The sequence below is a fragment of the Triticum urartu genome, chromosome 5A (assembly GCF_056163025.1).
Source record: "Triticum urartu cultivar PI428250 chromosome 5A, HENAU_Tu73, whole genome shotgun sequence".
NCBI classification, from domain to species: Eukaryota; Viridiplantae; Streptophyta; class Magnoliopsida; order Poales; family Poaceae; genus Triticum; species Triticum urartu.
In genome coordinates, this window is record NC_141877.1 from 6182528 (window position 1) to 6254370 (window position 71843).

General features: G+C 46.4%; 2 protein-coding genes, 1 long non-coding RNA gene, 2 other non-coding genes and 1 pseudogene across 6 annotated transcripts; 3 read left to right on the top strand and 3 right to left on the bottom strand.

Annotated features, from left to right (window-relative positions):
* Positions 1 to 15139: 15139 nt before the first annotated feature.
* On the top strand, positions 15140 to 18752 carry LOC125506816 (uncharacterized). Of its 2 annotated transcripts, XR_007282771.2 has the most exons (4): positions 15141 to 15782; positions 16824 to 16895; positions 17036 to 17193; positions 17295 to 18752. It is a non-coding gene; the product is annotated as an uncharacterized LOC125506816 (long non-coding RNA). The 2 variants fall into 2 exon arrangements; XR_007282770.2 differs by having other exon boundaries at positions 15140 to 16895; positions 17295 to 18751.
* Positions 18753 to 20597: 1845 nt separating this feature from the next.
* LOC147967371 (uncharacterized) lies at positions 20598 to 22163 on the top strand. The gene is made up of 2 exons (XM_087522461.1): positions 20598 to 21280; positions 21381 to 22163. Exons 1-2 carry the CDS (start codon positions 20634 to 20636, stop codon positions 22027 to 22029), a joined length of 1296 nt encoding a protein of 431 aa, XP_087378587.1. The 5' UTR covers positions 20598 to 20633; the 3' UTR covers positions 22030 to 22163.
* A 10599-nt stretch (positions 22164 to 32762) lies between these two features.
* LOC147967372 (uncharacterized) lies at positions 32763 to 33932 on the bottom strand (annotated as a pseudogene).
* Positions 33933 to 64599: 30667 nt separating this feature from the next.
* LOC125506822 (protein NRT1/ PTR FAMILY 2.11) lies at positions 64600 to 68769 on the top strand. The gene is made up of 2 exons (XM_048671521.2): positions 64600 to 64904; positions 66944 to 68769. Exons 1-2 carry the CDS (start codon positions 64718 to 64720, stop codon positions 68593 to 68595), a joined length of 1839 nt encoding a protein of 612 aa, XP_048527478.1. The 5' UTR covers positions 64600 to 64717; the 3' UTR covers positions 68596 to 68769.
* Positions 66141 to 66213, bottom strand: TRNAR-CCU (transfer RNA arginine (anticodon CCU)). The gene has a single exon. It is a non-coding gene; the product is annotated as a tRNA-Arg (tRNA).
* TRNAR-CCU (transfer RNA arginine (anticodon CCU)) lies at positions 66773 to 66845 on the bottom strand. Its single transcript has one exon. It is a non-coding gene; the product is annotated as a tRNA-Arg (tRNA).
* Positions 68770 to 71843: the final 3074 nt, after the last annotated feature.

The following is a 71843-nucleotide window of genomic DNA, read 5'->3' on the forward strand; positions in this document are numbered from 1 at the left end:
TTTCGGGTAAAATTGTTGTAGACACGGTAAGTGTGAGAGTTTGAGCCATAACCGAGTAGAAAACCTTCATGAGATTTAGGAGCAAACTTTGAACGACGATGCTTATCAAGAATGTAGCACTTTGAGCCGAATACTCGAAAGTATCCAACTTGGGGTTTGTTACCGGTGAGAAGCTCGTATGCCGTTTTGCCGAGTAGCTTGTGAAGATATAAGCGATTTGTTGCGTGACAAGCTGTCTCAACCGCTTCTGCCCAAAAGTGCTTTGGCGTCTTGTATTCATCAAGCATCGTTCTTGCCATTTCGATGAGCGTCCGGTTCTTCCTCTCAACAACTCCATTTTGTTGAGGTGTGTACGTAGCCGAGAACTCGTGTGAAATCCCTTCTTCGTCAAGAAAGGTGTCCACATTTGCGTTCTTGAACTCCGTTCCGTTGTCACTCCGAACCTTTTTGATCTTCACATCAAACTGATTTTGGGCCTTCCTAGCGAAGTTTCTGAAGATCTTCTGGACCTGCGATTTGTCATTAAGAAAGAACACCCATGTAAATCTTGAAAAATCATCAACTATAACTAGACCAAAAGAATTTCCACCGAGACTCTTGTAGGCGTTGGGACCAAAGAGATCCATGTGAAGCAGCTCGAGTGGCCTCCTTGTGGTCATGATGTTCTTCACGGGATGTCTTCCTCCAACCTATTTACCTGCTTGACAAGCACTGCAAAGTCTATCCTTATCAAATATGACATCGTTGACTCCAAGGATATGATTTCCTTTAATAAGCTTGTCAAGGTTTCTCATGCCGACGTGACCTAGTCGTCTATGCCACAACCAACCTTTTGAGGATTTAGCAACAAAGCAAGTTTTAGGTTGTGCCTTTTTAGAGAAATCGACAATGTAAAGATCACCTCTACGCATACCCATAAAGACCATTTTATGATTGTCTCGACGAAATACTTGGCAATCTACCTCAGTAAATAGGACATTCAAACCGAAATCAGCAAGTCTAGATACTGAAAGTAAGTTGTAGCCAAGAGATTCAACGAGCATGACATTTTGAATGGAACTATCATGTGAGATGGCCACCTTACCAAGGCCAACCACTTTACCCTTTGAATTATCACCAAAGGTGACATATTTTCGAGGGCCGTCATTTTCAGCAAGCTCACGAAACATCTCTTCATCTCCGGTCTATGATCAGTACATCCACTATCAAGAACCCATTCCTTTCCTCCTGATTCATATCCCCGAAGATTTGCCATAAGACCAAAGTGTCTCATTGCATCATCAAGATCGAGGTCACTATCATCATCATCATCATCATCATCATAATACTCATGTTCATCATGATCTTGTGACTCATCATTTCCTAGAGAGGGTAATTCATTAGATAAATGATCTTCAAAGTGGTTACTTTTATGAATTCTTATAGCTTTGAATATGATATCATTAATGATTCCAACATCTCCTTTAGCATGCTTAAGATTGGCAAGTTCAAAAAGACATTTACCAAAACTAGGATCACTAGAGTTCATCTTACTCAAGGCAATAGATTTATGGAGAATTTCATCCAAAGTTTTCAAGGAATAATCGGGAAATCGTTCCTCAAGAAATTTCCATATGGTATAGGCACAATTGTGAGTAGGCAAACTAGCAATCAAATTTTTGGGCAATCCTCTAATGATGAGCTCAATAGTTCTAAGATTGCGAATCATGTCAATATCTTCATCTAGGGTAGGATGCAAGGGATCAATATGGGGTGCACAAGGGCTAGCAATATACTTGTTCAAATGATATTGATTGAAGATTACAAGCATCTCATTTTTCCACTCATGAAAATACTCTCCCTCAAGAATAGGCACTCTATGTCTAAGACTCCCTAATGTAGACACATCCATCTTCCTCCAATGGTGATTAAACCAAGGCAATGGAGACCAATGCTCTGATACCACTTGTAGGATCTAGAAGTAGATGTGTCTAGAGGGGGGTGATTAGACACTTAATGCTAGAGTTGCAATTTTTAAGCTTTTTCGGTTTAAGTGGAGTTTAGGCACAATTTCAACACACACAATACATATCAAGCAAGCATGCAAAGAGTATATGAGCAGCGGAATGTAAAGCATGCAACTTGCAAGAATGTAAAGGGAAGGGTTTGGAGAATTCAAACGCAATTGGAGACACGGATGTTTTTCTCGTGGTTCGGATAGGTGGTGCTATCCTACATCCACGTTGATGGAGACTTCAACCCACGAAGGGTAACGGTTGCGCGAGTCCACACAGGGCTCCACCCAAGGGTAACAGTTGCGCGAGTCCACACAGGGCTCCACCCAAGGGTAACGGTTGCGCGAGTCCACACAGGGCTCCACCCACGAAGGGTCCACGAAGAAGCAACCACCCACAAAGGGTCCACGAAGAAGCAACCTTGTCTATCCCACCATGGCCATCGCCCACACAGGACTTGCCTCACTAGCGGTAGATCTTCACGAAGTAGGCGATATCCTTGCCCTTACAAACTCCTTGGTTCAACTCCACAATCTTGTCGGAGGCTCCCAAGTGACACCTAGCCAATCTAGGAGACACCACTCTCCAAGAAGTAACAAATGGTGTGTAGGTAATGAACTCCTTGCTCTTGTGCTTCAAATGATAGTCTCCCCAACACTCAACTCTCTCTCATAGGATTTGGATTTGGTGGAAAGAAGATTTGAGTGGAAAGCAACTTGGGAAGGCTAGAGATCAAGATTCATATGGTAGGAATGGAATATCTTGGTCTCAACACATGAGTAGGTGGTTCTCTCTCAGAACATATGAGTTGGAATGGTGTGTGTGTTCTGATCGCTCTCTCTCGGAATGAGAAGGAGGTGGAGGGGTATATATAGCCTCCACACAAAATCCAACCGTTACACAGTTTTCCAATCTCGGTGGGACCGAATCAATAAGCTCGGTCGGACCGAAAATGTAAACCTAGTGACCGTTGGTGATTTTCGATGGGACTGACATGCAACTCGGTAGGACCGATATGGTTAGGGTTTGGGCATAACGTAATCTCGGTGAGACCGATTACACAAACTCGGTGAGACCGAATTTGGTAATTAGCTAACCAGAGAGTTGGTCAGGCAAACTCGGTGGGACCGATTTGCTCTTTCGGTGGGACCGAGTGGAACTCGGTGAGACCGAAAAGTTACAAAGGGGAAACACTGAGTTTACATTGCAATCTCGGTGGGACCGATTCGCTCTTTCGGTGAGACCGAAAAGTTACGAAAGGGAAACAAAGAGTTTGCAACCCCATCTCGGTGAGACCGAGATACCTATCGGTAGGACCGAATTGCTAGGGTTTGGCAGTGGCTGATGACAAGTGAAACTCGGTGGCGCCGGATAGGAAGAATCGGTAGGACCGAGTTTGGCTTAGGGTTTAGGTCATATGTGGAAGTGGGAAAGTAGCTAAGGATTTTGGAGCATATCATTAAGCACATGAAGCAAGAGGCTCATTAAGCAACACCTCATCCCTCCTTTATAGTATTGGCTTTTCCTAAAGACTCAATGTGATCTTGGATCACTAAAATATAAGATGAAGAGTCTTGAGCTTGAAGCTTTAGCCAATCCTTTGCCCTCAACATCTTGAAGGAGTTCGCACAACCTTTAGTCCATGCCACTCCATTGTTGAACTTATCTGAAACAAGCTAGATCGAAATGTTAGTCCAACAAGAGATATGTTGTCATCAATTATCAAAACCACCTAGGGAGCACTTGTGCTTTCAGTCGGGAATGGTTCCAAGGTGGATGTGATCACCGTCGGCACGCTACCTCTACATTTACCTACGGGATTAGTTTTAAACCTCAATAATTGTTATTTAGTGCCAGCTTTGAGCATGAACATTGTATCCGGATCTCGTTTAATTCGAGATGGCTACTCATTTAAATCTGAGAATAATGGTTGTTCTATTTATATGAGAGATATGTTTTATGGTCATGCTCTGCTGGTGAATGGTTTATTCTTAATGAATCTCGAGCGTAATGTTACACATATTCATAGTGTGAATACCAAAAGATATAAGGTTGATAATGATAGTCCCACATACTTGTGGCACTGCCGCCTTGGTCACATAAGTGTCAAACGCATGAAGAAGCTCCATGCAGATGGACTTTTGGAGTCTCTTGATTACGAATCATTTGACACGTGCGAACCATGCCTCATGGGTAAAATGACCAAGACTCCGTTCTCAGGAACAATGGAGCGAGCAACCAACTTATTGGAAATAATACATACTGATGTGTGCGGTCCAATGAGTGTTGAGGATCGCGGTGGCTATCGTTATGTTCTCACCCTCACTGATGACCTGAGTAGATATGGGTATGTCTACTTGATGAAACACAAGTCTGAGACCTTTGAAAAGTTCAAGCAATTTCAGAGTAAGGTTGAGAATCAACGTGATAGAAAAATCAAGTTCTTGCGAACAGATCGTGGGGGAGAATACTTGAGTCACGAAGTTGGCACGCACTTAAGGAAATGTGGAATAGTTTCACAACTCACGCCGCCTGGAACATCTCAATGTAATGGTGTGTCCGAACATCGTAATCGCACTCTATTGGATATGGTGCGATCTATGATGTCTCTTACCGATCTACCGCTGTCATTTTGGGGCTATGCTTTAGAGACTGCCGCATTCACTTTAAATAGGGCTCCGTCGAAATCCATTGAGACGACACCGTATGAATTATGGTTTGGGAAGAAACCTAAGCTGCCGTTTCTAAAAGTTTGGAGATGCGATACTTATGTCAAGAAACTTCAACCTGAAAAGCTCGAACCCAGGTCGGAAAAATGCGTCTTCATAGGATACCCTAAAGAAACTATTGGGTATACCTTCTACCTCAGATCCGAAGGCAAGATCTTTGTTGCCAAGAATGGATCCTTTCTAGAGAAAGAGTTTCTCTCGAAGGAAGTAAGTGGGAGGAAAGTAGAACTCGATGAAGTATTACCTCTTGATCCGGTAAGTGGCGCAGCTCAAGAAAATATTCCTGAGGTTCCTGCACCGACTAGAGAGGAAGTTAATGATGATGATCATGAAACTTCAGATCAAGTTGCTACTAAACTTCGTAGGTCCACAAGGACACGTTCCGCACCAGAGTGGTACGGCAACGCTGTCTTGGAAATCATGTTGTTAGACAACGGTGAACCTTCGAACTATGAAGAAGCGATGGCGGGCCCAGATTCCGACAAATGGCTGGAAGTCATGAAATCCGAGATAGGATCCATGTATGAAAATGAAGTATGGATTTTGACTGACTTGCCCGATGATCAGCGAGCCATAGAAAATAAATGGATCTTTAAGAAGAAGACAGACGCGGATGGTAATGTAACCATCTATAAAGCTCGGCTTGTCGCTAAGGGTTATCGACAAGTTCAAGGGGTGGACTACGATGAGACTTTCTCACCCGTAGCGAAGCTGAAGTCCGTCCGAATCATGTTAGCAATTCCCGCATTCTATGATTATGAGATATGGCAAATGGACGTCAAAACGACATTCCTTAATGGTTTACTTAAGGAAGAATTGTATATGATACGGCCGGAAGGTTTTGTCGATCCTAAGAATGCTGACAAGGTGTGCAAGCTCCAACGCTCGATCTATGGGCTGGTGCAAGCATCTCGGAGTTGGAACATTCGTTTTGATGAGATGATCAAAGCGTTTGGGTTTACGCAGACTTATGGAGAAGCCTGTATTTACAAGAAAGTGAGTGTGAGCTCTGTAGCATTTCTCATATTGTATGTGGATGAGATACTGTTGATGGGAAATGATATAGAATTCTTGGAAAGCATAAAGGCCTACTTGAACAAGTGTTTTTGAATGAAGGACCTTGGAGAAGCTGCATATATATTAGGCATCAAGATCTATAGAGATAGATCGAGACGCCTCATTGGTCTTTCACAGAGTACGTACCTTGACAAGATATTGAAGAAGTTCAATATGGACCAGTCAAAGAAGGGGTTCTTGCCTGTGTTGCAAGGTACGAGATTGAGCACGGCTCAATGCCCGACCACGGCAGAAGATAGAGAAAAGATGAGTGTCGTCCCCTATGCCTCGGCCATAGGGTCTATCATGTATGCTATGCTGTGTACCAGACCTGATGTAAACCTTGCCGTAAGTTTGGTAGGAAGGTACCAAAGTAATCCCGACATGGAACACTGGACAGCGGTCAAGAATATCCTGAAGTACCTGAAGAGGACTAAGGATATGTTTCTCGTTTATGGAGGTGACGAAGAGCTCGTTGTAAAGGGTTACGTCGATGCTAGCTTCGACACAGATCTGGATGACTCTAAGTCACAAACTGGATACATGTATATTTTGAATGGTGGGGCAGTAAGCTGGTGCAGTTGCAAGCAAAGCGTTGTGGCGGGATCTACATGTGAAGCGGAGTGCATGGCAGCCTCGGAGGCAGCACAAGAAGCAATCTTGGTGAAGGAGTTCATTACCGACCTAGGAGTCATTCCCAATGTGTCGGGCCCGATGACTCTCTACTGTGACAACACTGGAGCTATTGCCCTTGCCAAGGAGCCCAGGTTTCACAGGAAGACTAGACATATCAATCGTCGCTTCAACTCCATTCGTGAAAGTGTTCAAAATGGAGACATAGATATTTGTAAAGTACATACGGACCTGAATGTAGCAGATCCGTCGACTAAACCTCTCCCTAGAGCAAAACATGATAACACCAGAACTCTATGGGTGTTCGATTCATCACAATGTAACTAGATTATTGACTCTAGTGCAAGTGGGAGACTGTTGGAAATATGACCTAGAGGCAATAATAAAATGGTTATTATTATATTTCTTTGTTCATGATAATTGTCTATTGTTCATGCTATAATTGTGTTATCCGGAAATCGTAATACATGTGTGAATACATAGACCACAACACGTCCCTAGTGAGCCTCTAGTTGACTAGCTCGTTGATCAAAAGATAGTCATGGTTTCCTGACTATGGACATTGGATGTCATTGATAACGGGATCACATCATTAGGAGAATGATGTGATGGACAAGACCCAATCCTAAGCATAGCTTAAAGATCGTGTAGTTCGTTTGCTATAGCTTTTCCAAATGTCAAGTATCATTTCCTTAGACCATGAGATTGTGCAACTCCCGGATACCGTAGGAGTGCTTTGGGTGTGCCAAACGTCACAACATAACTGGGTGACTGTAAAGGTGCACTACGGGTATCTCTGAAAGTGTCTGTTGGGTTGGCACGAATCAAGACTGGGATTTGTCACTCCGTATGACGGAGAGGTATCTCTGGGCTCACTCGGTAATGCATCATCATAATGAACTCAATGTGACCAAGTGGTTGATCACAGGATCATGCATTGCGGTACGAGTAAAGTGACTTACCGGTAACGAGATTGAACGAGGTATTGGATACCGACGATCGAGTCTCGGGCAAGTAACGTACTGATTGACAAAGGGAATTGTATACGGGATTGATTGAATCCTCGACATCGTGGTTCATCCGATGAGATCATCGAGGAGCATGTGGGAGCCAACATGGGTATCCAGATCCCGCTGTTGGTTATTGACCGGAGAGTCGTCTCGGTCATGTCTGCGTGTCTCCCGAACCCGTAGGGTCTACACACTTAAGGTTTGGTGACGCTAGGGTTGTTGAGATATTAGTATACGGTAACCCGAAAGTTGTTCGGAGTCCCGGATGAGATCCCGGACGTCATGAGGAGTTCCGGAATGGTCCGAAGGTGAAGATTTATATGGGAAGTCAAGTTTCGGCCATCGGGAAAGTTTCGGGGATAATCGGTATTGTATCGGGACCACCGGAAGGGTCTCGGGGGTCCATCGGGTGGGGCCACCTATCCCGGAGGGCCCCATGGGCTGAAGTGCAAGGGGAACCAGCCCCTAGTGGGCTGGTGCGCCCCCCATGGGCCTCCCCCTGCGCCTAGGATTGGAAACCCTAGGGGTGGGGGCGCCCCACTTGGCTTGGGGGGCACTCCACCCCCTTGGCTGCCGCCCCCCCTTGGAGATCTCATCTCCTAGGGCTGGCGCCCCCCTAGGGGTCCTATATATAGTGGGGGGAGGGAGGGAAGCCACACCCTAGCCCCTAGCGCCTCCCTCTCCCTCCCGTGACACTTCTCCCTCTCCCTGAGCTTGGCGAAGCCCTGCCGAGATCACCGTTGCTTCCACCACCACGCCATCGTGCTGCTGGATCTCCATCAACCTCTCCTTCCCCCTTGCTGGATCAAGTTGGAGGAGACGTCTTCCCAACCGTACGTGTGTTGAACGCGGTGGTGTCGTCCGTTCGGCGCTAGGTCATCGGTGATTTGGATCACGACGAGTACGACTCCATCAACCCCGTTCTCTTGAACGCTTACGCTCGTGATCTACAAGGGTATGTAGATTCACTCCCCTCTCCCTCGTTGCTAGATGACTCCATAGATTGATCTTGGTGATGCGTAGAAAATTTTAAAATTCTGCTACGTTCCCTAACAGTTACCACTATGGACAACTCATGCGGTGGGTCTCAAGCCCATCTCCATCGATGCATTATATATCACGTTATGTGTTTGACCCTTTGTGAAGGGATCTGCCAAGTTTTTCGACGTTTGGATATAATCCAACGTAATAACTCCGGAGTTCCTCAATTTTTCGGACAGATTTTAGTCTCCTCTTCACATGCCTTGAGGACTTCATGTTGTCCTTAGAACTGTTTATCTTGACGATCACAGTTTGATTATCACAATTCATCAGGATAGGGGGTATTGGTTTTTCAACCATAGGTAAGTCCATCAAGAGCTCAGAGCCACTCTGCTTCAACAGTGGCAGTGTCTAATGTTGTGAGTTCTGCTTCCATAGTTGACCTCGTTAAGATGGTCTGCTTGCAAGACTTTCAGGAAACAGCGCCACCATCAAGTGTAAAAACATAACCACTTGTGGCCTTAATCTCATCAGCATCAGATATCCAGTTTGAGTCACTATAACCCTCCAGTACCCTTGGATACCCGGTGTAGTGAATCCCATAGCTCGCGGTGCCTTTCAAATAGCGCATAACTCTCTCAAGCGCATGCCAATGATCATCACCCGGTTTTGACACAAACCGACTCAGCTTGCTCACAGCAAAAGAGATGTCAGGCCTCGTGGCACTCGCCAAATACATAAGCGGGCCAATAATCTGAGAATACCTCAGTTGATCTCTAGCAATCCATCGATTCTTTTGAAGCAACAAACTAGAATCATATGAAGTTGGAGAAGGCGCTATACCCAAAACGACTCAAGATCTTTTTCATATAGTGAGATTGAAGCAGTGTGATCCCACCATTCTCATCTCTCAACATCTTGATGTTTAAGATAACATTAGCTACTCCTAGATCCTTCATCTCAAAGCAGCGAGATAAGAAATCCTTAACCTCCTTGATTAAATCAAGTTTGGTTCCAAAGATCAGTATGTCGTCGACATACAAACAAAGAATAACTCCTTCGCCCCCACCATGGCGATAGTACACGCACTTGTCACCATCCTTTACTACAAAGCCAGTAGCAGTTAATGTTCTTTCGAACTTCTCATGCCACTCCTTAGGAGCTTGTTTGAGGCCATATAAAGACATTAATAACTTGCACACCTTTCCTTCCTGACCAGGTACTACAAAACCATCTGGGTGATCCATATAAATTTCCTCCTTTAACTCTCCATTGAGGAAAGCCGTCTTAACGTCCATTTGATAAACGAGAAGACCATGTGAGGCAGCCAGTGATAGTAGCACCCGAATTGTGGTCAGTCTAGCCACGGGTGAGTACGTATCAAAGAAGTCTCCACCTTCTTTCTGGGTATAACCCTTAGCCACAAGCCGTGCCTTGTACTTTTCAATCGTACCATCAGGTCTAAGCTTCTTCTTGAACACCCAGTTATATCCTACAGGTTTGCACCCATAAGGACGGTCAGTGATCTCCCAGGTACCGTTAGCTAAGATGGAATCCATCTCACTACGAACAGTTTCCTTCCAGTAGTCAGCATCAGGAGATGCATAGGCTTCTAAAATAGTCCTGGGTGTGTCATCCACGAGGTACACAATGAAATCATCACCAAAGGACTTTTGTCTCTTACTCCTCATAGGAGTTCCATTGTCACCCTCAACAGGATTCTCAACGTGTTCCATCGCAATGGTGGGTTCAGGAATTACAACGAATTCCTCACTAGATGGAGTAGGTATCTCCTGATTTGATGAACTCGACATATCCTTCATAGGAAATATGTCCTCAAATAAAGTTGCATTATTCGACTCCATAATCGTACCAACATGCATGTCGGATACCTCAAATTTTATTATCAAAAATCTATAGCCAACGCTATGAAAAGCATAGCCCAGAAGAACACAATCCACGGTTTTTGGTCCAAGCTTGTGCTTCTTAGGAATTGGTATATTGACTTTCGCCAAACAACCCCAAGTACGTAGGTAAGAGAGTTTCAATCTTTTCCTTTCCCATTCCTCAAATGGAGTCATGGTCTTATGCTTTGTGGGAACTCGGTTTAGGACATGGCACGCAGTCATTAGCACCTCCCCCCACCATTCCTTGGAATGACCCGATGTGTCTAACATGGTGTTAACCATATCAGTTAGAGTTCGGTTCTTTCTTTCGGCTACCCCATTTGACTGAGGTGAGTAGGGAGGCGTCCTCTCATGGATTATACCATGTTCCGCACAAAACAGATCAAATTCATTGGAAAAATACTCTCCACCACGATCGGACCTAAACCGTTTAATTTTTCGATCAAGTTGGTTCTCTGCCTCAGCTTTATAGTTTTTGAAGAAATTTAAAGCCTCATCTTTTGATTTCAGAAGATACACATAACAATATCTAGTGGAGTCATCAATCAACGTCATGAAGTATCTCTTTCCACCTTTTGTCAACACGCCATTCATCTCACAAAGATCAGAATGTATAAGCTCTAGTGGCGCCAAGTCTCTTGCCTCTGCAGTCTTATGGGACTTGCGAGGTTGCTTAGCTTGCACACATACTACACACTTAGAGCCTTTGACAGTAGAGATTTCGGAATTAAATTCATATTGGCTAGCGGCGTCATGCAACCAAAGTTAATGTGACAAAGCCGTGAATGCCAAATATTAGACTCATTATTGTGGCAAACATTATTAATAACTTTAGTGCAAATATCTGACAAAGACAGGTGGAACAAGCCTCTGCTCTCATAGCCTTTTCCAACAAATTGTTCATATTTAGAAATTACAACTTTATTGGATTCGAAAACCAACTTAAAACCATCTCGACATAAACGGGAACCGCTAACGAGATTTTTATTAATGGACGACACATGATGAACGTTCTTCAGACGCACGGTCTTCCCCGAAGTAAACTTCAGATCGACCGTACCAACACCTCGAACGATGGCATGTGACCCGTTCCCCATCAGCACAGGAGAAGTCCCTGTGACCTGGTAAGAAGAAAACATGGAGGCATCAGCACAAACATGTACATTGGCACCGGTGTCAATTAACCAATCAGGAGATTGAAATACTGAAAGGATGGTAGGAAGAATATAGTACCCAGAATCCTTCATATTAGTATCATCGATGACAACATTAGCGGACTTGCCGCTCTTCTCATGTTCGCGCTCCTGAAAGCGGTTAGGACACTTCGGAGCCCAGTGATTAGGATCACCGTAGACATGGCAAAGTCCCTTCCCTTTCTTATGAGAATTCTTCTTGAAGTTGGTAGAATGTAACGGCTTGTTCTTTGTATCAAACTTGCCTCTGCCCTGAGTTTTGTTCTTGTTGTTTTTGAACTTGTTGGGCTGGAAGTTCATCTTCTGTACCATGTGGGCACTAGAAGCTCCCTCGGCAACTTGAGCATGTGTGTCCTTTGCTCTCGCCTTCTCTTCAACATCAAGAGTACCAATGAGATCCGCAACGGAAAACTCCTGTCTCGTGTTTCAGGGAAGTAGCAAAATTGTTCCACGAAGGTGGAAGCTTGGTAATGATGCCTCCGGCAACAAATTTGTCCGGCAACACACACTTGAAGTACTCAAATTCTTTTGCGAGCGACTGTATCTCATGAGACTGCTGTACAACAGAGCGCTCATCAGTCATCTTGTAGTCATAGAACTGCTCCATGACGTACAACTCGCTGCCGGCGTCCGAGGCACCAAACTTGGCCTCGAGCGCAGCCCACATGTCCTTGCCATTGTCAAACGACATATACGAATCCACAATGGAGTCATCAAGAACACTCAGAAGAGCACCTTTAAAGAGAGTATCGATCTTCTCAAAAGCTTCCAGTTGTGCTGGATTAAGATCGTCCTCAGGCTTGCCCTTGGTGGCGTCATAGAAACCCATGGTCTGAAACCAGTAGAATGCTCTCGTGCGCCACCTCTTATATTGTGCCCCCTTAAAGGCAGGCGGCTTCAGATGCGCAGCAAAACCACTCGGAGTAAATTGCCTATAATCAGGTTTTTGGATTATTGGAAATATGAGCAAATTACTACGAGATTTAATCCGAATGAACACAATATAAATCATGACAGCAGTAGCAGAGATTAAACTAATCATGCGAACTAGCATAGTAGATGAACATATCACATCTAGGGCACATACTAGAAACATGAATTCTACCACGATCTCGAACAGAAAGGATAGAATCACATACAGTGCAACGGGAGTAGCACCGCTAGCGTTGACGTTGTCGCCCATGTCGTCGAGGATGAGGCTACCGAGGTCAGGGAAGAAGTCGTCGTTCGCGAAGTCGTCGCTGCCAGCAGTTGCGCGAGTGCGCTCCCCAAAAACCTGATCACCCCTCTCCCGTACAGGATCACGAGAGGCGGGGTTCCGGAGGCCTGTTGTCCCTTCTCCCGGTGCACGCCGAAAGAAGGGATGGAGAAGACTTGCTTGGCGGCGCAATGATCTGGAACGGTGGTGAGAAATCATACGAAGCGGTAGCGGTTAGGGTAGACGGCTGCCTGACTATATAGTGCGGGCCGGGTAGGTCGTGAGAGTAAACCCCACGTCTGAGTCGTCACGATCCAAAAGAATCGGAAACGGTTCAGTAATTAACGCGTCCGTTAATTAATAATTAATGACTCATTAATTTTTTTTCCGAGCAGCAAAAATATAGATAACGTGCATAGCTCTGTCCTCGGCTCAATCCCGCAACCCGCGGCACGGCGTGGCGAGACGAGCGAGGAGGAGGAGCGCGCATGTATGTCTCCTCTTCTCATGCTCACACAAGTGGTAGAAGAGCTCACCTTATAAAGAGGTGCAACTCTCTCTCAACTTTCGGGATGGGACTAAACTTTAGTCTCACTCACTTCACTCACATGTGTACATGAATTTGCCAAGAGAATTTCAAAATTTTAGTCGGGCTTTGGCCAAAGGCCTACTAGCAAAATTCCAACACTACTTTGCTTGGTTCAAGGGTAGGTGGTGCTCCATCCTATCTCTAAATCTCACACCAATATCATTCATTCATTTTCAATCACCTACTACCTACCTAGACCTAATGCTTCTCTTCTTTCTTTTCTCAAATTGTTGCCTCTCTCTCTCTCGGTTATTTTCTCTCGAAGTTGCATTCTATCATTTCCCGCAAACAGGTAAAAAGATGAGTATATATCATCAATTGTGTACCGATCCAAAAGAAGAGAGCTATCCTCTCCGCAAACATTTTGCCATTTCAAGTTGGGCTAGCTCCACCTTATCTTTGCCCATTTTTGTTTCCTTCAGTTTGCAATAAGTTAATGATCATGCTAAAAATGGCCACAAGACAACGACCCCTTTCGTGTATTAACCGCGCAGTTGAATTTGACGACCAAGTAGGTGCGGTGCTTCAACTTCAACAATGTCGCTTCCAGTTTCATGTTAGGTGGAGCATGCACCCTGTCAAAAAAAGAAGAAAAGGAAATGAAAATAACGCATCAATGAATGAATTCATTCATTGAGCCTCCATGTACTGCATAGTAAGATAACATTATAGAAAGCAAATCAAACTGAATCCTGCCAGAATTGATTGGAGAATTTGATCCCCCGGCATGCAAAATCTTTGACGACGACCAAGTTGGTTGATTTTAATTTGTCTGAAAACTAACAACATCAGATGATCAGAATGACAATGTGCACTGACAATATGTTGCGAGGTTCCTGTATCTGTCAAAATGAGACGTGAGATAAGCGCAGATCGGTTCAAACGTCACTGTATGTACCTGACTAACATTAACATCAGAAGGGAGGGTGTTGAGGTTTGACAGCCTCTTAATCACAAATTATTGCTTTAATTAGGGCACTGCTTGACAAATGGAATGTTGTACTACATGCATGCCTGTCCGAGTCTTGAAACATTCTATTGCTGCACTGGCCTTGTGGTACGACTTGCTCATCAACTAGTTGTACCGAGGAAAACATGATTAATGGTGTGCTAATTAAGAGGGACCGAATCAATTGGAACAGGCAGGCACTGCTCATTTGGAGCTTCATCCACCTCTCTTAAATAAAAAACAGACAGTAATTAACGATGATGATGCAATCTACATGTTGTACTATTCTGCTGTAGATTAGCTACTCTGGAACAGCTTGAGAATTTTCTTCCATTTCAGTACTTTCCATTCTCTCAGCATTTTTCATTGCGAGTACTACATTACAAGCTATGATAATTCATATGCGACTATACGGATCAGATTGTGCAACTCTATGATCATGCATGTGCCAACTAGGACTACTATGTGTGCAACTACAACTACTGTGGATGCAGCTCCAAAAAATTGGGTTTGAAAAAAATTGCATTATGCAATACTAAAGTTGCACAAAGCAGTACTGAAATTGCATAATATAGCGCCAAAGTTGGCATCAAAAAAATTTCGTCGAAACATACCCATGCGGGATCTAGTTTTAAAGATCTCGTCGTAAAGAATTCAACAGTGAAGACGGATCTTAATTCCGACGCGCGGTTTGAAAGATATGACTTTTTAAAAATTCAGAAAACTAAAATAATTGTCCGTGAAGTTGTTTCTTTCAAACCGGACTAACCAATATGAACATATTAAATATTAATAACGACATGCACTAGTAGACAAAAAAACAACTCATGCATGGTTAAGAAGCTCGGCCGCTTGTTGTCTTCAAATAGTGCGTATGCATTTTTTTTAGATTTTAGGTAATTGATGACCATGTAACATATATACTACTCCCTCCGTTCGGATTTAGATGTCGTGGGGTTCTAAAATTTGAACTACGAAACATTTACAAGAAACCCCCTGCGCATCTTCAAATTGTACAAAAATAGACGACGACAGGCGTGCGCGGCTCGCGCGTGAAGAATCGGCCGCCGGCGAGGCTACAGGCCAGTGGAGCTCCGGTCGCCGGCCTGATCCCAATCCTTATCCCCTGCCAAAAATGTCCTGAAGCTCCTCCGCTGCCTCCGGCCGTGGATCAACGGAATCGAGGCCATCTCCTCCCACCACGACCGCCGCTGCCCCCACGAGCTCGACGCCGACGGGCGACCTCACTCCTCCCTGAGCCAGTCCGAGCTCCGCCGCGCCGAGAGCTACGCCCGCCTCGAGCCACGCTTGTCGGAAAGCAACGAATCAACTGAATCGCCGCCGTCCCCTCCCAATCCGGTCGCTGCTTGCCGCCGCTGAAGCTCGTCACGGCTCCTCCGGTGAACACAAAACGTCGGCGTCGTGCTTCTGCTTCTGCTTCTGCAGCCGGTCGAGCTCGTGCTTCTGCTTCTCCCCTGCAGCCGATGGAGCTCGAGCTGCTGCTGCTTCCCTGCCTTCGAGTTCTTCTCTGAAGAAGTTACAGGTTGTTGCTGCTGCTCCTTGCTCTGTAATTTTCTCAAAGAATCTGAAATTGCTGCTGCTCCTTGATCTGTAAAAACATTCCCCACTGAAAGCATTGGAATAAATCATATACTCCATGTTCTGACCATGTTGCCCCACGGTAAGAAGAGCAACATTGTGCTTGAATTGGATTGGAGTGTTGCTGTCAGAGAGTTTTTGGTTTCAGATTCCTTAGATAGATACCAAAATCTTGCGCGGTTGCAATTAGTGTGTTCTTGGATTCAGATCTGGTTCAGGTTCTAGCCTACTGCAGCATGAATCAATCAAGCAAATCCCCATTTCTGAACCTATGCTAATCTTGCAAGCAGTATAACACCAGGCAATGTACTCCAAATACTATAAGAACTGGAGTAATCACTTCATCATGGAAATCCTCATGATGAAGTGATTTTGGGAGGCTCATTGGTTCTACACAGCCCTTTCTTTTTGCACCTTTTATTTGTGAACTGAACTTCCTTTAGCACTTGCGAATCCTCATAATGTTTGTAATGCTACAAGTGTTTATGTAGCTGAGGATTTTGGAGTGTACCTGTTGATGTTAAGCTGCAAGATTGGGCTCTACATACCACATAGCCCTTTGTTGCTCTTGATTGAAGTCGTCTTCCACTGCATCTCATTTGCTTTGCTTCTGAAGGTGAAAAACATGACAGACCTGCCGAGAAGCTACATTTCTGAAAGGGCATTTTGCCAGGCACCAAGTACCAGTGCAGAGACGTTAAAAAAACAAAAAGTACCAGTGCAGGGTTTTGTTAGCATTCACAGTAAAAGTAAAAAATAAATAAATAAAGTAAATGCATGGCTAATTTGTGTGACCAAAGAACACATGGCTAACAGGACAATGCTTTTCTAGAGACCAGCTGCGAGATGCTTATTCCATTTAGCTGCCTTGCATTAGTAAAGAATATCACTTTGTAAAATAAAGTAAATATGGAATTTGCTTTTCTGCAGGATATCACTTTGTAAAATACCTTATCAGTGTTGATTTGCTTTTTACTTTTTTCAGGAAAGAACAAGTTACTAACACTTCTTCAGGGAAGAACAAGAAATTATCATTTTTACAGGGAAAAGAATAAAGGTACCATCAGTTTTTAGTAGTTCAGTTTTGTGCCAGCAATTCCATTTTTCAGCTTGCTTTCATGTGCTGAGTGGGCAACTTGAAGGAGTGCTCATTTTTCATATAAACTTTCATGTTCTTTCTTATTGGATCATGAACAGTTACCTGAGCAAGTGCTCCACCGCCGCAATGATGTTTGGGATTGATCTCAACATGAGTCCTCGACAAGATAATGCCTCAGAACCTGCAGATCAACAGGAAGAACACAATAGTCAACAACGATACAACAATGAAGAACCAGTCAATAATGAAGCAACAGGTACTACCTCCAAAACTTTTGCATTTTCATTTTCATTTCCATGATCTACTCCTATTATTTGCAATAGCTACATGACTTATCTTTTTCTCCTTATTTGATAGGGGAAGAAACAAGTGGTGTAGAGGAACCAATTCATGAAGAAGCAAGTGGTCTAGAGGAAGCAATTCATGAGGAAGCAAGTGATGTACAGAAACCAATTCATGGGGAACTCACAAATGAGGAGAGATATGGTATTTATTTTGCACTCATGGTGATCAAGACCCAAAATGGACAAGTTCTGAAAAAAGACAAGGAGGTCATTGCTAGCCTACTCGATACAGCCGTAAGAACTGTTGAGAGAATATGGGAAAGAGCTCTTAAACAGATTGAAAAAGGGGAGAAAGTTGATGTCTCAAATCAAAAGCCAGGTAGAGTTGGCCGCAAGCGGAAAGATTTGGATCTGTCGAGGGTGGTGACAATCCCATTGAACAGAAGGAGAACATTGCGAGGTCTGTCAAAGGCATTGGGTGTAAGCTGCACGACCTTACACTCAAGGTTCGAGTGGGGTCATTTGAGGCGTCACAGTAATGCATCCAAGAGGTAATGAGAAACAAGGGAGCGATAAACTACTCGATCCCTCACATGAACAAGGTACGCCGGCAGGAAGAAGGACGGCTTCGTATAGCCTTTATAGAAGAGGCAGAAGCAATCTTAGCAGCAGAAAAAGAGCAGAAGCAGCAGGAAAAGAACAACAAGAAAAGAGCCCTAGCAGCCTTCAAGAAGCAGAAACACCCTTCGAATACCAGCAGCCTCCAAGCAGCAGGAAAAGAGAATCAGGAGCCTTCAAGCAGCAGGAAAAGAGTACCAGCAGTCTCCAAGAAGCAGGAGCGGAGCAGCAACAACCTTCAAGCAGCAGGAAAAGAGCACGAGCAGCCTCCGAGCAGCAGGAAAAGAGTACCAGCAGTCTCCAACAAGCAGGAGCGGACCAGCAACAACCTTCAAGCAGCAGGAAAAGAGCACGAGCAGCCTCCGAGCAGCAGGAAAAGAGCAGCCACCTCCTTGAAGCGGCAGAAACACCCTTCGAGTACCAATAGCCTCCAAGCAGCAGGAAAAGAGAACCAGGAGCCTTCAAGCAGCAATAACAGAGCACCAGCAGCCTCCAAGCAGCAGGAAAAGAGCAGCTCTTCTTTACTCCAAGCAGGGGAGTACTTGGGATTAGCTAGTACTCTGGTTGGTGCGAGGAATAACCAGTTGGTTAAGCTGAATTACATTTGCAGCCAGGAGTACTTGAAGATTCAGATAAGGTGATTTTGGCAGAAGATTCAGATAAGCTGAATGACCAGTAACCGTTTTTGCATCTTTCTCTGTAAAATACTCCTGCTTATAATTAATTAATTAATTTCTCAAGGGAAGAAAGAAGAAGAAGATAAGAATGGGATTTAATTGGATAGCCCTGCCATCTCCTCTTGCTTAATGAGCTGTTAATGTGCCCCCCCTCTTTGTTGATGGATGTGGAGGCTACATTATTTTCCTGCAGTAGAGAACTCATGCTACAGTGATTTCAGGCTCCAAAAAAGTGATCCATGTGTGCTGTGCAAAACTAACTTTTTCATCTTGCAAGTTGCAAGATCTCTACCCATAATGAAAAATTACTGTTGCTGTGCTTAATCAGAGTATACTAATTCATGTGGAAGATGAAAATACCTTTAAGAATCAAACATTCATTTGGCTAGTCCTTAATCAGAGAATAGTAACTAGAGATGTTCAGATCCATAGAGGTGGAAAGTGTATCAAACAATGCTTGTTTTGCTGGGGGGATGAATCTACTCCCCTTTTTTTCACCTGTCCCCATGGCTAGACAGGTTCAGTCTAGAAATTGTCAAGTGTGTGCAGTGAGTTGCAAGTGTCTCACTGAATCAAGATATGGTCTTTTAATGTCTGATTTCTCATGGAACAGTGGTGTCTCTGCAAGTGTGGTGAGTCTTGCCAGTGTCTCTCTGAAGCAAGATAACACCATTGAAAGAGAAGAAAAACAAAAAAAACCATTGACCTCACACCCTCTCCCAGTGCCCATCATGACCCATTAATTGTTCTGCTATATGGTTTCTATTCTTGTTCTTTTCTTCCAACATGCATCACACCACAGTTCATGGTTGCCATGTTCAGAAAACAATGCAGACAAGATACTCCAGTGGACAATGCAGTTCAGAAAACAAAAAACTGAGCAGCGGCAAGAAATTCAGATTATCAAACGATGCTTGTTTTGGAGGAGTATGCAGATGTGATTGCACGAACCGTGTCGGCAAAGGATTGTTCCCTTTAATTTCTACAGAACCATGACAGCCAATCGTCAGTTTTGCTATTGGAATTCAGAACTTGGTTGTTGCATCCAAACTACTCCGAGGAGAAACAAGCACCGCTGAGAATGCTAAACTAAAAATAAGAAGAACAAAATAGAGGGAAAGTGCGATAAACAGACATTTGAAATGATGCTGGTAGAACTGCACAGCTGCTTCTTGATGATACTCCACTGTTATGGTTATTGTTTGGTTGGAGCAGCCAATTAAGTCCTGAATGCCTAATCCACTGTCGGAGTATCAAAGAATTCAGTTTTGCTGTTGCATCCAAACTGTATATGCTGCATTATTAAACTGTCGGAGAAGGATTTGTCTCACCAGCTGATAGAGCAGGGGCGCCTCGCCGGCTGCCTCGGCAGAGGAGGATGCAGGGAAGGAGGTCTCCCCTGAAGCTCGCGGCCACCGGCGCCAGGAGCTTGGCGGCGGTGATGGGTGGTGCCTTCCTCTCCTCCTGCCCGTAGGTCCGTCCCTGACAGCGCCAACTCGCCACCGTCGCGTCGTGGTGGACGATAGCAGCTCGCCGGCGTCCCCGTGGCGTCCAGTCGCCAGCGTCGTTTTGGTGGTGGTCTGGATCTGGTGCCTTCGGCCTCGCATCGACGGAATTCGTCGCCGGCTTGAACTCAAAGGTCCAAGATTTTTGGAAGTTTGCCGCGGGAAGTGCAAATTAGTCATTGTCGGTCACGAAACGATGTCAACTTTGATAGTTTTTTTCCTCGTGGGTTAAGTGGATTCCCCGTGGGCTAATAGGGCTAGCGCACATAAAAAAAATCTATCTAATGAATCAATCTAAGTGCGATGAGAGCCCACTAAACCACCTGCAGATTGCGTGCTTCCAGACGGCTTTCCAAACCGGCCGATGACGGTGCACCCCGAGCCAATCTCCTCATACAACACGCGCGGACACAAAATCATAATCAATCTAGGGTTTCTTCCAGATCGAAAAGCATCACGTACGGTAGGCACGCCATGGCTGCCGACGAAGACCGGCCGCTGAAGGCCGCACGCGTAGACGAAAGGGGGAGCAGGGGCTGACGCCTGACCTGCCGGAAGACGTGCCGCCGCGTCTGTAGGGCCTGGCGCAAAGTGGTCGACGCCCACCGCCTCATGCGCGCCGACCTGCTCCCGCTCTCGTTCGCCGGCCTCTTCGTCCACTTCATGGAGCACAAGTATCCCGAATTCTTCGCCCGCCCCTCCTCCTCCTCCTCGGGAGATGCCATCAGCGGCGACCTCAGCTTCCTGCCCTCCACCGGCCCTCGCGCCGGCACTATATGGGAACACTCTGATGATTGGCATGGCTACAACATCGAGGATCACTGTAACGGGCTACTCTTGCTCAGCAAAAATTGTGTCGTTAACCCTGCCACCCGTCAGTGGAATGCTTTCCCGCCGTGCCCGGCCCAAGATTGTACTAGATGGAACATGTGGTACTCTAGTCATTTGGTCTATGATCCGATGATATCCCCACACTATGAGGTACTTATGATCCCATGTTTGCGTGACAACAACGATCGTATATGTGACGAAGACGAGGCAGACCTCTCCATGGAGGAATCCGAGTGGCCACCGTCTCCATGCAAGATGTATGTGTTCTCATCAAGGACTAGTTGTTGGGAGGACAAGTATTTCGTCCGAGAAGGCGGTGCGGCAAGGACCGTCGGCGAGATGCGGGTGGGTTGGCAGGAATTCAGCGAGGCTGCTGTCTATTTTCGAAGAGCACTTTATATGCACTGCGGGGCTGCTTTTCTTATGAGGTGCATGTTTACCAGCTTTGTTATTATATTATCTGATGTCTATCTTGGTGGTGGTTTGTTATTAAAACATTTATGGACAATGCATGATTTGATTATGCAGAATATCATTGTCAGATAATGCATACCGTGTAATTAAAACACCAATTGTTATGAAAGTGGACGGCTCTCTAGATATTAATATAGCAAAATCAAAAAAGGGGGTGTACCTTGTGGCATTTGAAGAAGATAAGTGTTTGCTTCGAGTTTGGATCCTTAATGAATCATGTGGTCAAATGGAGTGGATGTTGAAGGATGACATAGACCTTAATCCCGTGCTAGTACGCCACCGGTTCAACCAACGAGTCCGTGGACACTGGATCTTAGAAGATATTAACTACAACTGGTTTCGTTCTATTCGTTCTCTAAATGACTTCAAGGAAGCATCAACTGAACAGATATATGAATGGGATTCTGACAATGATGATGTTCAAGATTGTTATTACCATAATAAAGAGAGTCATGATGATAATAAGAGCTATGATATTCAGATACTCGGATTTCACCCCTATAGAGAGATTCTGTTCTTGAGTGAATCAAGCGAGACAGGAATCACAGGACTGGCATATCATTTAAATGGCTCGAAGATTGAAGTCTTAGGAAATATATGCCCAAAGGGTTATTCGTATTTCAACATGAATGATGACATACAATACTTCATGTCTTCTCCTTACACCCCATGTTGGACTGGAGAGTTCCCTCCGAAGAACTAGTTCAGCTCATGTACGGGCTTATGTGAGTTGATATCGATTTGAGCTACATACTCACCTTTAATTTATAAGGATAAGAATTTACAATTATATTTGTTTGTTTAATTACAATTGTTACTCCTACTATTGTACTATGTTTTATAGCTGGTGACTTCTTTGGAATTATGCACTCCTAGGTTAAGGTTCCCCAAAACTACCACATTTTAAAACGTGGCTCATACCTACCATAAAGTGTTTTATTCTTTTTGAAAACCCTGATGCCTGTGTGATTAAAATTTGATCGTTTTTATGACAGCCTGGGCCCGGACATCAGGTCCACGTGGCAACAATTATAGACGCCCACGATAAAAGAAAAGATATATATAGATGCCACTAGTCAAACAAATGTCCATTGAGATAGTCAATTGAGCAGCTTCCATGGCATGCACATACACATCCTTCCAGCATTGATAATTTAGTGATCATGACTCACGAGAGTGATCCATATAGACTCGTAGAATGGTACAAGACCTAGAATATATACTCCTTCAGTGATGGACCATGCCTCTTGGATCTTAGACATCCTCTGGCCACTTGGACGTGCCAATCACTCTAATGTAGTGTAATGGCCGTATGCATGACTTTGGTTTTTGTCTGCTGACTCAACCTAAATCTAATCTATAGTACTTCCTCTGTAAAAAAATATAAGGGTGTTTAGATAACTAAATTAGCGATGTAAACACTCTTATATTTCTTTACGGAGGGAGTACTTATATCTCTAGCTAGGCAACTTGCTTGGTAGGAGACCAGAGTGAAGAGAGTCAGCCTCCACGGAGCATGCATATATACACATACGTCGTCGTCCAGTAGCTTGCTAGCTGGGTTGGGTTTTGCTTGCTCCATTGACTTGCGTGGTAATGATCTTTGGCTCTTTCAGCTGAGTCAGCCTTGCTATGTAGCTGGGTCCATGCCGGCCGGCCATGGATGGCTCTGAGTAAACACGTCGCTCTCCACCATTGACGTATCTAGGCTTTCAAAGAAGATATAGTATGTTGTCCAACCGTAAGGGGCGTAAGACCAGATCCTAATTCACTTTGGGGAGCACCCTAACTAGATAGTGGAATGATCGGTCGATGTAGTCGACCCGGGTATGTGCCTACTGCTCCTTGTTGCCAACACGAAGCACTGGCAGTAGGCTGTGTGGACCGTGTGATGCAGAGACGCTAGGAGACCCCTCCCTTCAGAAGAAAAAACACTGTGATCAATGAGGTGACGACAAATGTTGTTATTTGTGCACACACGTACATATGCTCACCTATGAAAGATGTAGATCGAAGAACGGATTGATTAAAGTGCCACTACACCCAGTGGCGTAGCTAGGGGGTGGCTAGGATGGTCCATGGACCACCCTGAAATTTCCCCATAGCTTGTACTCCCTCCGTTCCTAAATATTTGTCTTTCTAGACATTTTAAATGACTACTACATACGGATGTATGTAAATATATTTTAGAGTGTAGATTCACTCATTTTGCTCCGTATGTAGTCACTTGTTAAAATGCCTAGAAAGACAAGTATTTAGGAACGGAGGGAGTATATAGTGTAGTAAAAAATATTTCTTTGAAAATAAATAAACTTATGTAAATATTTCTATTGATGGACCACCCTGATTTATCGGGCTGGCTACGCCACTGACTACACCACCTCCACTCATTCCCCAGACTGGACAGATTTCTATGTTTTTCTTTATCCTTGACCCTTCCTTTTTTTTCTATTCTTTTTTTCTATTCTTTATTGCTTTATTTTTTTCGTTCTTCTTTCTTTCTAAAATTCATGAATTTTTTTAATCCTTATGGTTTTAGTGTATGACCATGTTTCTACATGTCATGAACATTTTATAAACAAATCGCAGAAAAAATTTCACATTTTATAAAAAATGCGCAAATATTTTTTTTTACAATTTCAAGAGCATTTTTTAAAAGATTGCGCGAACATTTACATTTTCATCAATATTTTATTAAACATGTGAACATTTTTTTTGGCGTTATGAAAAATTGTTTGAAAATAGCACAGGTATTTCTTATATGTTATGACTATTTTTAAAAATTATGTGAACAAAGTTTTACATTACATGGTCTATAATGACATATTTTAAACATGTGAATACTTTTGAAATGTCATGAACAATTTTTTGAACATTACGGGTATATTTTTCAGATTATGCAAATAAACATTGATATTGGCATGAATATTTTTTGGATGTCATATACATATTTTCAAACATGTGAACAATTTTAAAATGTGTCACACATTTCTAATAATTTCTCAAATAATTATTTACACTTCATGAGCATTTTTCTTTAGTTAGTAAAACAAAAAAGTACAAATATAAGTTTTAAGAATATTTTTGAATGTATATAGAATGGAGAAAAAATGTTTCAAAGAAGAAAACCGAGCATGCTTTGTAGGAGAGAACTGTGGTGTGCTTTCCTGGAGATAATCCTGGCATGCTTCCTAGAGAAAAATGCGGTGCGCTTAACTTCATGCTTTTTGGGCCAGGCCCAATGTATTTCTTCATAAGCGAGGCGAGGGTCGCGCTCGCTAGAAGCGAGACATAACACTGCCCATCATTTCCTAATTGTAATGATAATGAAGAAAATGGGCCTACAATACTACTTTTACACGCGTGGATGCCATGGTTTTTTTATTTTCTTGTGCACAGTTCATAAGCAATGGTAAAAATTGGCGGGAAGAACCAAAACGCTTTTCTTATTTTTGCATTTGGAGCCAATGCTTACTTTGTTTTAAGCAGATTCGATTAAGTTAAAACTTTTAAATGGTTATAAGAAAGTACAAAGAGAATCCACAAATGTATTTGAACATGTAGATCGGAGCAGAGATAAAAAGACTTGGTGGTACATCTTGCAAGACAAAAGAAAGGGTACCTACCACCATCCTAAATAACATTAGAATTTGAATCAAAACTATGTCTTGCTAGATTATGCGCCACCTCTTGTTTGCCTCCCGCGAGCAGTGTTGGAAGGAAATTGCACCAATATGTCTAGCTCTTTGGAAACAATCAGCAAGGATCGCTGTGTATGGACTCTACAATTGCAATAGTACCAGTGCATGCCCTAATAAGCTTCATATAACCTGATTCGACGATCACTGAGGAACAGCCCAGACTTTACAAAAAACCCAGGCCTTTCTCTTCAAAGCAATGGCTTCTGTCAAGTAGATTCTGCGGTGACCAAGATCCACCTGCTACTGCTTCACCATGATCCTTCCGACCCTGTTGTGTTGAGTTTCGCCACAGGATACAAGCCCTTGGCTAAAAGTTTTTTATCACATGTGTTCATGATTATTTGATGTGACCGATCTTGTTGGTCTCATTTCATTTTTGTGCCACCGAATAGAAAAAGGTCTACTATGATGTGTCACTCTTTCCGACTTTCCCTCTTTTGTAGCCATGCAGGACCAGCATGATCCAACAAGCAGAGAATGATCCTTAGACTTGTACTCCCTCTGTCTCAAAATGTAAGACATTTTTGACACCATCTGGAAGATATACTCCATGTGATGGATTCACCATACATCTCTTGGATCTTAAGGTACCAGTCACTTAATGTTGCTGGCTAGGGGCTGAAGATTGGCATTAGCTAGCTAGATTTTGCTTACTCAATTTTGACTTGCTGCGTACTAATCGATCTCTTGTTTCTTTCATTCAGTTCAACTTGCCCCCGCCCTAGCTATAGCTTCTCGCGATACTGATCGATCTCCTGTAGGAAATTAAGTTGATGTATACTAGTGGTGGTGTTCAGTTTGCAACCGTGTACAAAGATCAATGATAGATGCAGGTAATTAAGAGGGAGGGGGGCTGCTTGTACTACGGTACGACAGCAATGTATATATGTATGGTCTTAATTCCACTAGCTACTAGTAAATGACGAGTATTACATGATTAATTGATTGATACAGAGGTTGATCGGCCGATCGATTTGGTCTGTATATTTTTCATTTTGGAAAATTAGTGTAATTGTTTCCCACGTGCGTGGAAACACAAATACACCATTCTTTCCTGTCCTAGAGCAGACTAGTCATATTTACGTGTTGGAATTTTTGTTGAATATATTTAGGTGTAAAAGTTAAAATTGAATTTCAGGTCTCTGGTTGGGATTAAACTGATGTTTGAGTCGAATGCATTTAGTTAAGGGAACCCTAGGTCGAGTGCCTTTGAACAGGAGATGGCAGGGTTTGGTTTGGTGGGAGAAGTAGTGGAAACATATTGTGCTAGCTCATCAATCCATCTCATAGTGCAATGATCGATGTGGTTGTGGGCATCTTTGATTCACATATATCTACAAAAATGCTCATTTGAATACAAGACTTCGGTTGCTTTGACGGCGTCATGGAAAAAGAAAACGAAGGAGTCCTTTAATGAGGTTTGAGTGTATGCAAAATTTCCTATAAAAATGATATGCAAAGGAATAATTAGAACAACTTCCTAATGATTTCAGTCTTTTAAAATTCTTTTGAATCGAATAGGCCCTGCATCTTGGTACGTGCAGATGTTGCTCCTTGAGTCCTTGTTGATAACACGTTCTGATTGGGCGATCGACGATCGAGGTGATTTGGACAAATGAAAAATGCAGGCGCACAATGTCCACTCACCCCATCTGATAATGATAAGGGACCGGGAAAAGCTGGACATGTGGTGATGCATGCTCGATCTGGCCGGCCGGCCGGTTCCAGAAACTGCCTCCTGCACGCCTAGGTGTAAAATCCTGGTACTATCTATGCACTGTGCTTACCTACTACGTACAGGCAGACAAGCATGCTGTTCCAACTCCAGGCAAGGCATGGAGCAATCCAATCCAATCCAATCTGAACATACAGGAGTGGCAGTCACTGTACGCATACTCTAGTGGCAGTCTGAATTAATAGTGGCCACAGCAGCATCAAGCAAGCAAGCAAGCTGTAGTACGTACGTTCGAATAGTCGTCGATCGATTAGAGAGCATTCCCTTGTTAGAATCCGAAGCAAAATGAAGCTCTCACGTTCGTTTGGATTCTGAACCGTTGGATCGAGCTCCCTGACGTGTAATGGCCGTCGGATCGTGGGTTCGGCTCACGCGAGACGTCTGATATTTACCAGATCATCGTGAGCCGTTAGATAAAATTCGCGCGACTGTAGGCTTGCCACCGCGTGTAAAACTAGATGGCTGCGGAGGGCATTTTCGTCATTTTCCATGGTTGGAAAAATACCCAATCGCCACATGGGTGTGACCTAGCCGTCGCTCCTCCACATTCGCTCGTCCCACCTCCTCCTCTCCCTCTCTCGATCTCCTCTGCCTCGCACGCCGCCACCGCTCGCCCTCGCGCCGCTGCCGCCTCCGCTTGCCCTCGCGCCGCCTCTTTGTTCCCGACTTCCCTAACCCTAGCCCCTTTCTACGCCGCCGCCGCCCGTTCCCTCTCCTTCCCCTGCCGTCGCGTCGCTGCCTTCGCCGATTCGCCCTCCCCTCCTTCTCCCCCTGCATAGCGGCAGGTCGAGGTGGTCGTGGCCGACCGCGCACTCGCCGGCGCTGCCCGTGAGTGCTCCATCGGCGACTTCCACCTTCTCCCTCTCCCTCCCCCTACCGCCGGTCTCTTCCTTGGTGGCGGCCAGATCTACCATGGCTACGGCCACGGACACGAACGGGGCTTCTGAATCCGCGCCGCCGTCTAGCTGGGTCCCGACGGTCGCCTCCTTCTCCACAACCGGCGCCACACTCTTCGGTGGATCGATCCGGCACCAGGAACCGTGAACACCAGGCCCTTCTACCCCGCCGCCTCCTCGTGAGATCCCGACCATGGTGAGCTCCCCCGCCCTCCCCTCCCACCTCTGCTCCTCCTCCCAAGATCCTAGGTAAAAAAATACATGTAAGATGATTATCTTGAAGTAGGGATCTGTTTTTATTCATGCACTAGGAACTAAAGTATTCACTAGATTCAATTTCCATGCCCCTAATAAGGACAATATTTTCCTTGCTAAAAGGACAATATCTCATTGCACTATTACTTCCTTGCTTAGTTGATTCATAACACAACACATAATACAGAGGAACCTCTTACTTTTAGGGTTAAGCCCGTTGCATTTGTTCATTCAGAGGAGGCAGCTGATAGGTAGGGATTCAGAGGAAGCAATTGATAGAGATGCCGGTCTTCTCTTTCAGTTCTAGGTTTTTGTGTTTCCATTGATTTTGTGTTGAATTTATCATTGCAGGTCCGTTGTGGATGTTGTTTGTTCTGTTTGTTGAGGCTTTGGTCGGCCCGCTGTCTGCTGCCGTGTCGAGAGGTTGCAAGGTTCCTGGTTGGTGAGCTCTTCCTTTCCTTCCTGTCTAGCAGAGCGAATATATGTAGATTACTTGTTGTTATGTGCGGCTCTAGTAGCTTTTTGGATGTATTGGCTGCTCAAATCTGGTTACTTTTTTTGGATGCATTGGCTGCTCCATCCTGGATCTGGTCGGGTTCCTTTGGATGGATTAGGTGCTCGGGTCTGCTTGGACCCCTGGTATTTGTTGTTGCTTTGTGGGAGACTCGGCCTCGTGCATATTTTCGTGGCAGATTTTTTTTTGCCTTTCTTAATTTGGTGGTTGGATGCATTAGGTGCTTGGATATGATTAAATTACTTGTTGTTATGTGCGGCTCCAGTAGCTTTTTGGATGTATTGGCGGCTCAAATCTGGTTATTTTTTTGGATGCATTGGCTGCTCCATCCTGGATCTGGTCGGGTTCCTTTGGATGGATTAGGTGCCCGGGTCTGCTTGGATCCCTGGTATTTGTTGTTGCTTTGCAGGAGACTCGGCCTCGTGCATATTTTCGTGGCAGATTTTTGTTGCCTTTCTTAATTTGGTGGTTGGATGCATTATGTGCTTGGATATGATTAGATTCCTAGGAGTTTTTTGTTGCGGTCTGCCTAGATTCCTAGGTTTTTGTTGCCTTTTTTATTTTGTCTGGTACCTGATTTGTCCTTATCTGGCAGCGCGGAAATGATCCATGATCTGGTGGCGGGAAGCGGCTCCATATTGGTGATTGGACCTCCTGGTGTAGGCAAGACTACTCTGATCAGGTACACATCACCTACACCCCAGTTCTTTGCTCAGTGGTGTTAGTCATTATGTAAGTCGAGTGCATGTTACTTGTATATAATTCATCAACATGGCTTAGAAGACCAAAGATAAATCGTCGGGTTTCTGTGAGCACTTTGCAAAGCATCTTGGATTCTGCCACCGCCATGGTCTTGGATTTGGAGCTAGATTAGTGATGCCTCACCAATCTGGATGCTACCGCCGAGCCTGAGGATTTGGGCCTTATTGGACCACTCTGATGCCAGTTTAGATGTTTTTGATTATTTGCCCCTTATCGGACTACTCGAGTGGGTTCAGCCTCAAGGTTTGTTCCCTCTTATCCAGTCTTCGCTTCTAGCTGTATATCTGTTTTGACCTGACATGATTTAGAAGAGGAAATGGAAAATATGAGTGGGTTTGGTTAGGAGTGATATGATGCTTACATGATTGTATAAATAGATTTTTGCTGACCTCCAGTGCGCGTGGGTTATTGCATATCTAACGTCCTCTTAATTTTATACGCCTTGGTGGCGTTCAGTTGTTTATCTAACTCTTTATATGTTTATTTGGTCAATACTTGCTTCATTGGAGCCATTTTGTTTTTGTTCTGTATGGTGCCACCTCTGAATTATTATGCATTCGCTCACAAGAAAAGCAGTAAGGACTAGAAAGTTGCATTGTTATTCCTTTTCCTTGGTTCAGACTGTAGTGTCAGGTTCAGAGATGGTTGCAGCAAGGTCAAGTTCCTTTTTTACGGCACATGGATGTTCTGAATATGTTCTACCAAAACATTTTCTAACTAACATATTGATTTCATATTGTTGTTTTCTGTGACCTTTGATGGAAGGATCTGCTCATGTATTTTTCCTGTGTATATCTTGGTGCTAAAAAATGCATTTCTGCTAAATAGTAATTCTTAAATAATTGTTTCTGATAAACAACGATGCCTTTCTTACACAGGTTGTTTGATGCACTCGTGCTCGTTGGCCAGGCGGTGCAAGGCGCAACTCCGACGCGGTTCCTCGCCGGTTGGCCGGCGTTCAGGCGCAACCCCGGCGCGCACTGAGTACTGCCTCGGCTACAACCTGCCTCGGTGAGGTCCATCTTCCTCCTGCTCCTCTACTTCGGCTACTGTATGGGACATGGCCATGGCTATATTGATGTGCTGCTCGTCTGGTTGATTCTCTATGCCCTACTCATGCATCGGTTCCTACTTGAGCTCTGTAATTGTGGATCCATGCCATTTTATGGTTTCCAGGCTGCTGTTCATGTTTAGTTGCTATCATAGGAGCTCATGTGATGCTCTGGTTTACATGTGGATGCCCTGGTCCTATAGCTATGCTCCTGGATTTGCTAGATTGATCAGTGGCGTTCGTGCTAGGGCGATGATGATTAATCGTGGCTGAAATAAGTGTGCCTTTGAGCAATCGTGGCACCTATGCGTATCAGGTTGGATCATCCCTCTTGTCTCTAGAATCCTTTTTGATCATGTGATACTTGTTGTTGTCCTTGGATGGTCATTCTTGTTGTGTGATAACCAGGGCAGCTCCACTGTATAAACAGATTGATCTGGTGACAAGAGATGACAGGGGTAGGTTATATGATCGAGGAAAGGTGAATCTGAGCCCACTATGCAATGAACCCTGAATCCTCAGAGCTCAAGAAACGGAGGGAGCACCGGACGCTCTCATTGTTTAGCATCCCCTTGTTAGAGTCTGAAACAAAATGAAGCTCTCACGTTCGTTTGGATTCTGGACCGTTGGATCGAGCTCCCTGACGCGTAATGGCCGTCGGATCGCGGGTTCGGCTCACGCGAGACGTCCGATATTTACCAGATCGTCGTGAGCCGTTAGATAAAATTCCCGCGACTGTAGGCTTGCCACCGCGTGTAAAACTAGATGGCTGCGGAGGGAATTTTCGTCATTTCCCATGGTTGGAAAAATATCCAATCGCCACATGGGTGTGACCTAGCCGCCGCTCCTCCACATTCGCTGGTCCCACCTCCTCTCCCTCTCTCGATCTCCTCTGCCTCGCACGCCGCCACCGCTCGCCCTCGCGCCGCTGCCGCCTCCACTTGCCCTCGCGCCGCCTCTTTGCTCCCGACTTCCCTAACCCTAGCCCCTTTCTACGCCGCCATAGGTTATATGATGTTGCTTATTTATTCTCAAGTGGTGTTCGTGCTTGGGCAATGATGATTACCTTGGCTGGAAATAGTGTACATTTGAGCAATCGAGGCACCTGTGGGTATCAAGTTGGATCCTCCCTCTTGTCTCTAGAATCCTTTTTGATCCTGTGATACTTGTTGTTGTCCTTGGATGGTCATTCTTGTTGTGTGATAACCAGGGCATCTCCACTGTATAAACAGATTGATCTGGTGACAAGAGATGACGAGGGTAGGTTATATGATCGAGGAAAGGTGAATCTGAGCCCACTATGCAATGAACCCTGAATCCTCATAGCTCAAGAAACGGAGGGAGCACCGGACGCTCTCAGAGTTTAGCGACTCTCAGCCGTCTGATCGGTTTTCTGATGTGTTTCCGGCCGTCGGATCTCGGGTTCGGCTCACGTGAGACATCGAATATTTACTAGATCGTCATGAGCCGTTAGATAAAATTCCAATTGCAACAACGCACGACTGTAGGCTTTCCACCACGTGTAAAACTAGATAGCTGCGGAGGGCATTTTTGTCATTTCCCATGGTTGGAAAAATATCCAATCTCCACATAGGTGTGACCTAGCCGTCGCTCCTTCACATTCGCTCGTCCCACCTCCTCCTCTCTCTTTCTCGATCTCCTCTGCCTCGCATGCCACCACCGCTCGCCCTCGCGCCGCCGCCTCCGCTTGCCCTCGCGCCGCCTCTTTGCTCCCCACTTTCCCTAACCCTAGCCCCTTTCTACGCCGTCGTAGGTTATATGATGTTGCTTATTTATTCTCAAGTGGTGTTCGTGCTTGGGCAATGATGATTACCTTGGCTGGAAATAGTGTGCCTTTGAGCAATCGAGGCACCTGTGGGTATCAAGTTGGATCCTCCCTCTTATCTCTAGAATCCTTTTTGATCATGTGATACTTGTTGTTGTCCTTGGATGGTCATTCTTGTTGAGTGATAACCAATGCAGCTCTACTGTATAAACAGATTGATCTGGTGATAAGAGATGATGTTGGTAGGTTATATGATCGAGGAAAGGCGAATCTGAGCCCACTATGCATTGAACCCTGATCATTTTTATTTGTATTTAAAGTTGTTACATATTTTGTGTTACTGTCTTGACGCGAGGGTGTCGGGTCCAAACATTTTACTGTCCAGGGTTTAGCTTGTACTGTCGTTTCTGAAAGACAGTAACACAAGAAGGTCTTATCCGACTCCATAATTTTACTGTATGAGACAGCCTGTATAATTTTCAGTTTGCAGAGCTCTGTGGTGCCCTGTTTTTCTGTTGTTCTATTTTTCTGTTGCTGCTCAGATCCATGTTGTCTTGAATTGTAAAGTACAACTACAAGTCCAAACCTGGACATTTTTAGAACCTGAACATTTTCAGTTAGTGGCTCAAAACTGCTCCACTAGAGTAGACATTTAACTTAATCAATTTACCATCTAGACAAATACTCCTATTAATTCCATCTGAGGAGTAGACATTTAACATAAGGTAGCCCCATTTTAATTTAAATGTAGTTGACGATGGCTGGCGACGTACGCTGGAGGGTTCGCTTCGCGGCGGATCTGGCGACCGCTCGTCACGTCACGCTCGACGACGGCGAGCTCTGGCTGCGCAGGGAGGCGCTCCGGATCGTGTTGCTCGATACTAAGGGGTACACGGTGGATGCACGATACCTACGCCCTGGTGAGTGGATCGATATCGGGGACATCGTCGCCTTTCCCTGCCACTTTGTTAGGGTTCATGACAGATCTCCGGCGAACGGAGGAATCTCCGGCGGGGATGCACTGCCACGTGGTTCACCGCGTGGGCTCGCGATGCACGGGAGCGTTCGTGCGGATAGGGACATGCACCGCCGAGCGTCACGTGTGACAGATGGACCAGGGGTTCTGGGGCGCGGACCGGTCCGCCATGGGACGGATGCGCGACACGTAGGCGAGGGGAGATCCAACCGCCATGAGAGCGATGGAGCTAGGGTTTCCGGGGGCACCGCGGGTATAAATATTGCGGCTGCTACTCCTTCCCCCATTTTGGATCTCGACGAGGGGCTCGCCCACTTCTGGAGCGCTTCGCCTCTCGCCAGATCTAGGGTTCGTCCTAGCTTTTCTTGGTGGGAGGGCAAAATCCATGGCGATCTGCGTTCTTTTGCCCAAGTAGTTGCCTCTCAATCCCCCACAAATCCCCTTGCTAGATCCAAAGAGAAGCCACCTACGAGTTCTTCCGCGAATCCTGCTGCTAGATCCAAAGAGAAGCCACCTGTTGAGATGAGAGGGGACGGATTTGGTGCGCGCCGCCATGGGCGCGGCGCTGGGCATTTCGACCATGGCCGTGGCCGCGGCTTCGATTCTCACGTCTGGAAGCGCAAGACGGAGATGGGAAGCTCCTCCACCACCAACGACAAGTGGGATGAGGCGGCCGGCGCCCTGCAGGCGAACCGAACCCGGCAATCCAGATGGGATGGGGATGGTGGCGACCCGCAGGAGTCTCAGGTGCCGGCGACGACAGATGGGCAGCAGACACCTCCTCCCCACCGCCAGGAGCTGCGTGGTGGTGATGCCGGAAGCGACAAGGCTCACCACGCCTTCAAGAAGAACACTGCCACTGCTGCTAATCGCGAGTACTCCTCCTCTGGTACTATCGTTCCTCCTTGTGATGCTTGTCAGATCTGCCATCTTCCTGGGCATTTCACTGTTAGGTGTCCTCAGGCTCTTTGTGATAGATGTAAAAAGAGAGGTCACCTGTCCTTTGTCTGCAATGAGTTCTTTCCTTGGGATTACACACCTGTGATGTGTGCTTTTCAAACTAAGGGTCAGGGCTTCTTTTACATTCCTGATTACAGCGTGGATAGGCAGAGTAGGGATAACATTTTCAACATTGTTGTTACCATTACTGATGGCTCTGCTCAGACCAAAGATATTGAACATGAGTTGAGTGTTTACGTTGGCCAGGGATGGCGATGCTCTGCTAGATTCTTTGCTCCACAAAAGATTGTCATGAGAATGCGAACCCTAGAGAGGTTGACAGAGCTCTTTTTGTTGAAAATATTAAACTGAAAAAGTGTGGGGTCAGTGTCAAGTTTTCTCCTTGGTCTGAGGAATTGATTCTGAGGGACTGTTAGAGATTGCTTGGGTTAAGATCGGAAAAATTCCACCTAACAAGAGATGTGATAAAACTGTAGCTTATGTGGGAGGCCTTGTTGGAATTACTCTGGAAGTTGATATGTCTACCATAAACCGCCCATCCTCTGTCAGAGCTAAAATCGGTTGTAGATCGATAGCTCAACTCCCTGCCACTGCTGAAGGGGTGCTTGCAGGACGTTTCTACAGGTTTACATATGAGGTTGAGGAGGTTTTGGTTAAAAATCCTGTGGACACAGAAACCATTGATCCTATTCCTGATGAAAGGACCAAGCCAGACCAGACCCCCAAGAGAAAACGTACTGAACAAGAAAAAGGGATGCCGCAGCCTGAGTCTGCTGGGCATGGCAATACTGGGGGCTCTTACCGTGGTGGCAAGGCCTGTCGCCTGCTATACGATGATAAGGAGGGATCTCCCTCTACTGAAAGTGATGGGGACAATTCCCTGCGCATTGAAACATTATAGAGAGAAATTGAGGAGAAAATGAAGGATGGCAAGGGAGATTCCTCCAACTGGATTGTCCCCAGGAATCCTGTTGTCATGGAGAAAACTGCTCAAGTCATTCAGGTGAAGAGAGCCATACATAATAATTTTGCTTAGCCCCGTCAGGCTGCTTCTAACCATTCTCAGATTGTGGAGGTAACTGGTGAGGTGGACCCTGGGATCAAGACTTCGTGCAGCTATGTGGTACAACTCCCGTCCCCTGAAAACACTGAAGAGATCATTCTCACTCCTCCACTAGCAACTGAAGCCCCGCTGAGATTCAGCAAGCGTAACCTTTCTGGAATGCAGGACAAGGTGGAGGATAAGGCCAAAAAATGGCTAGTAAGAGGAATCTGGAAGGTAATAATATTCCTACCTCCAAAAATTCATTTGATGTGCTTTTTGATTATGAGTTAATTAGTAGAGCTCATAAGATAGGGGTAGAAATACCCAATGATGATTTCGTTGTTGTTGACATTATTAGAGAGCTTGAGTGCGCCCAAAAAGAATTAGATGATAAAAAAAGATAATAATGATGATAAAGAGCAGGATAACATGATTGTGACAAATGGCTTAGGCAGGAATACCCCTGTGATATTAGAGTGGCTAGACCAGGAAGAGCATATTTTTGAGCGTATTTCTTCTGTGAAACCTAAGAAGAAAAAACATAATAAATCCAATATCAAAATTTCTAGGCCTGTGACTAGGAGTCAGAAAAGAAACAACACTGAGAAAGAATTGTTATGTAACCCTGCCCCGTCTCCTGGTAGGGTTACTAGAGCCAAATTCCACAAAAAACGTTCCAAATGAGAGGCCTCATTTGGAACTGTCGAGGGGTAGGCAAGAAAGGGATGGCCACCTGCCTCTCAGACATGATTACTGACCATTCCCTTGACTTTCTGGGTCTACAAGAAACTACAAAAAAGAATTCACACCAAAGTGTTTGAGAAGAATTGACCCCTTTGACATATTCCAGTGGAACTGGGTGCCCTTTATGGGCAAATCTGGGGGCATTTTATGTGGTACGAAGAAAGATACTTTTGACATAGTATCCTGTGCTAAGGGCAAATATGTTCTACAACTAGTGTTGTTTGACAAAAAGAAGAAAAATCAATGGGGGCTACTGGTCGTTTATGGATCGGCGCATGATGAATTCAAAAATGAATTCCTGGTGGAGCTAGCATCCTTTTGTAGTGGCATGACCATACCCTACATTGTGGGGGGGGGGGATTTTAATATCCTGAGACATTCGGGAGAGAAGAATAAAAAGATGGTGAACAATAAAGCCACTGGCCTATTTAACTCCATAATCAATACATTAACTCTTAGGGAGATCCACATCAATGGGGGGAAGTATACTTGGACTAACAACCAGACTCATCCCACGCTGGAAAAACTAGACCGAATCCTTATGTCTGAATGTTGGGAAGATATTTTCCCATTGGTCTCAGTGAGGAAACTAGTTCGGGAGCTGTCTGATCATAACCCACTCCTGTTGTCCTCCGGGGAAGAGGGGCGCGATGCCCCGAAACCCCGCGAATTTCGTTTCAACCTGTCCTGGATCAATGATGACAAGTTCATGCCCACTGTGAGGAGAATTTGGGCTAGGAAAGTAGCTTCATCAGATCCAATTGATATCCTGAACATCAAGCTGAAAAGAATCAAAACTTATTTTAAAGGTTGGGGCTCGAATAAGTTTGGGCATGATAAGAAAAAGAAAGAAGAATTACGTATGGAACTAGCTATGCTTAAGAAACTGGAGGAAGAAGATACGTTGCCTCCTGACTTGTATAGTAGAAAAATGGACATCAACGCTAAGCTCTATGAGCTCCTGGTTAATGAGGAAATATTTTGGCTTCAGCAGTCCCACGAGCACTGGCTGCTCAAAGGAGACCTGAACACTGACTATTATCATAAAATTGCTAATGGGCGGAAATGTAAAAATACAGTCCAATCACTTAAAGTGGGAGAGACATTGATTGAAGGCATGGACAATTTGATTGCACACGCCACTGAGTTCTACAAAGAACTGTTTGGACCAGCCCCTGGTAACCGGGTTCATCTCGACCCGGGAACCTGGTCCCCTGAAGAGAAATTAGACGAAAAAGATAATAAAGATCTTTGTCGAGAATTTACAGAACAAGAGGTCAAAGAGGCTCTTTTCGACATGGCTCCTAATAGAGCCCCTGGACCCGATAATATTCCTGCTGAGTTCTATCAGGTGTGCTGGGATATAGTCAAAAATGACATTATGGCCCTTTTTAAAGCTTTCCACCAAGGGACACTGGATGTTCAACGGCTTAACTATGGAGTTATTACTCTACTCCCTAAGGTTTCTGAAGCTGAGGAAATCCAACAATACAGGCCTATCTGCTTGTTGAGATGCCCATATAAGTTGATCACCAAAGTTCTTGACCGTAGAGTTGCCATTTATGCGAACAAACTCATTAGTACTACTCAAAACGCCTTTGTAAAAGGGAGAAACATCATGGACGGGGTCCTGTACCTTCATGAAATTCTCAATTACACTTATGTTAAGAAGAAAGTGGGAATTGTCCTTAAGTTGGACTTTGAAAAAGCCTATGATAAGGTGAATTGGGACTTTCTCCTAGAATGCCACAAGATGCGGGGCTTTGACAAAACCTGGTGTGGTTGGATTGAAAAGATACTGCACAATGGGACGGTGAGCATCAAACTAAATGGTAGTGTTGGGCCGTATTTTCAAAGCAAAAAAGGAGTTAGGCAGGGGGACCCACACTCTCCTTTCCTGTTCAACCTAGCAGTTGAATGCCTCACTAAAATGATCAAAAATGCCCAAAAGAACAAACTAATTGTGGGCTTGGCTGCAGACCTCATCCCTGATGGGGTGGCGGTCCTGCAATATGCAGATGATACAATCATTTGTATCGAGGATGATGCTGATAAGGTTGTCAACCTGAAGTTGCTGCTATATATGTTTGAAATGATGTCTGGCCTGAAAGTTAACTTTCAGAAAAGTGAGATCCTCACTGTGGGTGGAGATGAAAATACGGTGAAAAAATATGCAGAAATCTTCAACTGTGAGGTTGGCAGCTTCCCGCTCAAATACTTGGGAATGCCTGTGAGCTATACTAATCTAAAATCTTCCGATTGGGAGTTTATTGTTGGTAAGTACCTCAAGAGGTTCGAGGCCTGGAACGGCAACGCTGCCTCAATAGGAGGGAGGCACACTTTGCTTGATTCTGTTGTCACACAGATATCTCTCTACCACATGTCTATGTGGCTCATGAATAAGACTTTCATAGAGAGACTAGACAAACACAGACGTAGGTTCTTCTGGCAAGGGTGCAACAAAAATAGGAGATACTATCTTGTTAAATGGAGCAAGATATGTAGATCCAAAGATAAAGGGGGTTTAGGTATTAAAGATCTTAGAAAGCAAAATATTAGTCTCATGGTCAAATGGTGGTGGAAATTAGAGACACAAAACGGGCTATGGCAGGATATAGTCCGGGCCAGATATCTTCGCAACACCTCTGTTGCTGAAGTTTCCCCCAAATTCTCTGACTCGCCCTGTTGGAAAGCTTTGCTCAAGATTAAAGATATATATATGATGGGCAGAAAGATTGAGACTGGGGCTGGGAACTTGATCAGGTTGTGGAAAGATCCGATAAATGGGCTGACCCCATTTCAAGATCAGTATCCGCGCTTGTTTGAAATCTGCAACTACCCAACAAGCACCCTGGACCGAAAAGATAGGCTTGACAACACCTCTATGTTCAGACGTAGGCTTACCCCTGAATTATCCAAGCAATGGGAAGATATGCGTGCTGTGCTCAATAAAATCCCCCTTACTGAGAGGGATGATCGTATTTTCTGGGGACTCAACCAGAATGGTAAGTTCACCACTAAGTCAGTATATAAGATACTGGAGAAACCCCTGAGTGGATGCCATTATAGATAGATTTGGAAAGCCAAGATCCCTCTTAAAATCAAGATCTTTCTGTGGCAAATGTCGCAAGATGCAGTCCTTACTAGACAAGTGATGAGCAAAAGAAAATGGACAGGGAATCCCTGTTGCTCTTTCTGCAAACAGGTGGAAACGGTGAAGCACTTGTTCTTTACTTTTCCCGTGGCCAGAATTGTTTGGCGATCCATTGGAGTAGCTCTTGGCACCGATAGATGCCCGTCGAATTACTGGCAATACTTTGTGTGGTGCCACAAATTCCTTCCTGGGAAGCAAAAGTTTCATACGGTGGGACTAGCGGCCGTATGTTGGGCCATTTGGTTGGCACGCAATCGAGCTACTTTTGAAAAGAAACAAATTAAGACTCCTTTTGAGATTGTGTTTTCTCTATGTTCCTTTCTTTTATATTGGACAGGGCTTCAACAAGGAGAGGACGCTAGGGATCTTCGCGCTGGAGCTGAGATGATCAGGACTGGGACGATGCAGTTGATGAAGATGTGTGGTGCTGTCAAGAAACCAATCCAAGGTGCCTGATGCTCTCTGGAGGTGTGCTGGATGAGGAGATGACGGGCGTGCGATCCCAATACTGTTTCCCCCTTCGAGTTTCGTGCGACTGTGTGTTTTGTTATTTTGATCTGATCTTTTGAGAATGTAATAGGTTAGGTGTTATGCTGTGCTACCCAGGTTTTCGCCCCATGATACTCGTTTCGACGGCGAGCGAGTATAGTGGGTTTCCTGGTAGTGCTAGAACTCGCTATGCCTCTCCCCCCCTCCTGTTTTTCTAGCTTGAACTGGTTGTATTTCCGTTCGTTGCAATGGAAAGGGGTATAAAGCCCGGTTCTAATTTTTTTAAAAATGTAGTCTATTTTTGTGGCAATAGCACATTAGAGTGACTTATCGTTCATGAGCGGATCCTTTTTTAATGTGTTTGATTCGAGGCGCCACCTCCCTATGGCCTCGGCGCCTTCTCCCGGGCTCTCTCGGAGGTGAACTGTAGCGACATCTTGTGCGTGGTGGTCAAGCACGATAGCGCTGATGGGTGCTGTCTCCGTCGACTGGAGAAGCGCAGGTCGCGGCTCATGCCGCTGCTCTACTGGGGTCATCAGCCTTTGTACTCGCGTTGTGCGTGCACTCATGTACTGCATCCCAGGTTCATGTCTCACAGATGTCCATGCGCACAGTTCTGACCCCCTTTTTCTGCTGCTCCATATAGTGAACCAACAGAGTCGTGGATGCAGTGAGCGTTGGGTGCTGTGTCCCTCGGCTGAGCGGCAAGCCAGAGCTGCAAGTTGTTGAACATGGGGTGCTATTGTGATATCTCATGCCTCACGCTCTATGTGTGTATCTCTCTGTCCTGTTCCCTTTTTGCTATTCATTCATGCCTGATAGAATTACTAAGTTTTTTCTTGGTTTTGTAGTTGTGGATTGTTGTTAAGGAAGTATCTATTCAGGCCTGTTCAGGGGATATTGCATGATCAAGATCACTTCGTTCAGTACTGATTTCATAAGGCCTGACATTGAGCCAGATTTCCTGTTCTGTATGCTTTAACTCCGTTGGCTCTGCTCCCTTGCCCAACTGATATGCCTGAAAAGTTCACAGGTATTTCCCTACCACCCGTTCATCTGCCTATGCCTTTCTATAGTGCTGTTTACCATATATAGTAATTTTTTTGGTTTATTCGTGTAAACGTGTTCTGGCTCATTTGTGGTGTATAAGAGGCTGTTCAGTACCATAGTGCAAGCAGGGCTGAACCATCGACTAAGAGGCTCATATATGTCAAGAACCTCACATGTGTGTACTGATATTTATGGCTGTATCACCTTTCCTTTGTCATAACAGTCTTATTTATACTTTGCTGTTTATAGATCAAGCAAACCAGTGTGGTGCTCTGGGATCAGATTGCCTTGGCATTTGCTGCCGATGAAGTTATTGAACTGGGCAAGAAAGAACTGGTGGTTGCTACGTTTGTTGTGACGCTGTTCAAGAAATATGAAGGTGAGCCCGGTGCGGCTCTTCTGTGGTAGAAAAATATGAAGGTGAGCCTGGTGCGGCTCTTCTGTGGTAGAAAAATCTTGCCTGTTGAAGTAGATGTTATAGATCAATAATGGTGCATTCTTGGATAACGCACTGTTTGTTGATTATTGAAATAGTCGTGTGTCATAATAAAGTTTTTTTCCTGTTTGGTTGCATGTATGTGCATGGATACTTCCTTTGGACTTCATTATTCTTTGTACGCTGCATACAGTGGGAATGCATATGCTAAACCTGGCGTTTGGACCGGCACCCTCGCACCAAGGCGCGATCCCGATCTGCACCCACTGCTACGTGTATCTTATTTGGTTTGAAATTGTGAGAGGAGACATTTTAGTTTCCCATGATGCATTTTCTTTTTGTTTACATATTTCATTGTTCTTACCCGCCGATGAAATTCTCTATTACAGTGCAATTGTAAAGCTTATACTTCAATCATTTCTGTTTTTTTCTGTCACAACAGTTTTGAGATTGGCCTTGATAGCTGGTTATCATTGTACAAGACATCTTAGGTAAGATCTACCGATGGGTTAGTTTCTCATGTAAACTCACCTTTTCATGATGTTCTGTGATAATCATGGCAGACTGAAGATATGTTATCTATGCAGTATAATACTAGCATTAAAATTCAAGCTCCTTTTGGCATTGTCTAATCATCATGCAGCCCAAATATCTAACTAAACTGCGCTATGGAGCTTGCACTAGCAGAATAAGTTGCCATCCTGAATCATATGTGTAGGCTAAAAAGAAGTGTGGAAATAGTGGTCGTTTCACAAGGATATGTTACTACGGTTGCTTTCAGATGTTGATTTATCTTTCTTCTTGTACTCATTTGCTATATAATTTTGAAGTTTACAAGTCATGAGATTTGATGCCATATTCTAAACCTTGGAGCATTCTTTTTAAGAATATCTTTATTTTCCGTCGCAGCATTATGGCAGAACAATTATTATGCGTCTATCAATGATAACAATGATACCTGATTGAAGATTAGGTGGTCTACAATCCTCAGGTTCTCCAAAACTATATCTCAAGCCTATCAACTCTGAAAATTAAAGGTCTGACTTGAAACTGTGCCCCTCCCCTTTTCCTGTTGCTCAACTCCCTTTTTGTGAATGATGTTCTGCATTAATATCCCAGATTGCAAAATGTTAGTATTGCTATTTCTTTTGTCATGTAGAGATGGGTGCGACATGGACAATTATGTATCTATAGCTATTATTTTTTAGAAGAATTACATCTCTACAGTCATTTTCGCTTTAAGACAATGATCATTACCTACTACATTCAATGTCACTTCCGTTCTTATAAGTACATGCTAAAGAGAATGCGATATGATATTTACTAACGAGAAATCATATACTTGCAGGTCGCCACCATGCTGTCTCTCTCTGGCCGCCCCTCACATCGTCTTGGTTTGTTGGTTGCCGCTATGTCTCCTGCCGGTTCGCCCGCCGCTATCGCTGGAAGGGTTGTATAGGCCGTCGCTTATGCCACTACTCTGCAGTGACCAGTGAGGACCATGGCATCGAGGCAGCCCAAAAGGGAAACACCGCCGGACACAACGCTGGTAGAGGCCTCCCTGTCTGCGCTGGTGACTGCTTAAAATCGCCGCCGCCACTGCCGTTGTCCTTGTTGCTTCTTTGCAGGCATTTGATTAAGTCAAAGGCAACATGAAGGCACGACGACGATCAAGGTCTTTATGTACGCCGAGTAGTATCTTTTGCCTACCATACAGTATGAAAATAGATCAAGATGAGACAATTAAGTCACGTACTATGTATTTACTGTGGTCTCTATAAGGAGAACATATCTGGCCTATATCTGAATCTATGAACTATTATATCGATGATGTCGATTATGTCTACATAGCCTGCCTTCGTATGCTTGTATAAGCTCAATGTATCCTTTGTACTGTTCTTCTTTGACTTGGCACATCTGCTCATTTTCAGATAAATTTTAATGTGACTTCCAACGTCATAAACCAGAATTCTTTTTCTGAGGATGCTTATATATGAACTGTTCATCCTATTTGTTAATATATTTTATCCAATATGTTATCCATGTCTAAAACCCGTCTTAAATTTCATATCTTATTCATAGATAATGATTTGGTGTATGACACTGTACTTAATCAATATTATTGGTTATTTTTTATATTTGCAATGCTCCTATGACTATATTACCGGATTGGATATGATCATACCCGGCAGCATCGCTGCTGGGTGCGGCAAGGCGCACTTCCTACCTAGTGGATATAGCATATCTAGCGTGGGCAAAAGGCACAAATTTGACCTTAGGCCGAAACTATATTACAAACTAAACTGTTTTTGAAAGTATTTCATCCAATTGATCCCTAATATGCAGCGCCTGACAGTAAGGCGCTCTTGTGCAGCGCCTAAGACTCAGGCGCCACATCTGTGCAGCGCCTAACTGTAAGGAGTTGCACTACACTATATAGCGCCTAGCTGTAAGGAGTTGCACAGTAGAGTGCAACGCCTTGCTGTCGGGTGCTGCACAAAAGAGTCAGCGACGTGAAATACTTTAAAAATCAGTTTAGTTTGTGAAATACTTTCACTCTGAGGTCAAATTTGTCAATTTTGCATTCAGCCATGTGGCCTGTCTCCATATGAGTTGATACCGCATGAGCACTGCGGAAATACATGCTCAAGTACGTATGTCTCCATATGAAGATGAATGCAGCACTGCTAACTTTTAACCCGTTTTGGACTCATGCATCTTCCCTCCCGCTTTCTTGCTTGGTCTCAACACGCACGCAGCGGCCCTTCAGTCGGTGTCCACACGAGCTCACATCACCCATGCATTTACCCCTTCTGCTGACTGATTCATAGTATACCCTAGGACCTCTTCCCAGTTAAGTAAGAAAATGCCGTACGTAATTGGTCAGACGATTATTATTACTTCGACGTTGCGTGCTCGTTGCAGCTCACGGAGCGGTCGAAACTCCTTTCTTTAAGTTTGTGTGTCAACAGCTCATAAAAACGAATGTTTGTACTCTCGGTGGTGTTGATTGCTTTCAATTTCTTAGCCCTCGCGGCGACCCAAGTAAATGCTTTATTTTTTTATGCCGGAGAGAAGAACCATCGGCAGGCATTCTTTTGTTGGAAGACACGGGCATTTCTTTTATTTCAAATTGCTCACGGGGTGAGCATAGTGAAGAAAGCGAAAGCCATTCTACTCAGGATGCCTTTGTCGGATAGGTCAGCCCACCACATCAGGTGCCAAGTAGAGGTGTCAATGCTCTTGAGTTGAAGCCAAACTTTGATCATTTCTCAGAGTCTAATGATGAGCCGACACTTGAAGAAAAGTTAGTGAACAGTCCTAAGCCCCTGCTTGCATAACGGGCATGCCGTAATTGGGCCAACCTCTCTTGGCCAACCAAGCGAGAAAAATCATTTTTTTTGTGTTGTCATCAATCCAGCATGGATATGCTCATACGCAACTAGTGTGCGTATGTATGGAATTAATAAGTCAGCCAAATAGAATAGTACGTTGTCCCCTAGTCCATTATTATAATGTGAATTGGAGCTAGGTATCTCACTCAATCGACTTTATCTTTTGGCTTTCAGCGCCTCGTCCACCGGCTCATCTATCAGCTGACGCAGAGTTTCAAACATGGTAACAGTCCAAGCACACAGGAGCTAGATTAATCTACTTATTATTTTAGATAGTTACGTGCATGCAAATTTTTTTTTTTTGAGGCACACGTGCATGCAGTTAAGTTGAGACTAAGGGCATCTCCAGCCGCGCCCCCAAGAAGGCCCCCAGGCGTGTTTTCGTCCGCCGGCGCCAAAAAATAGGCCCAGTCACGTCCTCAAGAGCCCAGTTTTCGTTGGCTCGGGCTGAAATTGGCGTCGACGGACCCAATCCGAACCTGGCGCGCTGGGGTCGCTAGGGGGCGCCGGGCGAATCGTTTTTGGTGAATAGCCGCGGGCCCGCCGCGTCAGCGACTCTACTCTCTTCTCGCACCTTCGTCGTCCTCATCGCCTCGTTTCCTGCGGCGAATCAGTGCCAAAGCTGCCGCGCGCTGCCGGCCGGTCAGCCTCCATTGGTGCCTCACGGGCAGCGCAGTGAAGGCTGAGCGACGCGTCCCTCGGCCGCCACGCAATCACGCCACGCGTAACGCGCCGGCCAAGCCTACCACGCGGCGTCTCCGCCTATAAAAGCCGACTGTAAGCGCGCCGGAGAGACTCACCCCGATCATCCACCGACGACGCGCTCATTTCTCCCTCTTTCCTCCTCTCACCGTCACCAGTTGAGAAACCATGGCCGAGCGTTTACCAGGCGACGGCGCGGCGGCAAACGGATTCGGGCACCGTCATCTGCACGAGGACGAGGCTCGCCTCCTTTTAGAGGCCGAGTACCTGGTCCCACCGGACATGCGGGTGCCCGGGGCGTGGAGGATCAGCGCCGGCGGCGTGCCGGTGCCCCCGGTACCCACCGACGCGGCGCGGCGTGCGGAGATCGCACGCATCCGCTCGTCCCTGCCGCGTGCGGCGAGGGAGGGGCCCCGGTACGTCCCCGACAGCCCAATCTGGGAGCCGTACTTCCGCCGCCGGCACGGCGAGCAGCTCGAGGCCACCAACGGCGTCGTGCCGTCCGGCAGGTTCAACGCCGCCGGTCGGCGTCGGTGGTGGGGCGTGCCCGGGCGCACGTTGGAGTCCGTCCTTGAGTACATCGAGGGCGGCAACACGCCACGCCTCGAGTACCCCGCTCCCCCGTCCTCCTCACGCCGCCGCCGGGGAAGCTCCTGGACGCCGAGGTGCATGGAGACCGGGGTGTCCTCCTCCTCGTCCGGCGGCTCTCCCTGCCTCCACCTCCGCCCCGTCAAGCCGGAGCCCCAGGACACGCCTGTCAGCGCGCGCACCCGCAGCTCCGGCGCCCTCGTCGAGAAGGTGGAGTCCAGCCTTCCCCCGGAGTACGAGGAGATAGCCCGGCGCGGCTTCTCCGACGAGGACGCCATGCGGTGGTCGCGCGACGACTACCTGCGCGAGGAGATGATCCGGCAGCGCCGGGCCCTGGAGGAGATCGCCGCCCGCAAACGTGGGCGCGAGGACGAGGACGGTGTCGTCGTCCTCGATAGCGACGACGACGACGCCCCCGGACCGTCCAACCCGCCGCGCCAACCGGGGGAGGGATGCAGCAGGGACGGCGGAGGCGTAGGCGGGGGCGACGACGACGACGACGACGACGATGGTGACTACACGCGGTTCTACAGCCTCCTCAGCATGTAGAACCACGTGGGCGGGCAGCGAGGCGGGCGGCGAGGGAGACGGCGGGGGTAGCCCGCGGTAGTTTTTTTTTTGTAAAATATGTTTAAATTTGAAAGAACTCGTCCGTGTTTGCGTTGTGTTTGCACCGAATTTAAACATTTTAAAAACCCATGGGGGGCCGCGACTGGGGGGCATCACGCCCCCAGTGCGCGGTTTAGCGCCGGTGCGTCCCAGGGACGATTTTTTGCCCTTCCTGGGAGGCCAACGGCTGGAGATGCTCTAAACAGTGCAAGAAGTAGAGTGATCGAGTCTCAAAGATGCTTTGGCCTGCTTTGGACTCATCCTTCCCGCTTGCTTACTTGGTCTGAAGTCTGAACACGTACGTACGCAGCTGCTAGTGTCCACATCAACCCATTGAATAATTCATTTTTTTTCCAATCAACCCCGCCCCCCCCCCCCCTCCCCAGCCCCTCCACATTTTTTTAGCTTTCATATCTTTTGAATAAGTAATTCAAATTAAGTTTTGTTTTCATATTTCCGTTTCTCTAAACCGACAAAAAAAGCCTTAAAGTTTGAACTCTGAAATTTGGTACGAGCGTATGAGAGAATCAAATGTTTCATATGAAAAATCGCAAGTTTCAAAGATTAAAACTTATCGTGCCCTCATGCGAGATTCAAGTACTTCATAAATCGCGAGGCAATCAAGCGTCGGGACAGAGCTTGGCAGGTGCGTACTCCCGTACCTGCGTGCCCCTGTGTATATCCGAATTAACCAGGACCTCTTCCTAATAATCAAGTAAGGCAGCGCCGTACATGCAATACAAAACAGATACTAGTACTAGTTGTAAACATCGACGTTGCGTGCGCGTTGCAGCACAAGGAGAGGTCAAAACTCATCGTGTGTACAGTAGATGCAAGAAACAAAACTGATACTGCTAGTTGTATACATACATGTCGCTAGAGGTGGACATGCATGCATGTCCATGTCAAACAATCAAGCTGCAGCATCTAGGCTTGGCAGCATGTGAGGTCTCCGTCCACGTCAACGGGAGACGCGGCAGCAACGCATGCAGTAACTAAACTCTGACAGTTGATAATATTAAGCCTTGCTGGCCGGCTGCGTAGCGTAGGTATTCCTCCATGGCTCCATCCATGGATTTATACCGAAAATCTTGATCGATGGCGAAGTGCAGATATCCCGTGTGACTTGTTGTCTTATTTTTCTCCTACTAGAAGAATCAGATCTATTATAAAGATTCATCAAAAATACAAAACACCTCAAATATAATAAAAATTATATCAAGGTCCATATACCACCGAACGATCATTACCGCCGCCAATACGAGCCGCCGACGCGCCCCTGTCGTCACTCCCATGCCAGAGCCGGCATGACCTTGTCGATAATAGTCGGGAAGTCTTCGTGCGCCTGCCCCTAATTAAGGACCAGCGCCCCGAAGACGCAGTCGTCTCCGTTGAATTATTGAATCGATCAGAAGAACCTGATACCAAGTATCGCTGTTGTTACGCACGACTAGAAACCCTAACCTTGCCACCCGAGAAGCTGGTAGGAATCTACACCGAAGCTCCATCTAATCCGTTCGAATGGACGAACTTGAGGAGGATCGTAGCTGGAAGACTACCTCAAAGAAGAAGCGCTTCCATCCACCCAATCGACGCCCTATGAGGACTAAAACCCTACCAATCTACTAGCCCGATGGGGGGCACCAGAAATCCCCTCCCCACCACCGGCCATCGGAGCGATAGGCAGAGAAGAGGCGAATCCACAGGCTCGCCGGTGGAGATCGAGGGGAGGAAGGCTTTCCCCAGTCGTCTTACGAGAGGGGAAAGAAAAAGCTTAATGATTTGACGATGTCTGGTTTGTTCTCTTCCATGGCTGAGGTTTAGTTTTTATTTACTAGTACTTCGCATAAAATTTGGTGAATATATTTCCTTTTAAATTTCGTGATGAATATTAGTTGTGTATAAGCACTTAACTACACATCACCCGTATGAATAATTGGATGATGAATAGTACATGCTTGATAGATGCACTGATTCAGATAGCGCAAGATACCACGAGGACACATATTTCTTTTGCTTAATACATGTCTGGAAAATCTAGAGACCAAGCGTTCACTCCCTGGTCTTACCGAGTGAAATTTCTATCACCGCCCATATAGGGAACATGTGGACGAGAAAGAATGTGAAAAGAGGAGAAAAAAGGAGCAACAGCGACACCACACATGGTTTGCGATGTCCACTGGCATCATATATGACTTGTCAATTGTTGATGAATTTTTCCTAGCACAAAATTCATTTATTTAACTAGGTCCGTCTCTTGCATGTCTACTTATCTCCAACCATCTGGCGGAGAAACAATAGAAGACCAAACCTGCACAAACTGGACTAATCTCAAAGCTTTCAAAAAGCTACATGAGCCGCTCCACCCAACGGGTGAGAGCCTAAGATCATTGAACACACTGTGGCCAAGGACACATCCCCTACAAGACAATTCGTGAAATTGCTGCTTTGTGGATGTACTATCGACAAAAAAGACCAGGAGCACAAAACATGAATAAACAAATCCAGTGGCAAGAGCATGTTTGACAATACTATCACCGCCGCCACCGCAATAATACGCTGAAGTACCGGACGATAATCCGGTAGAACGAAAACCATCGATCTGCGGGGCCAAAACACCATAGGCTCCCCGGTGTAGGTTGCATTGGCACAACAACCACACCAGGACGGGGATAGAACTGTGGAACTTTTATTCTGTACGACGCTCCTCCATTGTCGGGACTTTGCTGTCAAAGACAGAAAAATCAAACAAATATGAAAAACAAACTGTACTCCGAGCATTTGTTTTCTCCACCTCCGAAAGCTGAAAAGGTGACCGAAGGTGGTGGGGGGGGGGGGGGGGGGGGGGGCAGTGGAAATCACGAAGCTAGTCGCCGGCTCTCTCTCTCTCTTATCATAAGTGGGTATATCTATGTAGCGCACACCGGAGCAGGTATTTGGGACAGGTTTTGTAAAGCCTGACCGGGAAATGCCGAGCATTTAAAAATATATTAAACAAAGCATTTTACGGATAACATGATGAAGGGCTATACCTATTTAAGAAAATGGAAGAATTTACACATGACCTCCACACACACACACACACAGATTTTTTTTTTTGCGGGGGGGAGGAGATCTTTCATTACTTAAGGTGGTGCATCATTCTTACAAAGACTAACAAGTAACAACTTCATCAGTGTCCCCTCCTAACCACACCGCAGTGCGAGGAGTGCACCGTTCATAGGTACCGAGATAGTGACTAACTTTATTCTGAGAACGACTAATCTTAGTAACGAAGATCTCCCTATCATCTTTCATCATCTCCTGGATCTCTCTGACTAGCACCATATATATGCCTCGAACGATCAGGTACTGTAGCTTGCAGCATCGTCACCACCTCGGCGCTATCAAGTTCCAACTGTATGGGGCAGTTGGTGCGGTGTAGGGCAATAGCTAGGCCCTCCTTGCACGCCTCCAACTCGGCTACAAGAGTGTCATCGCATGCAAATAACTGCCTGCAAGCCGAGTATATGATCTGATCTTGTGGGTCCCGCAGTACCATGCCGCAGCCGCCGGTGTTGTTGCTTGCCACATAACTACCATCAGTATTAAGCTTGGCCCACCCAACAACCGGCTTGCTCCACTTGAGCTCCATGCATGCGTTCCCGGGCCGGCCGCTGATCAGGAGCTGGACGTACACGGCCAGGATACAACACCGTTTTTCCTTTAGCTTGGTCATGATGTAGAAATTGCTGTAGGCACAACAATGAGTTTATGTAACTCTGAAGAAATCTGCGGGAAGCTTCAGTAGGCGGTGGCAGTTTGTCATGGGTGATTCCGTTTCGGACGTGCCACGTACGCCAGAAGACCAGCAACAGAACCATGCGACTGAGCTCCGGCAACTGATCAAGCATCCCAAGGAGCCATTCCGGCCCTGTGTTGCACACTTCGTCCACGTCCGGGAGTGGCCAGTCATGCGCCACGGCTCTCCATAAATCCTTTGCATGTGGGCATCTGCACATCGCGTGGAAACTGTCCTCGCGTTCCACACCACAAAGGGGACAAACATCATTAGTTTCTAAATTGCGGGGAAATTTGTTTGCCCAAGTAGCAAGAGAATTTGTCGCCAATCTCCAGGCAAAAACTCGCACCTTAGGAGGAGCAGGGCACCCCCATATGATCTTCCAGATGGCGCGACGGCCGTCTGGTGCCCTGCTCGACGCACTTGCTGTAGGACGCTCGCGCTCGTCCATGGCAAAGCGATATGCAGACCGAACGGAGAAGATGCCAGACTTCTCGGGGACACGTGGTGACGTTTTGATGCGGACGATTATGTCGATGTCGACTGGCAGGAAGTACTGTCGAATAAGATCCAACCGCCAGCCGCCGTTGGCATCGAGGAGGTCGGCGACCCGCCGAAGTCTGCAGGTTCCTTGAGGCGAGATGAGCGTGCCCGACGGCTCCCGAGGCAGCCACCGGTCACGCCAAATACGGATTTGTGTCCTGCTGCCCACCCTTCAGATAAGGCCTTTTTTTCAAAAGCTCCAGGCCATATTGAATAGATTGCCAAGTTACAGATGCCACCTTACGTAGAGACATATTGGTCGACATCATATATATCATCTTTGTTTTCTGGGCATGTTGTTTGCAGCCTAAAGTTGCACGCCTAATCTTAGTCATGATGTCACATTTTAGATATGTGATTGGTTTATTGTCACATTTATGGCTTGCCAGACTTTTTCAACCACTCCCTTCTTCTATCTATATAGGGCCTAATACGTTTTTCGAGGCTAACTTTGACTAAACATTAGAGCAATAATATATGACATGCAACTTACACAAAGTGTACCGCCAAATTCGTATGTGAAAGGAGCTTTTAATGATATAATTTTCACATTATACATCCCATGTACTATTAATCTTGTCAATAGTCAAAGGCGGTCTTAAAAAACGCATTAGGCCCTATATAGATGGAAGGAGGGGGTACATGGTTGAGATCTAATTTGGCCCATTCTTTTTTGCCAATTCTTACCACACTTGTGGTCTGATCCCCTCTCTCTTTTTGTGGGGTGTTGGTCTGCAAGTTAACTGCATAGAGGTGAGGTACAGCGAGTACCGGACCGTCGATCAGAAGGCCACCCAGAATATTCCATGAGGGCGACTCCCCGGGCGACGGTGGAGGCGACCACCGAGGAGCGTTGCCCCGCGGCGGCGGATCGGGCAGGCGTCGGCGGCCGATTCTGGGCTCTTCTGGATTTGGATGACGAGGATGCCGACGGGGACGGAGAGGATCCAGGGGGTTCACCAACGTTGCCTACTCCATCGGATTTGATTTTAGATTTTAGATTTTACGACGAGGATGATGTGGCCATAACCATAGACTCGGTATTGCCGGTGGAGGATCCGGCGCGGATCGGGCTACATCCGGACGAGAGGAAGGATATGGTGCGCCGTGTCGTTCACTGGAGAACGGCGGCGACGGCGGTCAGGCCCTGGAAGGGCCCAATACCTAAGGTACAACTTCCAAACCTCACGCTTTTCGACTTGATTCATCCGGATTCGTGGAAGGTGGTGAAGAAGAAGAGGCCGGTGCGCCGGTTGAGGGCCGGATCGCCGCCGCCGCCGGCGGCTGATGTGCCTTCGTCGGTCGGGATCAGCGCCGCTCGTAGCGATCGTTTGAACCACCTGCTGGGCCGAGTTGGGCCGGTTGCGTCGGTTTCTCACGAGCACCTACGTGGGCCGGTCATAGCTGGGTATGAGGCCCAGGCTATACCGGGCACCACATGTATCGATGCGGTAGCTGCATGCACGGGTGAGATCGAGAATCGCCGTACGAACGTCCTCGTGCTGCGCCCTAGGGTTCGCCGGAACGGGACGCCCGTGGTTCCTCCGTGCGGCCCCGGCCGAGCTCGTCGGATCCCTCCCCTTGGTGCTATGACGGGCAGAGGGACGGGAGGGCCGCCGCCGCCGGCGTCGAAGCCCCAGGCGGCATTAGCCAGAGACAGGGCCAGGGCGGTCGTGCCGCTGCCGCCGGGGGGTGCTGGACGGGGGGCTGCTGGCGTTGGGCTTGGCGCGGCAGGTGCTGCTGTCGGTGCCGGGCGTGGCGCCACCGTTTCTGCTATGGGGCGGCCAGGCGGCAACCTCGGGCCACGGCCGCCTGTGCCTGCGGCTGTCAGGCCGTCCGCGCGGCCGACGGGAAGAGGTGTCCCTGCTGGGGGCGTCGTTGCAGCCGGCGCCGGCCGTGGCGCTGCCGCGGCGCACCGACCGACGGGGCCAATGCCTACAGTAGCTGCTGCTACGGGTCGGGGCGACGGGTCTGGCCCGACTACTGTGGTGCCGGCTCTTGTTAGTGGTCCGCCTCGGGGCGCTCCCCCACCGCACTCCGTAGCGAGACCGGCTCAGAACCGTTTGGGACCATCGCAGACGAGGCAAACTTTGACAGCTAGAGATTCCTTCGAGCCGCCCCGAGGTCAGTGGGGGGATGATGGTGTTGATGCGTACGGAGACGGGAAGCACCGTGGTTCCTCGTCTACGGGTGGCGGTCGAGGCTACGCCTGGCAGGGTGACGGGTCGGCTGAGCGACCTTTTCTCGGGCCTCCTGGTGGCTTTGTCGAGGGGACATCCGGTCCGGATCACCGCCAGAGAGGTGGCTACCGTGGACATCGAGGTGGTCGGGGTGGTGGCCGTGGGAGGTTTCGTCGACAGCCTCCGCCCCCGGCTGCTGTTGACCATGCGGCGACAACTGTTGAGACAGATAACGCTCAGTCTACTGATCTTACTAGTCAGGCGATGGATGTGGTAACGACCCTGGCTAATGTTGAGGTTCCTGTGCCTGGGGCTGTGGCTGAGGCGTCTGACAGGTCTAATTCTGAGAGGGCGGCCAAGTGGGCGCGCAAGAAGGAAAAGATGCTCTGTTACCGGTGTGGTGAGAAGGGCCATTTTATTGCAGAGTGCGTGGCAGAGCTGTGTGACTCGTGTGGCAAGCCAGCACATGCTTTGGGAGAGTGCCCGTTATTGCATGACCAGGCTCCTGCTCTGACTATGTATGGACTATATTGTGCCGAGCTTTTATTCTTTGAGTCCCCGGTCGCGAGGGAGATTCCAGAGGAGACACAAGGATTGACTACCGGGATTGTGAAAGCAACCCAGGGCGAGGTGACTGAGGCTCAAATTATCCGGAGGCTTCAGGAGTTGGCACCGGGTGACTTCCAGTGGGAGCTGGTCAGCCTCGAAGCTAATGTTTTCAAGGTGGATTTCCCTTCTGTGGAGGATTTGCAGAAACTGCTGAGCTTTGGCTTGTGTAGAGTTCCTGGTACTAAGTGTATTTTGGAGTTTCACGAGTGGACGAAGGTGGAGCCTAAAGGAAAGCCACTTACGTAGGTATGGTTGAGGTTTTCTGGGGCCCCATCTAAGCCTTTGCAGGATATTCGAGTTGTGGCCAGTATGGGTATCATGGTTGGGAAGACGGAGAGAGTGGATATGGCTTTCACTCGTGCTCATGGAGTGGCCCGGATCTTGGTGAGTGTTCTGAATGTTGATTTCGTGCCTGATGTGGTCCACTGGACATATAGGGGAGAGGTATTTCCGCTTGACATAGAGTTCAAGGACACTGAGATGTTTGCTGAGGAGGTTAATGGGGATGATGTTGATATGCACGAGAGTGACGGCGGTGCAGGAGCCAAGGGGGCACCGGCCGAGTCCGCTCGAGAGGGGTCGACCGGGTCTCGCCCAGATGCTCAGTTGCCGGGGAGGGGACCGGGGTTGAGCTGGCACCCTCACCTTCGGTGCCTATGACGTCACTGCGATTTGGGTCTTTTGAGCCTGCTTCTGCGCCTCCCAGACTTTGGAGTGATCGGGTGGAGACTGATGATATGTTTGAACACACGCTTCCTTTGTTGGACTTTGAGGGGGCTGCAGTTCGGGAAGGGGAGCCGGAGGTCGCTTCTATTTCCCTTGCTTCACCGGTGGTCGTGGCTCCGGTGATGTCTTCTACGTTCGAGGTGGGCCTTGGGGGAGGGGGGTCAGGGCAGGTGGCCTCGACTTCTCCATTCCCTGTACTGACGTCGGTGACGCCGCTCGCGTCGGGGTCGCCCAGCGCTGGGAGTGGGAGCCCGAGGCAGGCGGCCTCGGCTCTTCCTCCTCAGGTCTTGGCGGTGGCACCCATGTCTCCCGAAGCGCTGGCAGAGGGGGGGGGGGTTGGGCCAGGTGGCCCTAGTCCTCCCTTCCTCCACTGCGGTCAGGAGGATCGTTCCTCCTGCGACTTCGACGCTTCGCTCCGAGCCGGTGGGTGGGGCAGGGGGAGGGAGCGGGCAGGTGGCCCCAGATGTCCCGTCTCTTGTCCTACCCGCGGGGAACTTGTCCGAGGGCCCTGGGAGCCCGCAGCCGCCTCCTGTGTTCACTAGAGACGAGGTTGTTGCCTTTGGCGGGATCCCGGACCCGGTCTCGACGGGGAGACGGATGAGTGCTCGCGTTCAGGACCGTCCGGAGGTGGACGATATACAGCAGCGGTGCACTATGAGGGCAGCTAAGCTTCATGATGCTGCGATATCTTCTGGTATGTCCGTCAACATATCTAATTCTTTATTGCATTTTTCTCATGAGGACATTATTAATAATGCAAACCAATTAGGAGTTTCACTTGGTGCTACTGCTAATGAGATCTCTAATTCGGTGAATGATATGTTAGATTTGGAGGCGGAGCGTGCCTTAGAGACTATTCGTAATCTTGCAGCGGTTAAACCCATGAATGATGAGGATATTGATGCGTTAGGGGTTAGAGTGCTAGATAATCTGTGTGCGGATCTAGCACCTTCTAATCAGGAGTCTGAGGACGGTGATGTGCCTTTAGATGTTCCAGCGGTTAGTTCCGTTCAGCCCGGTTATGAGGACCGGGCGACAGAGCCCACTATGCCAAAGTGTAAGTGGAAACGGAAGATTTATCCCGATTCTGCAGTTCGTAGGAGTGCTAGGATACGGACTACTAAAAAATTCCATGATGAACTATGAAAGGAATCTTTTGGAATAGCAGAGGTCTGAAAGACTTGGCTAAAAGAAGGTTTCTTGCTGAGGCTTCTCTGGAACATCGGTTAGATTTTATTGCTTTATCGGAAACCGGTCGAGATAATTTTGCACCGCAGTTTCTATCCTCTCTTGTGGGTGGTATTGATTTCGATTGGCATCGCCTCCCTCCGCGAGGAAGATCAGGAGGTATCTTACTGGGTGTGAGATGCGACTCCCTTGAAGTCCGGAGTGTAGTAATGGGTGACTTCGCGGTAAAGTTTCGAGTTAGTTCTAAAGTTGATGGGTTCAACTGGGCATTGGTGGCGGTTTATGGTGTCGCATAGCCCGAACTTAAACCGGACTTTCTAGCGGACCTGGTTCGGATCTGTGGATCCGAGCAGCTTCCGTTATTGGTCGAGGGTGATTTCAATATCATTAGGAGGAGAGAGGAGAAAAATAATGATAATTTCGACGGCAGGTGGTCGTTTATGTTCAATACCATTATTGAAAGCTTGGATCTAAGGGAGATAGAGCTTTCTGGTAGAAAGTTTACCTGGGCTAATGCTCTGCCAAACCCGACATATGAAAAGCTTGATCGAGTTCTCGCGAGCGTGGAGTGGGAACAGAAGTTCCCTCTTGTTACGGTGCAAGCTCTCACGCGGGGAATTTCTGATCACACACCATTGTTCGTCGACTCAGGGGAGCCGAACCATTTAGGAAACAAAAACACCTTTTCATTTGAGATGGCCTGGTTCGAACGCGAGGGGTTCTTCGACCTCATAGCCAGGGAATGGGCTAAGGGGGTAGGAGGAAGGACGACGGTCGAGCGTTGGCAGAATAAGATTAGGCATTTGCGAAGTTTCTTACGGGGTTGGGCTAAGCACCTCAGTGGGGTGTATAAGATCGAGAAGGATAGGCTCCTTTCTCTTGTACATGCCCTGGACATAAAAGCCGAATCCGCGATTTTGCTGCCTCCTGAGCTCCAGGTCAAAAATGAGGCGGAGAAGAGGCTAAAAGAACTTCTCCGCGAAGAAGAATTGAAGTGGGCTTCGCGAGCTAAGGTCCGCAAAGTGGTCCAAGGGGACGCGAATACTCAATTCTTTCACCTCATTGCTAATGGTAAGCACAGAAAGAAGCGGATCTTTCAGCTTGAACAGGATGAGGGTACGATTTTAGGTCAAGATAATCTCAAAACCTATATTCCGAGTATTATAGACGGTTATTTGGACCTCCGGAGGATAATTGTGTGTCCCTCGATGAGTCCAGGACTGAGGATGTGCCTCAGTTGTCTGCTGCTGATAATGATATCCTGGTTGCCCCGTTCTCAGAGAAGGAGGTGTTCGATGCTATTGCACAAATGAAAAACAATAAGGCTCCCGGACCGGATGGGTTCCCGGTTGAGTTCTATAAAAAGTGCTGGCACATAATTAACGGGGATTTACTACCTATGTTTTATGATCTCTTCTCTGGAAAGCTTCAATTATTTCACCTGAATTTTGGAACTATCACATTGCTCCCTAAGAAAATGGATGCTGTGAGAATTGAGCAGTTCAGATCGATCTGCCTCCTCAATGTTAGTTTCAAAATCTTCACGAAGGTCGGGACCAATAGGCTCACACAGATTGCGCATTCTGTGGTGCAACAATCCCAAACTGCTTTCATGCCGGACAGGAACATCCTTGAAGGGGTGGTTGTTCTTCATGAAACGCTCCATGAAATCCATTCCAAAAAATTAGATGGAGTAATTTTTAAGGTGGATTTCGAAAAAGCGTACGATAAGGTCAAATGGCCATTCCTCCAACAGGCATTGCGTATGAAGGGTTTTGATGAAGCCTGGCGCCGATAGGTCGAATCCTTTACGCAAAAAGGGAGTGTGGGAATTAAAGTGAATGACGATATAGGTCATTACTTCCAGACACATAAAGGCCTCAGACAAGGAGATCCGATGTCCCCTATCTTGTTTAACATTGTGGTGGATATGTTAGCAATTTTGATAGGGAGGGCTAAGGAGAATGGTCAAGTGGGTGGTTTGGTACCTCATCTCGTTGATGGAGGTGTTTCCATCCTTCAATACGCAGATGATACAATCAGCTTTATGGAGCATGATTTGGCCAAGGCGAGAAATATGAAGCTGGTGTTATGCCTTTTTGAACAATTGACCGGGTTAAAGATTAACTTTCATAAGAGCGAGTTGTTTTGATTTGGTAGAGCCAAAGACGATCAGGAGTCTTATAGGCAACTGTTTGGGTGCGAGTTGGGGAGTTTACCTTTCTCATACATTGGTATTCCGATACACCATCATAGGCTGACAAACAGAGAATGAAAGTGCATCGAGGATCGATTTGAGAAAGAACTGAGCTGCTGGAAGGGTAAGCTCATGTCATACGGAGGCCGTTTGATATTGATTAATTCGGTGCTCACGAGTATGCCTATGTTCCTCTTATCGTTTTTTGAGGTCCCAGTTGGTGTTAGGAAAAGACTGGACTTCTATCGGTCGCGTTTCTTCTGGCAGGGTGATGATCTTAAAAGAAAATACCGGCTTGCTAAATGGGACATCATCTGTCGACCGAAAGACCAAGGGAGTCTTGGTATTGAAAATCTTGAAGTCAAGAATAGATGCCTTCTTAGTAAGTGGTTGTGGAAGCTTTCTTCCGGGACTGAGGCCATGTGGGCGCAGATCCTCCGCAGCAAGTACCTCCAGACTAAAACATTGTCCCAGGTCACAGTCAGACCGACTGATTCGCCTTTCTGGAAAGGACTAATGAAAGTCAAACAATCAATATTCAATAGGACGAGATTTGTTATTGGAAACGGTGCAAGTACACGTTTCTGGGAGGATACTTGGCTTGGCGACTCACCTTTAGCCATTCAATATCCGTCTTTATATCGGATTGCTCAACGACGTGAGGTATTTGTGGCAACGGTATTTCAATCTATCCCCCTTAATATTTAGTTTAGACGGTCGCTAGCGGGCAATCGTTGGGAAGAATGGCTCCATCTAGTTAGGAGACTGATGGACGTTCAACTTTCTCACCAACCCGATGAATTATGCTGGAAGTTGACTAGGTCTGGAGTATTTACAGTTAAATCAATGTATATTGATGTTATTAATTCGAACTCCATTCCAACTTCCAAGTATGGTTGGGCAGTCAAAGTTCCTTTAAAAATTAAAGTGTTTATGTGGTTTGTCCATAAACAAGTTATTTTAACAAAGGACAACTTGATAAAGCGTAATTGGACAGGACCTACTAGGTGTAGTTTCTGTGATCGGGATGAGACGATTACGCATTTATTCTTTGATTGTCCGTTGGCCAAAATCCTTTGGCGGACTGTCCATATTGCTTTTAATATTACTCCACCGACTTCGGTCAGTGCATTATTTGGGACATGGCTTAATGGGGTTGAGCCTGACTTAGCAATACATATTCGGGTTGGAGTTTGCGCTTTGTTGTGGACTATCTGGAATTGCAGAAATGATTTGATTTTTAATAGAACATCACTGATTCACTTTTTTCAGGTTATTTTTCGAGCTACGGCAGTGATCCGTTCGTGGTCGCTACTCACTCCGATGGAGGCCTGTGAGCGTTTGGTTATTGGATCTATCCGTTGGGAGATGGTAACTCGGGATATCTTCAACCGGTTTGGATGACGGTCATGTAATAGGATAGGCAATTAGTTTACCTATCTATTTTTAGCCAGCCGGTTGTGGCATCTTTTCCTGACTAGTTTGTGTATCTAGCCTTTTTAAGCTCTGTGTGAGCTGCATTTTCCTTCTATCAACTGGAGACTTTGGAACCTTGTTGACATCTTTTGTTATTTGATTAATAAGATGGCCGTATGCATCACTCTGATGCAGAGGCCGGGGAGCCCCCTTTTCGGAAAAAAAAAACTGCATAGAGGTAGAGTAGCAGAGAAGTAGCCAGCTTCAGATGATCGGGAGGAAGAGAAATCATGCATATTATGCACGATCATGATCGATCGTTGTCTCACAGCCGAAAGAAAATGCACTCACCCCACTCGATCATGAACTAATGATAAGGGGGCAAAGTCGGACAGGTGTCGACGACCAATGTTTCATGCTCTAATTAATCAGATTCTAGAAACTAGAGACCTGCATGCATGGAGCAAAATACTTGAAAGCTGACAGGCGTTATCCAATCTATCTATCGATGCTGGTCAAAGATTTGGAGCCGCCTATCTAGTTTTTTTTTTAGCATCAGTACAGACACAAGCGCTCATATACACGCGCATACACTCATCCCTATAAACGCACACACGCACACCATACCCCTACGAGCATCTCCGAGAGACTGAGCCGACATATCATCTTGAGATTTACGAAGTCATCGTAGGCGCCTCGTCGTCGACGGGAACGTCTCCTCCCACTGAAAGCGCATCGCCGGAAATCCTGAAATAAATTCAGGAATAATGCGAGCACCAGAATTTGAACCCTGGTGGGTTGGGGATACCACTGTCCACCTAACCAACTCAACCACAGGTTGATTCGCGAGCCGCCTATCTAGTTGGTACTGGTACAGACGTCTCCCCTAATGCTCTATGTACATGTTTTTCTTTGGCGGTAATATGTACATGTTTTCCTTCCCCTAATTGCTCACTAGTTATATTTGCGTCATTTATAAAGCCAGACAAAAGTTAGAGTTTGTTAACTAAAAATATTGTTCATTAGCTATATATCTGTGCGCATGGTCAAAGACCGGGAGCCGCCTAGCTAGTTGGTATTGCTAGAGCATCTACGGTCGGGCGCCTCAAACGTTTAGATGGGCCGTCCGGTCATTGGCTGATCAAAAAATCCGACCCATCTAGATGCTTCAAACTGGACTGAAACGCCCGGGTTGACCGGCACCCCTCATATTCAGCTCAAATCTGAAGCGGATATGGAGACGCTCTGGCGTGACCGGACGCTTCCGTCAAGTCGGACTGATGTGCGGGTCCCCCAGGGAATCGCCCTGGAAACCCAACGGTCTAACGGGCGTCTCCTCCGGTGAGGGTGTGAACAATGTGTGGGGCCGCGACTGATTGCCCGAGGCCAAAGTTTCACTAGTAGAAAAAGGGGCTTTGGTTCGGCCAGAAAAGAGCATTAGTACTAGTTGCATTACGAACCGGGACTAATGTGAACATTAGTCCCGGTTCGAGCGGCTAGGGCACCATACAGACATTACTCCCGGTTCAAATGGGACCTTTAGTCCCGGTTGGTGCCCCGAACCGGGACTAAAGGGTGCGATGCCCATTAGTACCGGTTCGTAGCATGAACCGGTACTAAAGGTTAGACTTTTAGTATCGGTTCGTGCCATGAACCGGTACTAATGGGGTTGAGGCATTAGTACCGGTTCGTGGCACCAACCGGTATTAAAGGTTAGACCTTTAGTACCGGTTCATGTCACGAACCGGTACTAATGATGCAATTTTCAAATCCTACCCCACCCCTCGTGTATCGCCTTTCCAGTTTTGCAAAAAGCAAAAGAAAATGATAAAAACTTCAAAAGTTAAAATCCTTCGAGATGTAGTTATGTTACTACATCTACTAGTTAGGAAAATTTAAAAACTTAAATTTAGACATATTTTGCAAAAAGTGTAGGGAAAATGTAAAACGCCTATAACTTTTGCATACGATGTTAGAAAAAAATGTATAATATATCAAAATGTTCAGCACGAAAATCCGCATCCTTTTTTGACGGCCTATGGCCTGTTTGTAAATTTTTAGAATCCTCAAATTCTAAAAGGAAAAAAAGTTATGCTCAAATTTCAGTTTTTTTGAATTTTCGTTAAATCTGGTCAAACTACTTATTCAAGAAGTATTAGTGTTACTAAATAATTATTCAAGAATATTAGTGTTACTAAATAATTATTTCAATTTTTTTGAATTTTGGTCAAATCTGGTCAAACAATGGTCAAACTACTAATTCAAGAAATATTAGTGTTACTAAATAATTATTGTTTTTTAGAACGATAGTTTCAAACTCAAACAGTGAAATGTGTGACTTCATGCTCAAGCTAAACTCCTGAGGGTTAATAGGATTGACATCTTACTATTGTCAGAAAAACAACAAGTGCAGACTTAGAAACGAGGGAGAATAGAACCCGTAAGTTAAGCATGCTCAGGCTGGGGTAGTGAGAGGATGGATGACCGTTCGGAAAGTTAGATGATTTGAAATCATGAGGGGTGATTAGATATTAGATGTTAAATTGAGCAGTGATGAGGGCTGATTAGAGATTAGAGGTTAAAATAATTTAGGAAAATTTTTCAAAAATAAAATTTCAAAAAGAAATAAAAAAATCATAAAAGTTTTTTTAGTACCGGTTGGTGGCACCAACCGGGACTAAAGGTGGACCTCCACGCAGCGGCCACGTGGAGGGCCTTTAGTCCCGGTTCGTATAAGAACCGGGACTAAAGGTGGGGCCTTTAGTAACGACCCTTTAGTCCCGGTTCCAGAACCGGGACTAAAGGCCCTTATGAACCGGGACAAATTACCCTTTTTCTACTAGTGTTTGGCTAATTAAGCCAGACGGCATCCCTCAGCCCTAGCCACATCATTGTCCTCCCTCTCCGCGCCGCCAATCTGAGCCCATCCATTTCTCTTCGTCTCTGTGTCCCTCTTCCCTCGCCGTCCGCCAACATCATGGCCCCGTAGAAGAAGACCGCTTACACTATGCTAACGCCGGAGCGCCACTTCCAGATCCAGGAGGAGATTCGGGCGAGGAACGCCTCCTGGATTGCGGTCGGCCTGCCTCCGGACTCGAAGGAGCCGAAGGAGCAGGAGGAGGAGGAAGAGGAGGGGGAGCAGCAGCCGGAGCCCATGGAAGGGGCGGATCCGAATCCGAAGGAGGTGGCTAAGACGGAAGAGGAGTCGGCGCCAGTTGCAGGCTTCACCATGGCGGAGTTTGAGGTCATCCAAGCGGCGGATATGGCGGAGCAGACCATTATCCTAGAGTCCATCCAAGATGAGGCATACGTGGAGTCCAACTGGTGTGCAAGAACAGGCGAAGACTCATTTGCTTTTCAACGAGTTGGATGTAAAGATGGAGGCGGAGGCCGACGAGGAGCCAGAGTCGTGTCTGTTGCCCATGTACCCGGAGTTTCGAACAGAGATAGTGAACATCTCCGACGGCTACAAGTAGTGTCGTGTAGGTTTAGTTGATCTCCGTACTACGTACATGTTTTCTTTGCATGGTTTATATGGCTTTGAGGGATGAACTATGAGGTATTCGAATGAGAGAAGGAAATTTAAAGGCTCCCCGGTCACTGTCAGTGGACGCGTTCAGACACATTTGCAGGCGTTTGAGTGGCCAGATTTGGTATATCCGGCTATAGATGCTCTTACGTCTTCCCTAATACTCTAGGCACATGTTTTCCTTCCCTTAGGCTCTTTTTGTTTGGGCTTATACAAACAAAAAATTGTAAAAACTGAATATAAACCCAAACAAACAGGGCCTTAATTACTCACAATTTATTTTTTTGGGTTAATTGCTCACTACTTGTGTTGACTTTATTTATAAAGCGGGGTGAAAGTCAAGGTTTATTAACTAAAAACATTGTTCACTAGTTATGATGTATTTTTTATTAAGATTGCACCATGCGTTGTGTTTTCTAATTTCACGACAAGACGACTCCCTTTTTTGGGAAATATTTGGTCGTAAATTGTTATGGCACCTTGTACAGGATTTTGCTGATTCATCCAAGTACGTCCCTTGGAATGCCCTTTCAATTTGTATGCCTGATGACCTAATAATTCTATTTATCAATATACACTCGTTACAAGTAACATGGATCGAAGAGAATAAAAGAATAATTACAGTTTCTTCAAAAAGATTATGCAGACATGGATGGATGTATTTTACACATGTTAAAAATGTTTATGAAAGGATACGTTAATTTGTAGGCCGCAAATGAAAATATAAAATTGTGGTACGGGAAGCTGTGATTTGGTCCAGATATTTGTTTTCCTATATGTACACCACAAATGAGAACACTGTTGAGAAAATCGTTAACTGGTAGCTGCTCGGTTGGCTAGCGAGTAGGAGATTAATTGGCTAATCGGTAAGTTAATCGGCCATTTAATCAATTAATCGAACGATTTTTTGGTTTATCGGCTACTCGATGACCCTACGAGTAAGGATTAATCGGCAAGTTAACTGGTTAATCGGATGAATTCTTAAACAGGGGATGAGAAGATTCGCTGATGTATTAAATGCATACACGCTATGGTGGATATCTATATTTTCTGTATGAAACATTGATTTTCACCATTATTTCTGAAAAAGAGCTAGCCAGGAGCTGTTTTAACTCTTGTGAGTATATAAAAACAGCTCAGACGTACGTGCTACGGCCGACATGTTGCTTGACGTGGAGCCGGCCGATCTAGGACCGGTCCACTTGAATCTCATCCCAGGGTTCACATGGGTGTGTCTGCATCACGTGCAATAATCCAACCTACTCTGGCTCACTCACTCTAACGCGCAGTAGCCAGCCAGCCAACTGCTCCCTCTCTTCTTCCTCCATCCTTTGCTTTCCCACTAGCTAGCAACCTTGTCGTGTTGCACGCCCGTGCAATCCAGCGTATACACTCCTCACCTCGTTTAATATCACCTTGACGTTTGTCTGTCTGCAATCCGTGTATACAATTTGACTACATCCTCGACGTCGGTCTGTCTGCTTCCACTATTTCCTCTACGCTAGACGACCACCTCGTCTTGAACACCATCGTCGATACTACTCCTTCCGTTTTAAAATAAACGACCTAACTTTATACTAACTTTGTAGAGTCTACAAAGTTAATATATAATTGGGTTATCTATTTTGAAACGGAGGGGGTACATCTTTAACGTTTGCCCGCGTGCTTCCACTTATATTTCTCTACGGCGGACGATGGCCGACTATGTTGTTGCATGGGAGTTCCGGTGGATTTATATGTTCTGAACCTTTCTCTGTTGGCACGCGTCTTTGGTCCATGTGAGTATATATCAAATGTTCCTCCTAGCTAGTCCCTGTCTATGCGGTTTGCCGTACAAGCAATCATGTGATGTTGCTAATTTAATTAGATCAAGATTATAATCAAAAACTGCCTGATATCCGAACAAAGACCTCACCTCATTTTTAAGAGAGAAGAAGCAAAGACCCTCTACCGTAGCTGCCTCAATGATTTGCCTCCGGCAGGCTACAGCTAGCTGCATTTTTATGGCACGCCGGCCCCATTCAGAAAAACGACCACACGGAGGTCTCTCTCTGCTCATCACGCACGTTGCTTTCTTCCCGTCTCTGTACTGTATGTATGAATGTACACGCAGCAGCTGGCCCCGTTTCACTACCGAGAGAGAGAGAGAGAGAGAGAGAGAGAGATTGAGTGAGAAAGAGAAACTTAATTTGCTCCCTCCGTCTCTCTGAAAAGTATCTTTGGAAGCAAGATCCCATACTCTGGCTGGAAGCTGAGCTTATTTATACGGCCGGCATCTCCTCCCCTCCTCAGAAGCAACGCCACACCATCTACCTACCTACGCGCGCCAGCTGCTAGCTTGGTGCTTGCGTAGTGTTCAGTGAGCAAGAGATCGATGGACGCAAATAAGCCTCGGCAGCAGCAGGAGGAGGAGGAGCACAAGGCCATGAGCAAGGAGCAGACGGCGATGAAGGCCGTCTCCGAGGAGGCCGGGTCGTCGTCCTCGGACGCCGGCGACGGCGAGGAGGAGGCGGGCGCCGTCCACAACCACCGCGGATGGAAGGCCATGCCGTACGTCATAGGTGATTTACCTGCCTGCTCCCTTTGATTTTCCCTGCATGCTCATGTCACGCTCAAATCTTCTCCTTGCATCTCTCGCCCTGCTCACTAGTAGCTAGCCATTGGACCCTGCTGAACTTGCTACTGTTTTCTCCTTCTTGCTGTGCCTGGATCTCAGAAAACTAATGGTTGCACACCATCAGTCTGATGAGGAAACGGCCGAAAAGGCAGGAGTACGTAGGGACGGATGATGACAATAATTCAGTTAGTTGTTTACCTTTGCTTGCTACCAGTTGTTGCTAGCTAACGACATATTGCCATGGCGTGCCGTGCCATGCCAACATGTGCCCTCCTTTAGCTTTGCTTTGCCTGACGATCGACAAGTGCCCACAATTCCATGAAAATGAGCTCCCATGCCATGTGTATGGTGCTGTGTATGCACCCAGCCAACAGTTCCAACAAAGCTGCTTTTCGCAAAAAAAAAGGTCCAAGAAGGCTGCTAGCTATATATCTGCCCATATCATGCATATCTCCTCCTCATTCCTCACCACTAGCGCACTTAAAAACAGTTTAAAACATATTCACATGTACATATAGATATGAACTATGTATACGTGTAAAATTTCATTAGTAAAAATTTTCACGCGCACAAAAAAGGAAACATGTGCGTGAAAATGGGATGTATATGCATACTACTATGTATTATGGATCCGCACATTTCTCTTTCTTGTGTAGCTAAAAGTTTCAGAATTTACCCGCACAAAACGGTAAAGTTGCAGAATTTACAGTCAAAAAATTGCATATATGCACAGCACATCCGTGTGCACGTGGGCTATTTTTGTAGAGTTTTTGGAACTGCTAAATTTAAATTCTACACTTTCAAAAAGCAATGGGCTCCATGGAGCCACCGGGTCCCCAAATTCCACTCTTCCAGGACCAGTCACTACCCTATGATTTTTTCCCTTTCCTTCTTTAATTTTCCCACCACATCTGTTTGTTTGTTTTTTTGGCACATTTACACTTTTTGTGTGGTAGTCCAAACATCCTTTAAAGAAAATAACTTTATATAGTGGAAAATTACATGTTTCCCCTATTTTTGGGGTGTATGATGCTGGTTTATCAGTTTTTTGTATCAGTCTTGTACTTCCTCCGTCGCATAATATAAAAGCGTTTTTTGCACTACACTAGTATAAAAAAAACGTTCTTATATTATAGGACGGAGGGAGTAGATGACAGGACCAGTAACAAAAAAAAAGCACCGCGCCAGGTAGGGGTCAAACCTACGGCCTTCCGCTTAGGAAACGGACGCTCTATCCACTGAGCTACAGGCGCTGCTATGGCAAATTTAATGAGATGTTTTCTAGAAACAACTTGGCAAGTGGCAACTGAATTTCACAAAAGATGAATCCCTATCTTTTGATTTAATTTTGAACTAGTAAAACTAAACGAATATGTGTTTGTTTGTCACAAGGAACGAGACATTGTAAAAGCTAGGGACGATCGAAACACGGTAGAACATGTTGGTGTACCTGAGGACGGTGTACCACATGCCGAGTGTCAACGCTACCACCCTCCTCAACATCTTCTCTAGCTCGAGCAGTCTCGCCACCATCATTGGCGCCTACGTCAGTGATACTTACCTCGGCCCCATCGCCGCCGCCACCGTCCCCTCCTTCATTGGCATGTTCATCCTCACCACCACTGTTGTGATCCACGCTGACCACCCTCCAGCGTGCACATGTGGCACCTGGGCTCAGCAAAACATATGTGTCCTGCATACCAGCGCAAGGACTAACATCTTATGGTATACTGCATCAAATTATAGACACAAGCCTCATGCCCAGCTTTGTTAGAATTTAAAGGAAAAAATTCTATGAAGCAAAAAAAGAGACGCGCCAGGTAGGGGTCGAACCTACGGCCTTCCGCTTAGGAAACGGACGCTCTATCCACTGAGCTACAGGCGCTGCTATGCCTCCATTTTACTTTGCTGGTTGAACACCGTTAGTTTTTTGAATTTAATCTGAGCTAGTCAAACTGAGTGAATGTGGATTTGTAATCGCAGGGAACGAGACGTTCGAGAAGCTCGGGACGATCGGCACGCTGTCGAACATGCTGGTGTACCTGACGACGGTGTACCACATGCCGAGCGTCAACGCCGCCACCCTCCTCAACGTATTCTCCGGCACCAGCAACCTCGCCACCGTCCTGGGCGCCTACGTCAGCGACACCTACCTCGGCCGCTACACCACCATCGCCGCCGCCACCATGTCCTCCTTCGTCGGCATGCTCATCCTCACGCTCACGGCCGCCATCCACACCCTCCATCCTCCCGCGTGCAGCGCGTCCAAGGGGCAACAGTGTGAGGGCCCCACTGGCTCCCAGCTCGCCGCCATCCTGGTGTCCTTCTTCTTCCTGGTCGTCGGCGCGGGAGGCATCCGGCCATGCAACCTCGCCTTCGGGGCCGACCAGTTCAACCCGCGCACCGCCGACGGTCGCCGCGGCATCGCCAGCTTCTTCAACTGGTACTACTTCACCTTCACGGTCGCCATGATGCTCTCGGCAACCGTCATCATCTACCTCCAGAGCAACGTTAATTGGGCGCTAGGGCTCGCCGTGCCCGCCGCGCTCATGGGCCTCTCATGCGCCGTCTTCTTCATGGGCACGCGCCTCTACGTCCGTGTACGCCCCGAGGGCAGCCCCTTCACAAGCTTCGCCCAAGTCCTCGTCGCCGCAGCCCGCAAGCGCCACCTCCGTCGGGCTCGCGGCGACGCCGAGCTGTTTGACCCACCGCACCAGAGTAAGCTCGTCTCCAAGCTGGCATACACCGACCAGTTCGCGTGCCTCGATAAAGCGGCCGTGCGGACCCCCGACGACGCGTTGTGCGTCGACGGGAAGACGCCGGCAGACCCATGGCGGTTGTGCACGCTGCAGCAGGTGGAGGAGGTCAAGTGCCTGGCGCGCATCATTCCGGTGTGGTCGTCGGGGATCGTCTACTTCATCGTGCTCACCCAGCTGGGCACCTACGTCGTGCTCCAGGCCGCGCAGATGGACCGCCGGATCAGCAAGTCCAGCAGCTTCCAGATCCCGCAGGGCTCCTTCGTCGTCTTCCAGATGCTCGCCCTCACGACGTGGATCCCTGTCTACGACCGGTTCGTGGTGCCGGCGCTCCGCCGCTTCACGAAGCGCGAGGGCGGCATCACCCTGCTCCAGCGGATCGGCGTCGGGTTGGCGTTGTCCGTGGCGACGATGGTGGTCTCAGCGGCCGTGGAGCAGCGACGACGGAAGGTCGGCTCGTCGATGTCGTGCTTCTGGCTGGTGCCGCAGCAACTGCTGGCGGGCTTGTCGGAGGCGTTCGGCGCCATCGGGCAGATTGAATTCTACTACCGGCAGTTCCCGGAGAACATGCGGAGCGTGGCGGGGGCGCTCTACTTCCTGGGGTTCGCCATGGCGAGCTACGCAAGCGGGCTGATGGTGATGGTGGTGCACCGGGCGACGCGCGGGCGGGACGGTCAGCCTGACTGGCTGGCGCAGGACCTGGACGAGGGTAGGGTGGACCTATTCTACCTGGTCACCGCCGCCATCGCCGCCGTGAACCTCGTCTACTTTGTGATCTGCGCACGGTGGTACAGGTTCAAGAAGTCCGACGATGCCGGCGCCGGAGATGTGGAGCTCGACGACGACAGCCCGAAGAAGGCTGGCGCTGGTTTAGCTTAGTTATTATTGCCTCCTTTTGGGGCTTAATATACTCCGATGCGTGCATAGAATGGTAGAGTCTAATGGATATATGTGCATATGTATGCTCATCGATCGATCCCGGTGAATCTATGTAATAGAGATTTGGAATCAATCAAAACAGAACAGGGGAGATTGAATAGCAGCAAAACACAACACTACGTCTCCTGTGAACATGTGTATCCCGCACGGACACACAAACTGGAGTATCTTGCCTCATGATTACCTGCATCCGTCATTGATGCAATCCATGTAGTGAAAATTGAGCGGTTTCATCAATGGGTCTCTCTATGTCACATCTAGATGTGAGATATTATCTCACATCTAAACTGACATCATCATGTAATATGTCCCCACTTGTTGACAAACAACCAGCATGGTTGCTTCCGATCACCCCGCACAATTGGCGCTTGTTTGTTTGTGGCGGCCTGTTTGTTTGTATGTGGGCCGCCCACCTCTTCCAGTACAACTACCCCCACACCCTGGACCTTTTTGTGTTGGGCTTGTTTGTTCGTTTGTCTGACATGAGAGAAACTGTCCTTGTAGATCCTTTGTAGATCCCTTTCTGATTGTAAAACCTTGGGAAATTGGTTTGGTTACCAAGATCATGTGCGCCTGTAATATCCTTCTCTTTTTCTATGAAACATATGCTAGTCCTCATCTGTGGGAAAAACACACACCAGACTATCAGAGGTCAACTAACGCATGCTGAAGTTCAGAAAAAATCAGATCAAGTAACTTGCGAAGCAGACCATAGGTACAAAGAACACACAGACATCATTATGTTTGACCCAAGCACACTATGATTTAGTTTCAGAAAACACATAGTTAGCACAAGTGTTATTTAGTTTCAGAAAAATAACTGTTCTGGCCCTAAGAAACTGAACATAGAAAAACTGCATTTTACTGTCTTTTGCATGGTCAGATAGGTTGTTTGTTTTTGATATGTTCAGCTTAATACGTGTGTTGACTGAATAATGGTAATAATCAAACAACTCCTTGTTCCAGTTTATTCAGAGTGTGTTTGTTTCCATTTATCTAGAGAGAAACTACTTTGAAAAAGAAAAACAAGTCCTAGTACTAAAGTAGAATAATCCATGAGAAACAGAACAGTGTAGGGCAAAAAATGCTAGCCTGATACCCCTAAGGAAAATAACTTATGGATGTGCTCCTCCATTTTCATACAAACTTTGGTGCGAATAGAGTATAATATTAAAATGTTGTACAAAGAATGCATTCATACAGGAGACTACATTGGAACTCAGGTATGATTCTCTTATTCACAAAGAACGCATGGGACCATTACAAAAAATTGACAGCAAAAAAAATATAGTTGAAACTTACTGACGAATTTTGATTGCATCCTGTGCAATCCCAGTACCCAGCGGTGATGTTTGAACCAAGGCTTTTTCAAATGGAAGACAGTGAACAGCAATACCTGCAAATGACTCCACCTTACTCGTTCACCACTCCAGTTTATGAGTTGGCAACACCATCGAATGCTGCTCTGAATCTTGTGAGTAATAGATCAAACCCACTTGCTGGTCAACATGTTGGCCGTTTTGTGCAGCAGAAAGAAGATGTAAGTTGGTTTATTGTTTTGGATCAAATAAAAATAGTAAAGGTGCTTTTGAAGAAAAAATCATGAAATTTATGTTCTCTGTCTAGTTGGTATGAACCGTATCTATTTCAAAATTTTAACCCCCATGAACTAGTAAAAAATTGCAGGTATTGGCGTTGAATGAAGGCTTCGGCAGGAACATGTCATACACAGAAATGCTACTAGCTGCTGACTCTAAGGTTTGAACAAATACACATCTAGGGTGTAGCACTTCAAAAATTCTATCCTACTTATGTGGTTCATATAACAAAAGCAGATGATTGAAAAATAAAAAGAGTGGGCTTAACTTTGTTTTGTGTTGTGCAGGCTGCATTTTTTGGTTCAGCACACACAGATCATTATCCTGTTGGTGCTGAGGTATTATCAGGAAACTGGAAACTTCTGTAAACATTAGGACAAAAAAAGTGTTAAAAAAAATACAACACTTAACTAAAAAAACTTATGTTGGAAGACCAATAATAGTAGCAAAAAAACATCTATGTCGAATAGGAAAATTCGTATTGTTGTTTTTGTCCAACAAAATTGCAGAATGAAACATTCATGTTGACTGGACCGAGTACAAGGCTAAGTGAGCAAAATATGAAACAAAAACTACGGGACCACAATTGCGAGTCGATGGTGGACTTGCAACAGGGGCTATTACAACTAGACAAACACCATAGTTGCGAGTCGAGGGTCGGCTTGCAGGTAGCATCAAACAAAGAACCCGTTTGCAAAGTCGAGGGTCAACTTGTAAGTGGTATCAAACAAAAAGACCCAATTGCAAGTCGAGGGTCGACTTGCAAGTGGCATCAAACAAAAAAACCTAGTTGCAAGTCGAGGGTCGACTTGCAAGTGGCATCAAACAAAAAAACCTAGTTGCAAATCGACTTGCAAAGTGGAAATGAAACAAAAACTATGGACCCACAATTGTGAGTCGATGATGGACTTGCAACCGGGGCTATTACAACTACACAAACACCACAGTTGCGAGTCGAGAGTTGACTTGCAAGTGGAATGAACTAAAGAACCCGGTTGCAAAGTCGAGGGTTTACTTGCAAGTGGCATCAAAACAAAAAACCTAGTTGCAAGTCAAGGGTCGACTTGCAAGTGGCACCAAAGAAAAACCCTAGTTGCAAGTTGAGGCTTCACTTGCAAGTGGAAATGAAAACAAAAACTACAGGCCCACAATTGCGAGTCGATGGTGGACTTGCAACTGCGGCAATTACAACTAGAGAAACACCACAGTTGCGAGTCGATTGTCGGCTTGCAAGTGGCATCAAACAAAGGAACCCAGTTGTGAGTCGAGGGTCGAATTGCAAATGGCATAAAATAGAAGACCCAGTTGCAAGTCGAGGGTCGACTTGCAAGTGGCATCAAAACAAAAAACCTAATTGCAAGTCGAGGGTCGACTTGCAAGTGGCGTAAAAAATAGAAGACCCAGTTGCAAGTCGAGGGTCGACTTGCAAGTGGAATAAAACTAAAGACCCAATTCCCAGTCAAGGGTCGACTTGCAAGTGGCATCAAACAAAAAAACTAGTTGCAAGTCAAGGCTTCACTTGCAAGTTGGAAAATGAAAAAAAAGTGCGGGTCCACAATTGCGAGTCGATGTTGGACTTGCAACTAGGCT

What these genes read in the sequence shown, in the direction of transcription:
- LOC125506822 (XM_048671521.2), top strand. Translation starts at nt 64,718, where the DNA reads ATGGACGCAAATAAGCCTCGGCAGCAGCAGGAGGAGGAGGAGCACAAG. An exon ending in GGCCATGCCGTACGTCATAG is followed by an intron (nt 64,905 to 66,943) that starts GTGATTTACCTG and finishes TTGTAATCGCAG; the next exon opens with GGAACGAGACGTTCGAGAAG.
- LOC147967371 (XM_087522461.1), top strand. Translation starts at nt 20,634, where the DNA reads ATGCGCGCCGACCTGCTCCCGCTCTCGTTCGCCGGCCTCTTCGTCCAC. An exon ending in GGGGCTGCTTTTCTTATGAG is followed by an intron (nt 21,281 to 21,380) that starts GTGCATGTTTAC and finishes TTGATTATGCAG; the next exon opens with AATATCATTGTCAGATAATG.